Source organism: Quercus lobata, chromosome 10 (genome assembly GCF_001633185.2).
Source record: "Quercus lobata isolate SW786 chromosome 10, ValleyOak3.0 Primary Assembly, whole genome shotgun sequence".
Classification (NCBI taxonomy): Eukaryota; Viridiplantae; Streptophyta; class Magnoliopsida; order Fagales; family Fagaceae; genus Quercus; species Quercus lobata.
The window spans coordinates 43,071,441-43,143,529 of NC_044913.1; the positions used below are offsets into that span (position 1 = coordinate 43,071,441).

Genomic DNA, 72,089 nt, shown 5'->3' on the forward strand with positions numbered 1-72,089 from the left:
AGAAAAGCCCAATTTTCCTACCATTGCTAATATAGCCCCCATCTCAGTCAGTTAGTTTATCAATTATTTTATTACATAGCAAAAACATTTGGATCATATATCTTTAAAATTCAAATGCTATATAGAGGGGCTTAAGTGATAGTTCAACGATAATAAGTTATCCTAAGTCATGGAATTTTGTTAACTCAATCGGTAAAGTCTTGCATACACCATAAACTGATTGATGTTTTAGCTTGATGATAAAGAACAATCATTATGAAATGATAATAAAGAGCAATCATTATGGAGTGAATACCATAAGTTAAAATTCTATCTTATCTGTCAAAAAAATAAATTATCTTGAGTCCTAATTGCTCTTTAAAAAAAAAAAAAAAAAAAGTTGTCCTAACTTAGTAACTTTGCTCATTTAGGAGAGCATATTTTCATTGATTTATTGGACTTAAAAAATAAGCTCGACAAATATACAGCTGTACCTAGACAAAGTAAGGCTTTAACAAGTTGTACATAATCCAAATAAACTGAATAAATTAAAAACAGGCAATGAACGACATTGTTTGATTATGCGCTTGTCCCCATTCCAGTGCCAGAATTAGCAGTTAATATGGATCTTCCACGCAATGAATGTCACACTTGGGCTACTTCAGAGATAATCCGACAATCTGTGCATAGCACTAGAATTGCTGAAGGCTATTGTATACCATAATACCAAGCAATCTGTATTCTTGCTGTACCCTGCTACCATTCCATTGGTAAGGTAAATATTAAACAAAAGTTCTGTTCTACTAGTGCAGAGATTTGGATGTAGATCAGACGCTACAACCAGATGACTTCACACTGTTTATATAGTTTTATAGGGAGTTTAGTTGTATATGGGTTGAAGAAAACTCCTGATTGACACAGCCAATACCGAGATAACTGGTTTCCAACTACTGTAGATTGAAAGATACGGAATATGCCTTAAAGACAAGGCCAGCAAGAGCTTTATTTGATAAGGGGTCATTACTCCACAAAAAGCTGACATTGTCTAAATCTTTTTCTGGAAAGATGCATAAGCTGGACTAAATGGAGACACTGCGATTAACCTAGCCTGCTACGTAGTCTTTTTCTAAAGCTTGTTGAGCAGGCTTTCACCCATGTATTTGCAAATCCTCATCCAGTTAATAAGATCAAGAAGCACTATCATCCTCATTCGGAAGAAAAAGGCTGCCGATATAGGACTGATATCCAGCATCCTTCATATGATCTACCAGCTTTCCAATCACTTCATATATGTCGCCTATCTGACAATGGAACCTGTCTTTGGCTACAAACTCATGTCTTGCATTCCTCACCTCAATCCAACTATAAGCTGATTCTTTCCTCAAACCTTTCTCCTCCATAAGCCTTCTCACTCTATCAGCATCACCCCATCTACTAGCCGCAGCATAAATGTTTGATAACATAACATATCTTGCAGCATTGCTGGGTTCCAACTCAAACAGAGCTTCTGCAGCCCTTTTAGCAAGATCCAAATTCCCATGGACTCGACAAGCACCCAATAGTGCACCCCACATCCCAACATGATCTGAACCATTAGGAGCTTTCCCGATCAACTCCACTGCTTCCTCGAGTCTGTTTTTCCTCCCAAGCAAATCAATTAAAATTGAATAGTGATCTGGTCTTGGATTTACATCATACTCCTGCATCGAGTCAAGAATTCGGATCCCTTCAGATACTAGACCAGAGTGGCTGCAGGCGGATAGCACCCCTAAAAATGTGACAGGATTTGGTTTTATCTTTGCTTCTATCATTCTCTGAAACACAACAAGTGACTTCTCACCAAGCCCATTTTGAGCAAACCCAGTTATTAATGAGTTCCAAGAGACAATGTCCTTTTCAGGCATCAACTCAAACAATGTTTTAGCTGATTCCATGCCACCGCATTTGCAATACATGTCAATTAAAGAATTAAATATATACATATTAAACAAGTTGCTACTAGTGCTCCTTCGAATCATGTGGCCATGAATCTGTTTACCTCTTTCAACAAGTGCTAAATCTGCGCAAGCACTTAATACACAAACAAAAGTATGAGTACTAGGCTGGACACCCTCTCCCATCATTTGCTGAAAAAGAACCAATGCTTCAGTGGCATGCCCATTTTGAGTATAGCCGGCAACCAAAGCAGTCCACGAGACAGTGTTCTTAACTGGCATTTCGTTAAAGACCCGACAAGCATCATCAAGTCTAGATGCCCTTGCAAAAGCAACAACCATTGAAGTCCAAGACACAACATCCCTTACTGGCATTCGACTAAAGATAGAATAAGAGGTATTGGGTTCACCAGTTTTTCCATAAGCATCAACTAGTGCATTATGAGTAATCAGATTCAACTCCAAGCCTAAAACAATTGCTGCTCCATGAACTTGACGCAACAATGCTAAAGCACCCAAACAAGCACAAGCACCCACTACACTGACCAGCGTGAACCCATCCAAGATTAAACAATTATAGTCTTTTTGCATTTGTCTAAACAAACTAATAGATTCCCTCTGAAACCCATGATGGGTTAAACCAGAAATCAACGAATTATAGCTAACAATATTTGGTATTGGCATTTCATCGAACAGTTTATGAGCTTTATCGAAAAGACCAATTCTAGAGCACACAGAAATCATTGTGTTCCATGAACGAGTGGTTTTATTAGGAAGATCATCAAAGGCATTTTGGGCACTTTCAATGGCGTTGAATTTGGAGTACATATCCATGAGGCCGTTGGTTAGGACTGGGTTGAATGAGAAAGCTGTTTTGATAAGGTGTGAGTGCAAGGCCATGCCTAGTTTTAGATTTTTGGTTGTGATACATCTTGATATGTGTGATGCGTATTGATCAATGGCTGAGATGAAATCAGAAGGAAGCATGAGCAGTGGCTTGATAACAACAAGAGAGTGAAAACGTTATTGGGACTGATAAGTGAAAAGTGAAGCTAGGTGTATCAAAACCTTCACTTTATTTTGGTTAGATTGTTTTTTATTTTTGGATAATTCAATCTTACAACATACTAGTCGGGAAAGGTGATTCTAATCATGTTTCTAGTTAAGGACTTAAGGAAACCAAACAAAATTGCTAAGAGGCTCTTGACTTTGATTTAGTGTTGGTGTACTTGAATTACTTACCAATCATGCGTTTGGGCACACCATCTAAGAAAATAAAAACCTATTTGCATGAAGCTGTTTGGTTCCCTGTTTTAGAAAGAGGCCAAAATGGCCAATTGGCCCTAAAATCGTAAGTATATAGTTAGTAGGCTCCATTTATAAACATTATAACTTATTAGCATCTCGAGCCTTAAAGGCTCGATTTTGGGCCCCAAAATCGAGTCTTTAAGGCTCGGTTTTCTATTCTGATCTGGCCAAATGCCACGGGCCATGTCCACGTGGAAATCGAGTCTTAGAGACTCAATTTCCACGTGGACATGCCCTGTGGGATTTGAGGCATTCTGATGTGGCCAAATCCCTGGTGGCTTGTCCACGTGGAAATCGAGTCTCTAAGACTCGATTTCCAAGTGGACATGGCCCGTGGCATTTACACATTGATCTCGAGTCTCAGAGACTCGATTTGCTAAAAGTGAAACCGAGTCTCAGAAACTCAATTTTGAAATGCAGTAACTCTCTTCTTTTGATCATGTCTGGTCATGTCTGGGTCCCACAGTTGCAGCTAGTTTTGTCTGGTCTGGGGTTTCTCGGGAGTCAGCAGAACCTTTACAGTTTGCACATGCTCTCTCACTCATTGTAGGTTTTTTTCTCTAGTGTCATACACATTCAGCTAGCTATGGCCTTCCTCTCTTAGTCATTTTCATTACACATTCAGCAGCAGCTCTCACTATTTGTCTCTCTCTTTCAATCTCATACAAAACTCACCCCATTACAAACTTCAAATCAAACTCACCCTCCATATTTTCACATCCTCATGTCAGGTAAGGTTTCTCAATCTCTCTAGTTGTTAGTTACATATATAATATATATATATATATATTGTTAGGTTTTTTTATGGGTTTGTATATCATGACTAATTTTTTTGTTTGGTTTGATATTGTTTTTTATATTTTTGATAGAATGATTTGAAGGTTTGTAATGGGGTGAGTTGTGTGTTTAGTTTTTTTTTTTTTTTTTTTGAGTATAATTAATGATTTTTTATTTTGAAAACAAATGATAATGATTGAGTGTGTTTGTATGTGAATATGCAAATGTGGGGTTTGTAACAAGTTATATTTGCTAGTGTATATATTTGCTAGGATTTTATAAAAAGTAAAAAATATATTTAGGTATATATTTGTATTGTTAGGCTTTTATCATGACTGTTTTTGCAAGTTAGTGTATATATTTGCTAGGATTTTATACAAAGTAAAAAATATTGTTTAACACTATATTTGTATTGTTAGGCTTTTATCATGACTATTTTTGCAAGTTAATGTATATATTTGCTAGGATTTTATAACAAGTAAAAAATATTGTAGATATATATTTGTATTGTTAGGCTTTTATCATGGCTATTTTTCTTATTGTTTGGTATGATATTTTTATTTATATTAGTTAAAGTTGAGTTGAAATTTTGTAATGGGGGTGAGTTTTGTTTTTAGTTTTTTTTATTTGTTAGAGTACGAAATGATAATGATTGAGTGTGTTTGTATGTGATGTGGGGTGAGTATATGCAATTGTGGGGTGAGAAGTTGTAATTTTTGTACTTTGAGTAGATAGAAAAGGTTTTGTAATTGATGTTAAATGAAAGAGATAAAATATGTCGCTAACATATTATACTTGACTCTCTAATAGGTTCACAACATCTGAAGAATATTGATATAAATGTATACTACGGTGGACCCCTTGATAATCTTGGGGGGATTGAGGGATTTCCATTTACAGGGCCGGGTATCCAATGCTACCCCATGATGATACATCGTAAGTTGAAGACGTTGAATGATTTGAAGTTGAAAATAATGGACGAATTGAATTTGAACTCTACTTGGTATGACATCAAGATTATTTATCGTTACCCACAAGAAGTCCTACATGAACGGATAAATTACGGGTATATGACGATTAAAGAAGACAAACATGTAAAGATGATGTTTAATAGGATCCAGAAAATGCCCCAAGTAAATGCTGCTGAGTTGTACATAAGTTCAGAGCCGCTTGCGGAAGTTGATACTGAGATGGTGCAACAAACAACTACGTCTTTACAATTTACAGCCCTTGATGATGGATGCACTGCAATGGGAGGGTATACAATGGGAGGTTATATGCTTCCATCTCAAGATCATGTTGTCAATACTGGTGAAACCCTCCATTGTCAAGAGACACATTTAAAGGAGGATGACGAAGACGAAGACTATGTCGAAGACGAAGATCATGCTGGAAATGATGGTGAAAATATTGATGGTGTGGATGAGTACGAAGAGAGGATTGAGCGAGGCGACTTTGAGAACGATGTGGATGACCATGAAGTCGCTCCCCATTTTGAAGAGGAAAATATGGAGTTCCATGATGAAGGTGATGCAGACGATGATATTGGCATCCAGCGTGATACAAATACGACCACTGGCTACAGGCCTCCTGCCGACTCATTCTACACAAATACTTGGGAAAATATGTTTGATCCTTCACCTCTATTAGAACCAATTGTTTGTACTTGGCAAGATGGGATGCATTTTTCTAAAAAGTTGACTTTTGCAAATAAATCGGCAGTGAAGTGTGCATTGATAAAATACGCAGCAAATGATAATAGAAATTTTATAACCCGGAGGTCGAGCAAAACAAAATTGTGCGCCGCATGCGCTGATGACAACTGCAAGTGGTATGTTGGGGCATTTATAAAGGCTTTAATGGTCTGTGGGTGATCACGTCTTATGTGGGTCCACACACTTGTATACCCTTTGGCTTGCAAAAAGACGGTAAAATGATGGACTCTAATTTTGTTGCATCAGAAATTATGGAAAAATTGCGACAAAATCACACTGCTCGTATTGATGAGCTCTGGGAGATCATACGTACTAAGTATAATCATGAGCTTTCTTACTATAAAGTATGAGACGCAAAACAAAAGGCAATTGCTAAGATATTTAGGGATTGGGAGGAGTCTTACCAAAGGTTTCGAAAGTTGTTGTTGGCATACTTGGATCAGGATTCGGGTACCCGGTACAACAATCACACCATACCTAGGCCAAACGAAGGTATTGCGTTACTGCGCTATGTATATTGGGCATTCGCTCCATGCATTGCTGCATTCAAATATTGCAAGCCAGTGATCAGTATTGATGGGACTCATTTGTATGGTAAATACAAAGGGGTGTTGATGATTGCAATGACAACTGATGCTAACCAAAAGGTTTTGCCTCTCGCCTTTGCTGTTGTGGACAAGGAGTCAGGGCCTAGTTGGGGTTGGTTTTTAGAGTGTCTCAGGACTTCCATAGAGCATGTCATACCTAAGGATGGCATTTGCATTATTTCTGACCGACATAAAGGTATCAAATGCGCCATTCAAGAGTGGCCTAGAGGTGAGGACGGAAGAGAACAGGTATATCATCGATATTGCCTTCGACATGTTGCTAGCAACTTCAACACAAAATTTGAGGACCCGACTCTAAAGGCATTAGCCTTGAAAGCTGGATATGCAACTCATAAAGCGAAATTTGAGTCCATAATGCAAACCATTAAGGAGGCCGAGATTAATTTACTGAGGGGTGTAGACCCCACTGATCGCCATATCCTACGCTATATGCCATACACATATCTAATGAGTGAAGATGTTGACAAATGGACCCAATCACAAGATAGTGGAAGACGTTACAGGGCAATGACAACCAATATCTCTGAGTGTTTTAATAGGGTACTTAAAGGTGCCCGCGGTTTGCCCATTGCTGCAATGGTTGAGTTCACTTGGTCCAAACTTGTTGCATATTTCTACGATCAACATCAAAAAATTATTTCTGATCTCTCTCAAGGTAAGGTGTGGAGTGATTATGCAATGAAGATCTATAACAAAAATGAGCAGAAAACTGCAGGACACACTCTGAGGAATTTTAATCATGAAATTGGTGTATATCAAGTGGTTACCCCGTACAACGACCATAGAGGTGGAGGGGGAAACCACAGTCATGAAGTGCACGTAATTGAGCAAACATGTGGTTGCGGAAAGTGGCAAAACTTAAAGATCCCTTGTTCACATGCAATTAAAGTTCTTAAAGGTCTGCACCTCGATGCGACCAGCTATATTGACCCATGTTACAATTTGAACAACGTCATTCAGACATATTCACATCATTTTGTGGTGCCAAAATCAGAGTCATTGTGGAGGGATGTTCGCGGACCACGGTGGGTGCCTGACCCACAGCTGTTGCGGGGCAAAGGTCGTCCTGTGAAGTCAAGATTAAGGAATGAAATGGATGGGATACGACGAGAACGGGGAAGCCGAAGGGAAGATCCAGACTTGAGGGAGATTCAACCAAGGCAACGATGTGGAGTGTGTCATCAAGAGGGGCATAACCGCAGATGCTGTCCCAATTCCCGTGGGGCTTTGACAAGTGATAGTGCTGCAAACTAGGCAAGTGTTGTCATTGTTTTTATATAATATGCTTAGAATGTCATTTGGTTTTTGTTCTTCACATTTGGAAACTAACAACTGTATTTTTATGTTTGTCAGGCGAGCGGAGACTGGATTTTGGAATGGCATTGTACGTGGGACTTGTGGTTATGTTCGGTATGGACAAGTGCTAGGCGACTATGTAGACTATGTTGTATCAGTATGGACAAGTTGTAGGTGACTATGTAGAGTATGTTGTATCAGTATGGACAAGTGCTAGACGACTATATAGACTATGTTATAATGACTTAGTTGTTATTTTGTTTATTGCTAAATGTTGTTATAATTGAACATTTGCTATCCATTGTACTCGTTACATTAGTTGCGTTATGCAGCTTTTGCCTATAATGCAATGATATGGCATTGGCAATGTAGTTACTACTTTGGCAACTTCAACCACAGCGGCCTTGTTTGAACCGATGATAATGTATTGAATGTTTTTGTGTGCTAAGAGGGCAACTATAATGCCCATGAATAGTAACTGTTTGAATCCGATTGTTTGCATCTGATGTACTCTCTCCTTGACTGGTGATTGTGCTTGTATCTACTTCTTTACCGCTGACCATGTGATGTGTTCTGGATCTATTTTACTATTGCAGGGGAAGGGAAAAGTAATTCTGGTTTACAGCTGCAGGACTGCAAAAAAAATAAATAAATAAATTTCCCAGTGGAAATCGAGTTTCTAAAACTCGATTTCCATTTGGGTGGCATATTCATAAATAAACTACAACACCAATTTACAAAAATGCCACTTAAATGGAAATCGAGTTTTAGAAACTCGATTTCCACTGGAAAATTTTTACACTGGCACTGCCCGTAAATAGTTTTGAACTCTCGGGTTGGCACCAAAAATCCAATTAAAAATCGAGTCTTTGAGACTCGATTTCCATTTGAGTGGCATTTTCGTAAATTAGGCTGGCAGTTTATTTACGAAAATGCCACCCGAATGGAAATCGAGTTTGAGAAACTCGATTTCTGTGGGAAATTTTTTTGGCAAAATCCCAGTGGAAATCGAGTCTCAAAGACTCGATTTCCATTTGAGTGGCGTTTTCGTAAATTGCTGAAATCGTTTATTAACTCAAACCTACTTGCTTTTGATTTAGAAATTAGTTTTAACTTCAATTTAAAAAAAGAAAAAACAAAAAAAGAAATTAGTCTGAACCGACTTATCAAATTTTTTTTTTCTCTCTCTCTCTCAATAAGGAGACATTGACAACTAAAGTTTTGTACCGTCTTTTATGGGCACCATGCTCATCATATTTTTGCAGGGGAATTATTAATGTTGTTGCACACACTCAATTCAATTTTTTTTTTTTTAATTCGAGAGTCAAAATTATTCTTGTTGCGTTGGTTTAACATCTTAACTCTTAATGTGGTAAATACATATATATATATATATATATATATATATATAGTATCACTTTGAAACATTTTATCGTTAGTGTGTTCAAGTGTTAATTTTCTTCATCGAGATCCTTATATCTCAAATCTTTTGTCTATTGTATTTTGTATACAATGTCTAAATGTTAACGCTACCATCACTATCACTATCATTACCGCAACCACCATAATTACCATCAAAGTTATCACCAATTCACCAACCACAATAGCAATTGTCAAGGCAACGCTCATACCAAATCCTTGTTGACACCAGAACCACCACACCAACTAAATCATAACTGGAATTGCACCACCATATGATTACCAGCACCTGTAATTCAACCAAAAAAAGAGGACGAGCCCCAGGGGCAATAGAAGACATCCCATTACCAGTTGAGGCTTTGTCATCCCTATTTTCTCATGAGCTTGTTATTAATAAACTGCGTAAAGAAATTCCAACTGTATATAAATAAGGTACTTTCTTACCCACTCCCACAAATCAACCCAGGGGAGGTACGGTTAATTCACTCTCCGGTTATGCTGGACTAACTTGAATCCCCAGTAATCATCACAAAAGGATGGCCCTTGAATTCTTTCAAAGAACTTACATTAGCTTATAAAAAACTATATAATCACATCAAAGTTATTACAGTCTCCAAATCAAATTTTTGCTATATAGTCTCCAAATGAAAATTTTGTTACATTTCTCATATATAAGATTCAGGACAATTGAGTTCAAAAACAGCAAACAACCTATTGCAATTTTAAAAGTATGGTTAAATTCAATCTCCTTAGAATCGAAAAGAACCAAGGACGGAAATGCTTTCCAACTATAATTATCATCTACATGTCAAAGGAATTTCAATTTTCCATTGCCCACAGAAGCTTTTGCATCCAAACCTGACGCTTTCTGAGCACCCTTTAAATCAGAACATGATCCAGAAGCACCTAAAGTGACAGCAAAATAAAGATACATAGTGCATAGGAAAGCTAGGAGAATTAGAGCTATTAAGAGGAAGCGGTGCCTTTGAAGGAGTGTTGGCCAGCTTAATGAATCATCCCGCGAGAATTGCTTCCTGAATGATGGTGACCTACGATGAGGAGAAGATAGAATGCTGTCAAGAACCATGGCTTATGCACTACCTTCCTCAGCAAACCTGAAATTTTTATTCAAGAGATAACAGGTAAACAGGTTTGATCCAGACAGGATTTTATAGATAAGGTGAACAATCAGGCAGACAAAAGATGCAAAAGTGTATTGCTTTCTTTTTGTAAGTATAAGTTTATTGCTAGCTTTAGAAGAATGATGTTATAATTGCAAAGGGCAGCAGAGTAGCTCTCGCTCTCCCTCTCCCTCTCTCCACATGTGTGTTTGTGTTTATAAATGATACATGATGAATAAACAGAACTATCACCAGGAGAACAATTATGATAAAAGGGTGATATCTCAATGTCTATGTATCACTTTAGCAGTATAATCAGGTTGCTTACTGATTAACCAATCATCAACAAGGGTTAATAGAAGGCTACTGGGAGTTAGATAACACTGGAATCAATGCGATACAGATGTCTACACTCACCATGATGAATCAACCAGGCTAAGTGCTACACTACTTGTCATTTTCTAAGCAGGTGAACAATAACTATGTCTGTTTGGTTAGAGCTTATAAGCTCAGCTTTTAACTTTTATGTACAGCTTTTTAAAATCTCACTTTTTCTTACTTTTTCAAAATACAAGTATAATTTCACACACTTTCAGCAAAAAGCAAATAAGATGTTCCCAAACAAACATGTCTAAAATTTTTTAGGCAGCAAGTATATGAAAACTGCAAAGAAATCATGAGGCTCCATATGAAACTACCACTTCAAGCAGGTCACTGCAAATGCAAAGATAAAGATATACACCATATGGACACATTATTTTCATATACAAGAAAGAGAAATTTTGTGTAGGAATCTTGACTAAGGAGTGTGGGCAAAAAGATTCCACCAAACAATTTCTTCATTTAAGCTAATATCAAAGAACTCTTCATTACTTCTTTTGCTCCAACCTTTAGATGCACAATGAACCATAGTTAGGATCATTTTGTGAGACAATATCAGAAAACATGTGGATTTCTGTAAATTTCAGCGCATTTAAATACTAAAAGGTTGGAAGAGCAAGACAACCATGGATAACTACTGATGGTCCAGTGCAGCTTGGCTACAAATAGTGGTGGGCCAATGAGACCCAAAACAGAAACCAACAAGCAATAGGATTGGGGATAGAGAGAGTTTGGGTTCGAAGGGGGGAGGGTGGGGGTGAAGATGAGAGAGGCAGACATAAATAATATCACAAGCAAGCTATGGTAATTTCATAAGGCAGCGGACCCTGACACTAAGCATCATCTTCTTTCACGATAAAGTTGCACTTACAATAGTCAAGACTAGAGTCATAGGTTAACATTCACTACAAAATCCAACCTTCACTCACTTGAAGAAATGTTTCTTCAAGTGCATAAGCAAGAATAGCAGCAAAAGTGATTGCACAAAAACTATGAGAGAGGAGTAGTTACACCTAAGTTCTGAATTCAACTGTATTATTATGAATAAATTGAACTGATCAAGATATGTATTTAAGAGGATATTTACACATACCCCAACTGAATCACAATATAACATATTTGCATAGTTCTTAAATAACTTGAACATCATCAAACTTATTCTGTAATAGTACAAAAGTCCAAAATGAACCTAAACAAAATAAAAAATTACGTCGCCCAAAATCTATCATAGCATACATTAAACAACCCCCCTCAAAACACTTTTACTCAACAAAAGAAGAGAGTTGTAAAAATATTTTAAAAGTATACAAGCAAGGGAGCAAGAGATTTCTTATGACTTGCTTGGAACATATCAATTTTCCTTTTAATATAATATGGTTACCAGCCATAAATTGCAAAACATGTAAATTTGATTTGAAGCAGAGCACTGCAGAAAAATTAACTAGAGACACTCTTAGGTGTATAATCAATTCAAAGAACATAAGCCCACCCAACCAGAAGTAATTACTTATGAATTTGATATTAAGTTGGAACCTTCCAATCATATAAAAATAGCAGGTAATTAAGTTGGAACCTTCCAACAATGACTATTTTGATATAAGAGCAAAAGGTTAGGAACTAAAATGACACATTTGATAGGTTAGGAACCATTTTGAAATATGGGGCTAAGGTTAGGACTAATATGGTAACTAAACCTTTCTTTACATACAACTATTGATGACAATATGCAGAGTAGCATAACTGGTTGGTGGCCCCTTTTCAGGTACAATTATTTGTAAATTACAAATTATCATTTCATAGCATTACTAGACTCAAAGGGAAAAAAAAAATTTATTAATTCTACAGCAGAAAAATAAGTCCTTTCACACAGGCATATCTATACTCATTGTTGATGAGAAGATCAAAACAGTCGCTAGCAATAATTTGAACCCCACATTATAGAAAATACAGTCTATATCTGTTTGTGAGTGGCCCAACAAGAGTTCAACTTACAACTTCAACAACAAAAATCTCAAAAATCATATGATATATTGCAGAGTACTCACAAAAACACAAGACCCAGAAAATGCTAATGTGTTTATACTTCACCAAACAAAAAATAAAAAACAAAACCAAAACCCCTAGAGACAGTACAGCATAGCATCAAGGTGTTCCACACAAAATAATGAAAATACTAGTGGCCAACACAGCAACAATTACCAAATTGTGTCTAGAAGAGTTACTGTTTGATCCATCCTTCTTTCTAAGATGGTGAGGCCCTATGAGCTTCACCCTCAACTTGCTTGGAGAAATGAACACATGAGTCTGCAATTAAGAAACCAAAACACTATAACCTGTCAATGTACAGCTGATATATAAAGTTCCAAAGCCAAAACTTGCAACAAAGCAAACCCAATAAGTACTTAAACCATTTCCATTCCACACCCCATTACAGTTCCTATTAATATATAATTCAATACATTATTGCATCTGTTCCAACAAGTTCGTCCAGAATTCACATACCTTGTTTGTGCACGGTTCACCCTTTGAGGTCTTGCTCTTGCTGGTGAAAGTTCAATACTTTCTTCAGTACTGGCAGAAGTAGAAGCAGAACCCGAATTTTCTTCATTTTCAGTCACTTCATCTTCATTTTCTTCAGTGCTGATTCTGCAATTTAAAAAATCCAACAAGACTAAGAATGTAGTACAAGAGAAGCCACTAACTGCTATAATCCAATTAATGAGTTATCTCAAAAGTAATAGCTTCAGCTTAATTACATAATGCTTAGTACCCTAAAACTTATCTCCTGCCATTGGCTCCATATAAGACAGAACAGGGTAAATTCTTTTATTCAAATCTTCTGAGTGCAGGACACAAGTATTGTGCCCTCAGGTGTGTTACACGCAAATTTTCCTATACAAGAAGTGCCTTTTAAAACAAATCTAAAACAAACTTGAAATGGAAAAGTAAAAAGTCTGTAGTTAAAATTTGAAACTTACAATGCCAAAATTTGGAGCACTAATCCCTCTTGACCCAGTTTACTGTAAAGAATTGCCTGTCAAAGTCAGGAATAATATTTAGCAATAAGCAAAGACCATTTACCATTTGGCACTAAAAAAGTATCAATGCCATTCATGCCTGACCTAACAACAGTTTGAAAGAAATGATGCAAATCATTAGGCAGTAAACGATCTGAATAGTACATAATCAGAAGAGTCAGCCAAGTCAATAGGCAGAACCAACAACAAAGTAATTATAAGAGTTCCAATGGACCTTTTCCAACCATAACTCCGATCCTTCGATCAAGTAAAGAACTTCCTCTGGATCATACAAGTCTGAAGACGACAAAAATATCTGCAGTCTTTCTCGAAGAGGACTTTCAAAGATCGAGTTCATTCTATTATCAGAAATTACTGTCTCATCTACCCTTCCAATGTCACTGTTTTGATAAGTATTTTCAGTTTGAAAGGCTTCAATTGCTGATTTGGCAAGTGATAGAGCATATAATGTATGGAATTGAGTATCATCACAGTCCTGATCTTCAATCAACCACTGGAGGTACCTGTGAAATTAAAAGAGGTGAAAAAAAATTCACGGTCTGAAAGGCACATAAAATAAGAAAGAAGCTTCAGAAGCATAGGGGAAAAGGGGGTTGAGAAAAACATGAGGAACAAAATTTTGTAACAAAAATAAAAGATACCAGATAATTGTGTTATGAAAGACCCGTATCATATATAGCTTTGAAATAATCTCACGGATGAGAAAAATAGACTTATGGAAGAGCAAACTGTACCGTTTAGTTACATGAATCCTTTATCTCTTATTGTTATAGATAGTGAAACAACACTACCTGAACGGTAACAAATTTATGGCAAGGAAACTTCAGTTCTTATAAAGACTATAGTTGTATGACTTATAATTTTAGGTCATACAACTATAGTCTTCAATAATTTAATGTATAGTTCAAGAAAAAGATGTCTTATACCCTTCCTACAACCTTAAAAATATACACCTTTTAAATTGAATTTGACATGAATTTAAGCTGTATAAGGAATATCCTAGGAGTTCCCATATATATAATAATTATAAGAAAAAAAAAAAAAGAGGAATATCCTAGGAGTATCGGATATATTTTCTTTTTCTTTTTTGTCATTCATCTTGCTACAGCCAAGAAAATAAAGAGATGAAAATGCAACCTTTATCTTTCAGAAGGCTGCATTGTCTCTGACAGCAAAAAGTGATTTACTGCTTCCTCAAAATGCAGGTTAAACAGCAATAGAAACCCCACTTGAGCATGAACAAAGGAGAGCATATCCTTTGACAATTCAGCATCACACTCAAGTTCCTCCACCAAGGCAATGGCTTCTTTAAAGTTCTTCTTTCTCAAAACGTCTTTGATTTGTTCTTCAGAAGGTAATTTACGATAGCAAATAACCTAGCAACCATTTAACATGAAACAGGAGAATTTATCAAGACCCCTCGAGAACAGAACTAAAAAAAGCTATTGGTTAAGGCATAATGTGAACATCTAAATACAATACAACATGTACCCTTTACATAACAAAATAGACCAGCAATTGTAAAAATGGGTGAAGCCCCATCAAGCTCATTTTACATACCTTGTTGGGTGTTCCAACAGCAACAAGTTTCCCACTCCCAACTTCCTCATCAGCAATAACGCTAGCTCCAACTCCTTCCCCACCAAAACTTATCGATTGAATACACCTACCCGACTTCTTATGATACACCTCCATTTTCGTGGACCTCAGAGGTAGGGTCTAAGGAAACTGATGAAAAGGCTGATGAGGTTCTAAAGTTGGATATCTTGGATTATTGGACTCTAGAAAATCACTATAGATGGTCTAAATTTAGAAATGTTTAACACTTAGATTCAGTCCATCCATAGTGATTTTCTGGCGTCCAACAATCCAAAATATCCTACTTTAGAACCTCATCAGCCTTTTCATCAGTTTCCTTGGACCCTACGTACAGAGCAAAGTTCAAAAATAGATACAGTCCTGATAAACAACATAATCATACAGCACATTTTCAAACTCCCCAACTTCATGAGGCTTAGCCCTTCTAATTGGCCGCAGTTAAATACATCACAAATTAATAAGTTAGAATCATTACCAGCCACTTCAAAATCGACCTAAAAGCTGCCTTCTCCAAGCTTATTGGCATTAGAAAAGTTATTTGTTGCTACTTTTATTGTGCTAAACTTGAATTTTAGTGCTTCCAGCCTTTTCATAGCATCAACATCTTCATGAAAGTAACAAGTGAACAAACCATAATGATTAAGTAATTTCCATCGAAACAAATAATGCTTTCTAGCTGCTCATATATTGTAAAATAAACTTTGAAAATGTATCATTTCAGTTACCTTTTTTGGACCTTATGTCGTCTCGTATAATAAGGAGGAGGTCTTGCATGTCCTTCGTCAGATGCCTCGGGCCCAACGTTGTATCCATGTTTGTGCCCCCTATCCCACAAGGAGGTGCCTTTGATATGCGTTTCGGCCGACCTTCTGGTTGAACAGGTAACCCACTAGCCTGCTCAACATGAACATGGGGTGGGTCGATGGCTGATGAAGGGCCAATAGACGTACTGTCGGAGGGTGGCTCCTGTTGCATGTCAAGTGGGGTTAGATGAATACCCAAGTCAAAGGATGGAATGGGTGACACCTCGGGAAATGACCGTGGGGTGGGTGGACGAATGTCAAACCCAAGACAAGGATGTGGAGTCGATGGAGGGATGGTGGGACTACGGGATGGATGTAGGGTGGGTGAAGGGATGGTGGGGCTAAGGGATGGATGTGGGGTGGGTGCAGGGGGATCAGGGGTAGGGACAACTCGAGGGGTACGAATAGGCAGACGTCTGGTAGGAGCTGTGCTCGTGCTTGGGCTCTTAGTAGTGCTTGGCCTCTGAGTAGTTGCTGCCGCAGGAGTAGCTGCCTTCTCATTCGGGACCTCAGGGTTCGAAGGTCATACACGGCCAATCGCCTGCACTACAGTCAGCACATCAATAATGTCCTGGTGGTCCTCCATGCCCACCGGGTGACGGCTCAACAAACGGAGGTATCTTTCAATCTGCACATGGAAAAACCAAGTATATTAGTAATGCAATACGAAATCAACAATGCGAATGAATAATAAAATAATAGTTTGAATAGTAACTGGTTCTACTACCAAGAATTGCAAATTATAGGGAGACCAAGTATTACCTTTAACAAAATTTAAATTATCTTTTCTATTAAAGATGTAGACAGAAACCTAGCTGTATTATCTAAAGTTTGAGTGCAACTTATGCCTGTGTAATTATCTTCTTTGACAGGCCATGGCATTTTCACCTATTATTGAGGGAAGGAGCTGTACTATAGCTGATCAAAGTGGTTCAGGGAAGACATTGGCATATCTTGCACCAATAATTCAGCGTCTAAGGCAAGAAGAACTTCAAGAGCTTAGCAAATCCTCATCAAAAAGTCCTCGAGTTCTCATCGTGGTACCAACTGCTGAGTTGGCTTCTCAGGTCAGTGCTATTGTGTTCAGCTCACTGCTTTGCTACATCTTTTTTTCATTTTAATTTATTTGGTTTTTAATGTTGTTGCTAATTTCTGTACATTGTTGCTTAGATGACAGCTGACCTATTATCTCATGGTTTATTGCCAGCTCTTCATTTTGTTTTACCTCGTCTCACTCTGTAAAAATAGTATACTGGTGCCTTTTGTATATGCAAATTATTTTATTTGGATAAGTAATGAATTTTATTGATGCTAAAAAAAGTTATGTTCATGATGATGAGCACAAAGATTCTTTCAAAAATTACAATAAATTAGATAGAATATCTAAGAGAGTTTTAAAAGTAAAAATGGATTTACAATGTGTAAAACACTAAAACACAAACCTGAGACCAATCTAACAGGGTATGAATAAACAAGGGTCAAAGATAAGCCAAAGATCTTAACATTTTCAAACATATAGCTATTCCTTTCCTTTCACACTTTCCATATCAAACACGGTGGCAAAAGGTTCCTTATATTTGAGGAGTGTTTCCCAAACCAATTTCTCTAGCCAATTAATAGATCTTCAACAGATGATGGCATTACCCATTGAATCCCAAACATCTTCAAGACTTTACTCCACAAAGCACAAGCTACAAAACAATATATACTTCATATACTTTTGTATATTAAATGTTTTGTCTTTGCACCTTTTTTATTGGTCGTATACACTAGAACATTCTCCTTGCACCTTCCATCACTCTTACGGACCTCTGGAACATGTAGGCTGACAATAAACTTTAAATCTTGAAGGACAGAAGTTTGCAAATTTTAAGCTTATAGACATGAAACAGAATCATAACCATGACTTTGTTAATGTTAGATCTGATTTCTACCTCATTAGCCTGATTAGCTACCTTTCTCCTTAAACTTATTGGACAATATTCCTTCTCTAGTAAATTAAGCGATTAAAGTTTCCCTAAACCCTAAAACAATACTATGTCATTGCTTGTGCTGGAACTGATTTCCTACTTCCAGCTGAATGAGGGCCACACAGTCATAAACCCACCAAGTGCTTTCTACATCCAATATTCTAGTCTCACAATAGTGAGATTTGGGAGGCCATTCCTCATTGTTTGATGTGGTGTATTTTGAGGGAGAGAAATGCCAAAAACGTTGAAGGATGTGAGAGGTCAACCTTAGATGTGAAATTTAATTTTCTGAGGACTTTGTTTGAGTGGTTATTGGCCTTAGGGAAGTTTTCTTTCTCAAACTTATTGGAGTTTATTGATCATTGTGCTTTTAAAGCTTAGATGTATTTTTCATCTAGTATACCTTTTTGTACTTGATTTTCATAATTTTCTAATAAAACTTATTACTTATGTAAACAAAATAGTTCCAATATCTAGGTCTTTCATTCGCTACCTGAATGTATGGACTACTAGAAATTTACCAAAGGTCATCCCTGTCATTGATCAGATAGGGCTGCCAAGATGAGTGGAAATCAAAGGACAGGAGATGGGATTTGGCAAATGGAATGGCTCTGGATAGGGAACTTAACCAAAAGAGTGAAAAGAAGCCCTAGATATGGCAGACTTGGGAAGTGGAAGTCATAAAGCTTTCCCAAATAATAGTGACAAAGACATATTTGAGATTGAGACATCAAAATAATGGATTTCATCCATTACCGAGATGATACTCTAGTATTGAATATCATAATGTGATGTGATTGTGTAATATAATAGTATGTTGTTATAAATGTGTAGAGTTATTGGGTTTGTTATGTAGAATCCCTAATTCTATTTCCTTATAAGAGTATCACATGCCGCCTTGATTTTAGTGATTTTTTGATTTTTATGAATCATTTGTTGGTTTTTGCATGTAAGGATTTCATTGCAATACAGTCTTCGTTCACATTGCACTTTTTTCTATGTATGTTCTGTAGTGGCATTAATTATTAAAAAAAAATGTTTTGTAGTGAACCATCTCAATATCGTTCTAGTGGAAATAGAAATCTTAAGGCGTATATGTTGTATTAAGTTCTACTATAGGCCCTCTGCTTGTAGGGCAATTCAAGTTATTCCATAAAAAATTGGGAAGAAGAATGTATACCATAACTCTAAAGGCTAAAATAAGAAATATGACCTTCGATTTTGAAATTAGATTTTGAAATCAACAAAATTCTTTATAAGGTAAGTGAACAAAGTTCTCTATAAGGAATCTTAAGTAGACAACAACTTTAAGCTACTTTTTTGATGCTAAGCATACATTGGACCACATATATCATGTTTTATAAATAGTGGTTTCATGCTAAGAAGTACGATAATATGTAGAAGATGTGGAGAAGTTACCATTAGAATCAATGTAGCACCAGGAACATCGATGAACCTCCGAGTCACCCTTTTGAACCAGTCGAAGTACTGATGCTGTGGAGGCATATCACCAAGCACTACTTGACAACACCGTTGAAGGCGGTTACCCCAATTTATGATATGCATAGGATGTTTTCGCATCCAATTAACGCCCTCCTTCCCCCTCAAATCAATGGCATGAAGCACGGTGTCAGTGTCAACATCGGCAGGAATTTCTTGGATCATCCCAAATTGACGAACGACACGATCCTGTGTATGTATCTCTATTAGGTGGAAACATACAAGCGGCATCGTTGCCGTCCACACAGCCCTCCCTGCAATGCACCATGGCGGAAGGTCCTCAAAATCGGCTTTATACGGCTGCCACACCACCTACAGTAGCCCAAAAACAAGTACGCAACACATTAGGCAACTATGTTTATATTTCAAAGTTCACCAAACATATATCTTGTTCCTAAACATGTTAAAATGTTAAACAAGGCATTTTCATACCTGGCTTGGCAACATTGAAGCTATTTGCCGGCGATACCTGTCCTTGAAGATGTGGGCAAGCCTGTTTTTCTTGTTTGGGACCCACACCCACCTACAACAATCAAGAACAAAAGATCAATATTTAGAACTTTCCTACTAAGATAATGTCATGACTAAAACTATAATGTTTTCACATATAACTACTAAGATAATGTTATAGATATTTACTCAATTAATAATATCACTAGAATAAGAAACAACCCTTATAAGGTAGAGACTTACTTCAGGTACAGAGGACCACGCGCTGGAGGACCATAAGCGCCCACTAGCGGGCCACGCTCAACTGCCGGGCACAAATAGGGGAACCTGACCCATACCCAATACTGCACCAACAGTAAGCACCCACCGATTTGACTGGCGTCCTTATGGCTTGCCCTGCATAGCTCTCGGTACAACAATGCAAGGCAAGCACTTCCCCAACTGTACCTTTGTGGGTTGTGAAGGTCTTCCAACTGCTGCACCCACATTAGATGCACCCTATCGTCGGATTTGTCCATAAATATTGTGTCCCCCAGTAGCGCTAGGATATAGCATCGTGCGTACTTATGTAGCTCATCCTCTTCGGCATTAGGCGGCAATGGATTAGCAACTTGCTCCAAAAGCCGTTTGATGAGAATCCTTTGGCCATTAAGTTCCTTATGTTGGTCTTGAGTTATAAGTCGAAAGCCAAGGAACTCCTCGCACACAGTCATCCAAGTTTTCTGTGTGCTCCCTGTTACAGCGTCACCATCAACAGGAAGCCCGAGAATCACCTCCACATCCTGCAATGTGATGGTCATTTCACCATGTGGCATGTGGAAGGTATGAGTCTCGGGCCGCCATCGCTCCACTAAGGTTGTAATTAGGCCATGGTCAAGCTCTCTACCCGACTGCCTCAGCAGTCCCTCCAAGCCCAATGCCTTAATGATGTCAACGACTTGATCGTCCACCATTGGCTCTCGGTTGGAGAACTCTTCAGTACGGCCACGACAGGTAAGGGCCCCTGGATCCTGCACAAAACGGATCCTTGGATTAACATATGACAAACGTCTACATGTACATTGTATGAATTAAATGCGTGTACATTTGACATAAATATTTACTACTGTGTTGTACCTGCCCATTCCAAATAGCTTCTGATCGATGGGTGGGCTGCAACTTTAACACCGACTTGTCAATAGGGCCAGGCTGCGTATGGTTAATCCGTCCAGCATTTGCAGCAGCCATACTACACAAGAATGATAAGAAATTAGCACGTAATAAACAAGATTCAAAATAAAATAAAATAAAACCAAAAACAATCTAAGAAAAATTCTCAAAAAACAACTTATATCTGGCCATTACGTTATTTTCAAAACTTACTATCTTGGTTTATAACAAAACTCTAAGTTCACAATAAAACTTACTATCCAAAGTCATATAACGTAAAGGAGTCAAACTTTATTAATACTAGCTTTTTAACCCGCACTATGTGCGGGAGCCTTTTTATTTACATTTATTACAAAAGAAATTTTTTTAATAATATTTAAATACACTTTTACCACATACTAAACACCCAACACATATCTCCATTTACAAATCTAATTACAAACACCATAGGTAGATACCAAAAACTAATTTAACCCAAATCTAATACAAATACTCAAAACAAAATTTATTTTAAACCCATTAAAACCAAATCTAACTCAAATATCTAAATCTAAAACAATCCAACCAAGTGCATTTGAAGATGCTGATTCAGCATCAACTAACTGTTTTTTCTTTTGAATTCCAATGTACCTCTGCATTGTTTTTTGTGTGGTTTCCGCCAATCATGTCCCTTTTGTGAGGAATAAATATAGACCTTTGTAGATTCTGTTCAACCCCAACATTTATATATTGCACAAAGTAAATGTATCTTAGAAGCTTGATAAGAAACTATTAAAAAAAAAATTATAAATGCATGTAAACCACAAAGTTTGATCATAATCTATGTTTTGTTTAAGCTACTTGAGGACATAAATTTTCTCAACCTCGTTAATTGTAGACACATATTCTCCATACTCTATCTATTCAATAGATGGTTAATTCAGTTTCACAACTCCTGCTAAACCATACTAACAAAGAAAAAAAATTTCCTATTGAAGTCTAAACTCATATGCATTTTTTTAATGCATAACATACATACCAACCAAAAAACTACACAAAACATATTGTTTATAAATCAAATTATTAGCTGTATGTTAATGGACAAAGAAAATGCTAATTTTGAGATTTTGCTGAGAAATTATATATGAGCACTTTTAGTTTCTATTCAAATGCAAGTTCAGTTACAAAAATGATTTCTTAATTCTTTATTATAAGTGGCTAAAGTAATATTCTACCAAAATTAAGCAGAGATATTGAAGAAAGAATCTTGTAATCTGTTAACATCTATCTAATCTTTCTTTAAAACAAAAAAAGAGGGTTGAGAAGGCAAAGCATGGAACTAAGCAACTGACTGAAGAGAGTATACATCTCAACCTTCCCACTGTGGTTAGGAAACTATTACCATGTCCAAATTTCTAGTGTGTTAAGACTTAGAAATGTTTATATGGAATTTATATATGTATTACGGAGGTTAAGAATTAAGTTTACTATTAAAATGTTTCATATTTTCAATCAAATTTTAAGAGTAGAGTTTCTTCTCTATAACAGATCTAATTCAATATTAAACGGCAAAAATAATTTTTTACAACTGAGAACGCGTGTAAAGGAATTACATATAACATAAGCAAATTGAAGATGACATGGGAAATTGTACATATTTGAGATCTATATGTAGCATCTGCCATAAAGCAATTAATTTATTCTATTGGCATCCTATATAACCCCTTAAGAGATCAAGATGACATATGAGAGATTTCCAGTTACCCTTAACAGAACAAAAAAATCATGAGAAAGCTTTAAAACAAACAATAGTAACAATTACATAGCTTTGAAAACAAAATTTGTAGATTTTACAATGAATTATCTACATGTAAGCCTCCTTAACAATCACCTATTCTAGAAAAACAAACCTCGATTACCCAAATACTCAAAACAACACCAAATCTAACACAAATATGCAAAACCAAACCAATTCTAAACCAAATACCTTAGTATATAAACCCAAATCTAAAATCAAACCTGAATTAAAGCCAATCCGGCCAAAATACTCAAGCCAAAAGGGATTTTAAAAAGGGACCTTTCAGAAACAGCAGACCCAAAAAAAAAAAAAAAATCAAGTTTTAAAATAAAACTTTGGTGTGGTTTTGATTATTAAAGATTTGCCTTTTGAGTGACGGAGCAAATCTTCATCTTACTCTGAATGAGAAGGAAAATTCAAAATCAAAGCAACCCAAATATGCAAAATCGATTCTAGATACCTAAAACCAATTTATGCCAAGCCAGCTAACCTAAACAAAACTTCTAACCAAAATCCCTTAATCAAAACTAAATCTAATCCATCTATTTAAACTAATTAAACAAAACCATTCCTAACCGAAAAACCTAAATCATAACCAATCAACCAAAATACCCGAATCTAAATCATAAATATTGCCCAAATGATTCTAAAAGAAATTTCACTGAATATGACCTATACCTATTCTTTGACTTTATCATCCTGTTCTTTCATTCTTCAACAGAATTAAAAAATTAAAGAATTGAAAAGCCTTTCTTCCACAGAAATTCACATTCCTACTTATATAGATTAAGGGAAATTCCTAATTTACTTTTTCATTCCCACTTGATTTGTATTGCTTATAACTTTGTCTACAATAATCCTCTGCTCTATTTCAATATTCGAAGTGCCTGAAAGAGATTAAGACTCACTTAAGTTCTTTAAATATGCTCCTTTATTTTAACCCAGCCACCATAGATAGCTAAATACGAAAAAATTAACACAAATAACTAAACTAAAATCACTTTTACTCAAATACCTTAATCAAAACCAAATATAACCTAAAGACCTAAATTGAAACCAATCCAAACAAATATCAAAAAACTTGATCATATTTAATGCACAAACTAAAAAGCTAAGATAAAAACATAACTTAAAGATCTAAATCAAAACTACCCAAACAAATATCAAATTTTGATCTTATTTAATGGTCAAACTTAAAAGCGAAGAGAAAAAATTACTGGTAGTGGTTCTGGCATAACAGTGGCAAGAGGCTCGACGTTAGTGTGAAGACAGCCAAATACTGACTCTACTCTCTATTTATTTGTTCAGTAATCAGGCAGTGCAAATGAAATAGAAATTCATTTAAAAATAAATGCAACATAAGATAAATGATGCAATTCTAACCTTTCAAATTAATTCAGTAACTCATGTTGAAGTATAATAAATGGTCTATTCAGTGAGAGAGCCCTTTGTAGCATAAAATAGTTGGGAATGAGTAGTTAAAGACATTACATAACTGAAAAAAGACTATGTAATTTGTTTCTTCAATAGCAAACTACTAAGTGCTTTTTTATATGCATATAATTTAGTAATTTGTAATGGTACTATAACATTTAAATATATGAGATAACTATTTAATATAAACTTGTAAGTCCTAAGCTCCTAATAGACAAGCAAATGGGCCTAATGAGATATACAATTCTCTCCTAAAAGCTATAATCCTAATCAGCAATAAAAATTTAACCTGAAGCCAGAAATTTGGAAAGTCTTAAGGATGGCAACAACAATATGCTCTATCCAAGCAAGTTTGACTTCAGCCAAAGAGAGTTGAATGTCATCTGCACTGAATTGGAGGGTCCACCTTCCTATACAAAGCAAATTACATGTAATTTCAAATTATTGTAGAAAGGAAGAGAAATTAAATTACTTCACCAAATCCAAACCCAAATTTCATAAAAATCATAAAATAAAAATTAAATAAAGTATCTACATATTACACCACAAAATCCAAACCCAAATTTCACAAAAATCAAAACTGAAAATTAAATAAATAACCTAAATGTTAAGTATCCAAATCCAAACCCAAAATTTCACAATAATCAAAACAAAAAATGAAATAAATAACTTACCAAGCAAAATCGGAATGGGTATAGGTATGGGTATGGTGAGGAAAAATGAATGGGTATGGGGGTGGTAATGAAAGAAAGGGAGAAAAGGAGAAAGGATCTTCTAGTGAGGGAGAGAGAGATCGAGGAGGAGAGGAGTCGATGGCTGGGCTCAACCTCGTCGGCGTCGTCGTTGGGCTGGGCTGGGCTCTGCTCGTCAACGCCGGCGGGGTTGTGTGTGTGTGAGCGTGTGTGAATGTGAGAGGCCGTGTGACAAATAGAGAGAAAATAAGAGAGTTTTATGAGTAAAAACTTTGTGTGAGAAATGAAACTTTTATGTGGGAAATGAAAATGTAAGTGGGAAAATGTAGGTGAGGCTGAGAGAGTAAGAGTGCTCTGGTTTGTGTGAGAGTGAGAGGGTGTGAGTGTGAGTGTGAGTGAGAGTGAGAGAATAGAGACGAAGACCTTAATTTTGAAAAAGCCCAATTGGAAACCGAGTCTCTCAGACTCGATTTCCAGGGGCCTCCACGTGGATCATCCACGTTGGCACATATGTGGAAATCAAGTCTTAGAGACTCGATTTCCATGTGAATGCCAAGTGGCAACTATGCCACATCAGAGCTGATCCAAGCATACAAACCGAGCCTCAAAGACTCGATTTTGGGGCCCAAAATCGACTCTTTAAGACTCGAGATACTAGTAAGTTATAATGTTTGTAAACTGAGCCTACTAACTATATACTAACAATTTTATGGCCATTTGGCCATTTTGGCCTTAGAAAGAAGTTTCATGTTTTGAAAACAAAAAGTGAAGAAGCTGTGTGTCCTGTGTGTCCTATTTGTCAAGAAGTGAAGGAATCAATTTTACATGCTCTTTGTGATTGTCCTTGGGCTAAAGCAGTATGGAATCATTTGGGAAAAGTAGAAGTTGACCAGGAGTTTTGGAGAAGTGAGTTGCTGGTTTGGCTTAGCAGGAATGGGAATCATAGAAGCACATCAGCCACTATGAATCCACCGTGGAAAACCTTGTTCTCTTTCGCTGTTTGGAATATTTGGAAGAGTAGGAACAACTTCATTTTTCAAAGGAAAAGACTGAACCAGCAGCTTCATGTTGAAATTCTGAATCAAACGTTTGAATTCATTCCTTGTATAGCTTCCCCTAGATTGATGATACGTAGATGTGTTAAAAGGAATAGATGGGAAAAACCTCCTGTTGGGTGGATGAAACTCAATATAGATGGGTCGGTGTTTGGCAGTTTGGGAGTGGCTGGCTGTGGGGGAGTAATAAGGGATGAATGTGGGAATTGGCTTTCGGGATTCACCAAGCGCATAGGAATTACTAACAGTTTTATTGCTGAGTTGTGGGGCCTAAGGGAGGGTCTTATTATGTGTTGCAATCTTAACATAGCATCTCTTATTGTTGAACTAGACGCTAGAGTTGTTATAGAGCCCTTCAGGAATGATTAGTATGTGAACAATATTATTTCTCCTATATTGGATGACTGCAGGTTACTCAACTCCCGTTTCAGCCGGATAAAATTTAATCATTGCTATCGTGAAGGGAACCGTGTTGCAGATACTTTAGCTAAGATGAGCTATAACCAAGAAGCAGATTGTATGGCTTTTAATAGTCCACCTGTGGATGTTTTAAAAGTTTTTGAGGATGACTATAATGGAGTCTATTTGAACAGGTCTTGTCCTGCCCCTCTTGTAATCTTTTAGTTGTTTAATGAAATTGTCTTTCATCAACAACAACAACAAAACAAAAACAAAAAGTGATAGTTCTTATTTAAAAATCTTGTTTGGCTAGGTGATTTAAAAAAAAAAAAAAAAAAAAATTGGGCTGTGCTCCAAAGTCCAAAGCCATAAGAACTTGCAACTCAAAGTCACAGCCTTCCATTGACCCAAAGCCATGAGGGCTTGATACTCAAAGCCACAAGAACCAGACTCGAAACTCAAGCACAAATTTTTATTTACGTAATAGTTACATACACAACCCCACCTACATGGATGGAGTCTCACAAGTGTTAATGTAGTTACACACGTAACCATTATACATAATACCCTCTTTAGAGTCACGTTGTCAATATTTTAAGAATACATCCTAATTGGTTGGCATCTCGTAATCTTCTATCATTTTATTTGTTAAATACAAGATTAGAAGATAATTTAAAAAAACAAAAAGTAAAAAGATAGAAGTTAATTCATTTTTTATAATGCTAGTTTTGCTATTTTTATTATACTAAAAAAGGTGTGACAAAAAGCAACAAGTAAATATTTCCACAAAAAACACCAAGGAGTAAATTTTTATTTATTGCTTTTATCTATATGTAATCAGTACTATTGTATATGTAGTTGGGCTTTTAGCCCCATTTCTTGAAGGGAAATTATTTTCACACTAGTTCACATCTATGTGTTCTGGAATGTTCATATTTTAAAACTTAAGAAGTTTATAGGAAAAATTATTTTGAGAAAAAAAAAGTTTTTTTTTTTTTTTTGAGAAAAGAAAAAGGAGGTGAAAATGTGAAATAGTGAATGCGTAAGAAAATATAAAATTAGAGATGCCCAAACTTGTTATGAGTGGCACACGTAAACCCATTAACACAACGGTCGGCTAAGCAAAAAGACGCGGGGAACCATAGTCTTAAAAAGCAACAGGAATTTGAAAAATCTTCATATATGGAATTGGAAATGAAAGCTCAAAAACCACGCTTTCTTTCACTTTCATATTCATTGAGTTTCAGAGCATTCCCAAACCTCAGCGAAACATGCCCATGAACCTGTCTCCTTCACAGAGAATGGAATGGGTACCAGTAGACATGGCCTGCTCAAAAAACTCGTGGTGGGCGACCTCTCTTTCCTCGACTCATCGCCTTTCGCAAAGCTCTTGGACTCTTGCGTCAAATCAAAGTCGGCACACGACACGCGCCGCATACACGCACGTATCATCAAGACCCAGTTTTCCTCTGAAGTTTTTATCCAGAACAGGCTCATTGATGTATATGGAAAATGTGGCTGTTTGGGAGATGCACGCAAAGTGTTCGATCAAATGCCTGAGAAGAACACTTTCACTTGGAATTCCATTATAACTGCGTTAACGAAATTGGGTTTTCTAGATGAGGCTGTGCAGGTTTTTGGGTCGATGCCTGAGCAGGACCAATGCTCGTGGAACTTGATGGTTGCAGGTTTTGCACAACATGATCGTTTTGATGAAGCTTTGGAGTATTTTGTTAGGATGTATAGGGAGAATTTTGTGCCTAATGAGTACTCATTTGGTAGTGCTCTTAGTGCTTGTTCGGGTCTGATGGATTTGAAAATGGGTATTCAAATTCATTCTTTGGTCTCGAAATCACGGTACTCTTTGGATGTTTATATGGGGTCTGCTCTTGTTGACATGTATTCTAAATGTGGGAGCGTGGCTTGTGCTCAAAGAGCTTTTGATGGGATGAATGAACGGAATAGAGTTTCTTGGAACAGCTTGATTACATGCTATGAGCAAAATGGTCCCGCAAGTGAAGCTTTGGAGGTTTTTGTGAGGATGATGGATTGTGGGATTGAACCCGATGAGGTCACTCTAGCTAGTGTGGTCAGTGCATGTGCGAGTTTGTCAGCAATTAGAGAAGGTATACAGATTCATGCCCGTGTTGTGAAATGCAACAAATTTAGGGATGATCTTGTTTTGGGAAATGCATTGGTTGATATGTATGCAAAATGTAGTAGAATCACTGAAGCCAGATGGGTTTTCGATAGGATGCCAATTAGGAATGTGGTGTCTGAAACCTCCATGGTAAGTGGGTATGCAAAGGCAGCAAGTGTGAAAGCTGCAAGGTTAATGTTTACAAAGATGATGGACCGGAATGTAGTATCTTGGAATGCACTTATTGCAGGATATACACAGAATGGGGAGAATGAAGAGGCGCTTAGACTTTTCCTCCTCCTAAAGAGGGAATCTATTTTGCCAACCCATTACACCTTTGGGAATCTACTCAATGCTTGTGCCAATCTCGCTGAACTGCAGCTGGGCAGACAGGCTCATAGTCATGTTTTGAAGCATGGATTTCGCTTTCAATCTGGAGAGGAGAGTGACATTTTTGTGGGAAACTCTCTTGTCGATATGTACATGAAATGTGGATCAGTTGAAGATGGAAGCCGGGTATTTGAAAATATGGTGGAAAGGGATTATGTCTCTTGGAATGCCATGATAGTGGGACACGCACAAAATGGTTATGGAACTGAAGCTCTACAAATTTTCCAGAAAATGTTGGCATCTGGAGAGAAAGCAGACCATGTCACGATGATTGGTGTTCTATGTGCTTGCAGTCATGCTGGGCTGGTTGAGGAGGGGCGTCATTATTTCCACTCAATGAGCATAGAGCATGGTTTGGCTCCATTGAAGGACCATTATTCATGTATGGTTGATTTACTCGGTCGAGCTGGATGCCTTGATGAAGCAAAGAGTTTGGTAGACACAATGCCAATGCAGCCTGATGCTGTTGTTTGGGGATCTTTACTTGCTGCTTGTAAGGTCCATAAGAACATAAAGTTAGGGAAGTATGTGGCAGAGAATCTCTTAGAGATTGATCCTTTGAACTCCGGACCTTATGTTCTTCTCTCAAACATGTATGCTGAGCAAGGAAAATGGAAGGATGCTATGAAAGTTAGAAAACGGATGAGACAACAGGGAGTTAAAAAGCAGCCAGGTTGCAGTTGGATTAAAATCCAGAGTAATTCACATGTTTTTATGGTGAAAGATAATAGGCATCCTCAGAGGAAGGAGATCTATTTACTTTTGAAGATGCTCACGGAACAGATGAGGAGAGCTGGTTATGTGCCAGATGATGGTGACCATGAGGCCTTTGATGAGCAGAGTGAATCTGAATTCACCTTATGTTATGAAATGGAAATGGCGGTGGATGTTGGTTGAATTCAGATGCTTTGTTCCCGGTATCCTCTTTCACCAACATCCAATTGATTTTTTTCTCGACTTTTGGAATGGATAAATTACCCTTTTTTTCATAAGTTTAAGCCATTAGGAAATGGTGAATTTAATCATTTAATCTAATCGGAATGAATAAGTACTTACCAAAAAAAGTTTTAGAACTAATAAGCAAGTTATAGTAGTCAGTAGTTCTCATAACTGTAATGCTTAAATGTTGTACCATTACACATTATTCAGAAAGACAGCTACTACTCTTGAACTTAAATTACTTTGATTATCAAAAAATACTTAAAATACTTTGATCTCCCTCCCTTCTAGTTGGAAGATTACATTGAGCCTAGGGGGAGGTCAATGTAATTTACCCTATATTCAATTGTTTTCTTGGAAATAGGCCATGTCTATGATTCGAGGAGCACCTTAGATTTATATATTAATGATGGTTTAAAGTTCTGCATTGTTTCTAGTTTGCTACATGTATTATCAGATGTGTACGTACCCCGGTGATAAGTGGTCAGTTAGAATTTGCACTGTTTACAGTTGCAGATTGTTAGGAATTCAATGTGGTCTGGATCCTCCAGTTATTCAGAATATTAAGCATTTTGGGGACTTAAAAAGATAGATGGACCAAGCCTTTAGAAACCTTGTTACACGAACAAAGTGCTGCAGTGTGTTGGTTTTTCCTTCACAATGAAAACTTTCTTTTGTTTATCATCTTAAAAATCGATAGGCCGAGAGAGAGAGAGTCACATATCATTAAGAAATATAGAAAATAAAAAACCAACATTTCATGTTAGTACAATCTGGTGACAGATATTACATATCTTCTTTTATTATTATATATGTGATTTTTCTTCTTTGGATGCTATCTTAAGTAAAGTCCAAAACATGTGAACATTGAACAATGTTTTCAACAACTCGTGAGAGAGAGAGAGAGAGAGAGAGAGATTTCACTATATTCTTCAGACAAGGGAATCCTTGAGCCCTCTCTGAGAGCATCTACACCTAAGAATGACGTAAGAAATAAACCTGTAAAGCAATATGAAGCACACCATAACCATCACATTTCTCCACCTGCTTTCCTCCCCATAGCCTTCTTCTCTAAGCACATCTTCTCCACTCACCATACATGTCCCAAACATGTACTCCAAGCACTTGTCTGAATTGGAGAACTCATTTATTAGAAACCCTTCAAATGGATACTTGAACAATGATATGTAATGCATGAAAATCCAATAATCTGGAATTCCATGCTTTGATATGAAGTAACCAGAGAAGAGAAAGAAGGATCCCATGACACCTCCAATCACAGAATTGCCGACGATGAAATTAGGCACTAGAGCACTGAAACATACCACAACAGAATTTGCCGTATACAGAATTAACCAAATCAGCAACAAGAAGTGCAAAAAGGCCATGAAATTGTGATTGAGTCCAACGAGCCAGTATAAGGGTATTGTGAATAAAATGGCCAGGATTAGCAGAAATGGCAAGTAAACTAGTCCATTGGCTATGGCATAGGATGAGACTCTGTAGCTTCCACTAGAGGTCTCCTTCATAAGAATCTCCCTCTCTTGCAAAAATATTGGCAAAGCTTCTGTGGTGCATGATAACAGAAAAGTCAATATAAAAGCAAATAGACCTACCCTTTCTTGAGCTCCAACCAAGTCATCTTTTAGATTGTAAAAGATGGAGCCTAGGACAAGCCCAGAAATCAGCATTTGAATTGTCCGGCATGCGAAGAGCTCCTTGGTCCGGAAGATATTTTTCGAGAATCTATGAGTGAGAATTATGGTTTCTTGCAATCTAGAGTTGGCAAAGCCACAAGGGAAATCGATACCATTAACATTGATGATTTCTTCATCAATAACCTTGGATTGTTGAAAGAGCTGTTGTAGTGTGCACTTACCGCTTCTACACTCACCTGGTTCATCTCTTTTCTTCTGTTGTGTTGTTGATGGCAACTGTGGTAGCATTTGTTGGTGGACTGGCTTAGACTTTTGCTGCTGTTGAATGGCTTCAATGGATTCAATGGCAAATTCAACAACATTGACATGAAGAGGAAGCTCTAAACCCATTAGCCTCAAGTTCACACCAAGCTGATCCACTGTGCCCTGGTGCAAGGCACATCCATTAGCCAACAGTAGAATTGAATTGAACAACTTCACAATACGAGACCCTGGTTGGTGGATACTGAGAATTATGGTTCTGCCTCGGGTTTCAGCCATGGACTTGAGCATGTCAATAATTTGAAGCGCTGATGTACTATCCAGACCTGAAGTTGGTTCATCAAGAATCAGCACTTTGGGGTCATGTATCACGTCCACGCCAATCGAAACACGACGCCTTTCTCCACCAGATATCCCACGAACTCTGTCGTCTCCAACACGAACCCCAGCTACATGACTCAAGCCAAGCTCCTGAATCAATGACTTCACCCTGGAGCTCAGCTCAGCTGGTGGAAGCCTTAACCTTAGCTTAGCACTAAACATTAAGGTTTCTTCCACTGTAAGTAAAGGAAATAGGGTGTCCTTTTGAGTGACATACCCTGATATTTTCTTGAACCCAGCTTTGTCTATAGGCTTTTGGTTCACAAAAATGGAACCACTTTGTGGTGTGTGTTTCCCTGCTAGGATTTCTAGTAGGGAAGACTTTCCAGCTCCACTTGGACCGACAATGGCTAGAATCTCCCATGGTTTTGCCTGGCAGTTCACGTCCTTTAACACTTGGCGGACTCCGGGGCATGGACATAGTTCTTCAACCTTGGCTTGTGGTTCTTCAGGTTCTTGAACCACTTCATGATGACTCTTTTGTGGCTCTCTGCTAAAGATCTTAAAAGGGTGCTCTCTTTTTTGTGTTTGAATCTGATAGTTGATGCCTATTGCTTCAATCTCACAGCCTTGTTTCTTCATTGAAGATGCACTCTTTTCTCTCTCTTTTTTCTTTACTCACTTGGGTTTCTCTAGCTGATCAATTTGTGTAGTACTAGTAAGTACTCTCAACTGATTTTTTTCTTGTTTATTTTCTTATTTAATCCCTGGTTTTGGCTTCAACTACGAACTGTGAAAACAGTGAGTAGTTTAGGCAAAGACACTTGGGTCCTCGGGTTTCTATGGATGGTTCACGTGCATCTTTTGCTACAGATATTTTGTCATGGAAATTTGCATAGTTCACGTTGTAAAGTTTGTATGGCTTCCAGGCTCCAGCTTTTAGAGACAAAATAATGCCTCCAATTTTTTCCATGCTTTACCTTAGAGACCCCATAATAAAATATTTTTTTCATTCCATCAGACTTCTTTGCATTATTAGTATTAAGGACCATAGCTCTAATTGCTGAAATTTTTGTAGACGACTCACCATCTTTCTTTCCAAATATCGGATTCACATACCAATTAGGAAAAATCTCCAAAGAAAACTAATCTAAATGCCTAGGTAGCATGTGGTCCAGCCTTAGAGCGATGTCAATGTTCATTTACGAAACCGAAACTTCAAATACATCCCATAAACTGTCTTGCTATGTCGCAAATACAAAGTTTTTAGGCTGCCTTCATACAATTAGGGGAGCCTGCTACATATATATATATATATATATATATATATACACTCAAAGACAACCACCTAAAGTTGTTACAAAGATAACTTTTTTTGATAATTTGGTAATTGGAGATGGGGAAATTCAAACCCTGAATATTTTTGTTAGAAACACCAAAAGGTGCCGACCACTTAAACATGGCTAAATTATTATCACGGTGCACCAAAAGACGAGAACAAAGAACTTAGGCCTGAATCAACTAAGTTAGCTAAACGACTAAAATAGGCAGTAAATTACTAAATTCAACCAACCGACTGACATAATTACTTGGTTTGGGACAAAAAATCTATTAGCCTATTTTGCATCAGTATGTCATGTAAGAATTTGGCTTCGGTTTATCCCTTTCTTGCTTTGCATAAAATGTTATATATTTAGTTTTTATTTTGGGTAGAAAGAGGAGACGTTTTATTTGATTAAGTAGTAGTTACAAAAGTTGGTCCATTTGTCATTTTTGGACAGAGTCTAGCGTTCAAGGTCAAGGATGTTAAGGAACACTCTGTAGGAGTGCTTATTTTCCAAAAGATCCCATATATAGGGATAAGTTACAAAAGTAGGACATTGTGCATATTCCACTAGGCTGCTTCTTTGCATTACTTCTCTCTTGGCCAAGCCATCTGCGATGCTGTTAGCTTCATGAAAGATGTGACGTGGTAGGACGGTCCACGCTTTGCTTAGTAGGGCCCTGCAATCACAAATTAATGAAGTCATAGTCGGAGCCGTAATCTCATTTGATGTTAACCAACATATCACAATTTCAGAATCAATTTACAGGTCTATAAATTTGTAACTAAGTTCCCAGTCAATTAATAAACCTTGTCTAACTGCCCATAATTCTTGTAGCATTATTTGTGACAAAACCTTGTCCATATTCTTCCACTCTAGAATAAAAACATGAATTGTTTTTCGTGTGTGTGTATATATATATATATATATATATATATAATGTGGGGTAGGGAATTATGCGTTTCCAAATGCACAGATGACAGAACAATGAATCATATAAAAAGTAATCATCACAACACCATTATTGGAACAACTGGATAAGATTTTCCATTTTGTTAGGACATTACAATAATAATCTTATAGGTAAGCCAGCGGTTTCTCTTCCAACGTTTGAATGTCAAAGTATATATCAAGAAGTGGAAATGTATAAGATCATAGATGATTGTGAGAGTCATTCTTGTCTCTTGAACTTTTAGCTTTGATTAAGAGGTAAAGAACGAAATGAAATCCAGTCAAGTTGTAGATTTAAATTTTGCTTAGTGGAAAAAAAAAAAGAACTCGTGCACCCAAGAATTTCTAAGATACAGCGATTTAAACATAGAATGTAGAAGTAGATTAGTTAGTTCAACTTGTAAAAAATTTTGTTGTCAAATAAAAGATTTGTGGCTTGAACCCCATTTACACCAAAAATCAATTAGTGTCTTGGCTTGATGATATAAAGTAATCATAATAGAACGGATGTTATATGTTGAAATTTTATTATATTATAAAAATATAAATAAAAATAAAAAACATAGAAAGTGGAAATTACCAATGTACTGTCATTAGAGGGTTTTAATTAAAATTTATGCCATTTCTGTCTAAACATTGGCTTTTGAAATGCAATGCTTTGGCTTAATTTTTTTTTTTTTTTTTTTTTAATTTTTAAATCCAAGCAAGCTTCATTAGAAAACAACGTTACAGAATACAATTCAAAGCATTAATCTTGATCACATTCACAAATTATTCAGGTAAGGACATTTCATTGAAAACTCCTGCCACCTATTATTAAGTCCCCATTTGGCTAAGCAATGAGCTGCTCTTGATTAATAGTAACGTGAAGATGCAAACAATCAATAGTAAGGGTTAATCATGTCATTATATGAAACACAATTAGTAAACCCTCGTAGCACGTTCGAGTTACACGTAGGAGTAGGAGGACCCTAGGAATTGGATGAAAACAAGAGGCAATGGGCCAGTGGCCCCCAGTGGTCCTCTAATTTGTGACTGAAATTACACTAACACTTTTGTGGCCCCCCAAAACATCTGCACCTTGAAAACTTTGCAATTAATATGCTTTTCTATTTCACGCTTTGGTCCATAGTCTCGATAATATAATGTTTTTAATGCTTTTGGTTACATATGTCACTATTTGCTCACCTACCGATGCATTATAGTGTCCAAACTTTTTTTTTTAATCACTAGATAATTTCATTGAGAATAACTCAATAGCTTTGTTATCTTTAATTTTTATAGTTATATGATAGGCTAATTCTTGTTACACACATTTTTTATACATTTTTTTGCATTTTCAAAATATGAAATTATAAAATTATAAAATTGCATTTTCAATAATAATTTCACATTTTTATCTTAAAAAAAAAAAAGATTTCAACTTACATAATATTGAATATCTCATATACACGTTATATATGTAACTATCACGTTTTAGACTATAAGCCACCTCAATCAACCTTACATCTCATTTCAATCAACCTTACACCTCACTCTTGGCATTTACGTGATGTACCTTTCAAGTCACATATATATCGTCCGGCTAAAGAAATTACCACCTCTAATTATAAGTGCCCCCACACACCAACTATTGCCAAAAAAGTAAAATCTTAATTTGTGGTTGCAAATTTTCTCTGGTAAAGTAACATCTTTATTTGTGGTTGCAAATGGTTACCAAGAATATGATGACATGGAATGAATCTCTTTTGTGGATGAGAAGAGGAGAGAAGATCTTATTTGGCATCCATTTCTTGTGGCTTTTCAATGCTCATTTGTCCTCTATTTTGTTTTTACTGCATTTCATTTTTTTTGTTTTCTAAATATTTTTCTCTTACAAATTACAATGGTGCTGATTTTTGTCCTAAAGTGTTATTTTTATTATTTTATGGGATATATGTAGCACCCGTGAACTATCTTCTGTGTGGTCAATCAAGGCCCTTTGTGAACCCCACTTGGCATTTGCCACCACCTGCCCCACCAATGAACAACTCATTTCCTACACATCTGTAACCCGTGAACCCATTTTCAATTTTCTCTTTTACCAATCATTCAACTTAGGTATCAAATGCTTATCTCGAATTGCTTCACTTGCTGAATGGTTTAAGCAATAGCCAACGTTCTAGTAATATACATGATATTACTTATTGTTGTCATGTAGTGTGACGTTGATGAGTCTATACTGAAAACCCCATTTTTAAATTAAGAAAAAAAAAAAGTATCAAATGCTTACCATAGGTAATCTGAGGTTTGATTTGATGGGAAATCTGTTTTAGAACTCCTAATTGTTGTCTCAGAGTCTCAGTCTGGCTCAGTTTTCTAATTGGATAGAGTTCTTATAAGAAATTGCCGGTTTGTTTAATACTTCTTCTCTAGCAAGGAAATGATTTGGAACTTTGTAATAGTTTATTTAGCTGTAGCCTTCTCTAGGGATTTGGATGTAGGTAATAGTTTTAATCTTTAACTTTTAAGGATTTGCAGAGCTCATTATTAGTGGATTTCCCATGAGAATGCGTTTGCTGTGATCCATTACCATTTTGCTAGAATTGCAAATGATTCCTTGAATCTTGATAATGTGGTGGTTGTACAAATCAAAATCTTTTTGTCCTAGTTTTGGTGCTCTAATAGCTTGATAATTTATTTAGTGAGTTGTATTTTGGGCAATTCTTGACATAACTCTCGAAGAGAAACTATTTAGTATTATTAGAGAAGAGTAGTATAGACTGTATAGCACTCATTTTTCTTATATAATAGTGAGTTGTATTAATAAATTGAATGGTAAGATTTATTATTCATTTGAAAGAATAGAGTAACCACATTGTTGTATTCTAAGACTAAGACTATGAGTATCTAATAATTTTCTTATTTCAATTTTTTTTATTCTCTCTCTAAATTAAAACATAGGGAAATGTTAATGAATAATCTAAGGGTATTGATTTAATAACTATTTTTAGAAACATTTGTATAGGTAAATAATAAAGCAATTAATTTTTTTTTGTAAGCTAGTTATATTTCCAATGAAAGTGGTATTAAAATTTTTTTAATATAATTTATTAACAATTGTTCTAAGGACACCCATTAACATTACCCTAAAACATATAGATGATAGAGGTTAGAATATATTGAAGATTCAACAATAATGAATAAATCTCACGCGCATTCAAGATGACTCTAGGGACTTCTTGTTTGAAATTTATATATATATATATATATATTTTTTTTTTTTTGGGCATCGAAAACCGAGCATCACATTGCATGAGGAAAGGATGTGAAGCTTTACCTACAACTAGAACGGTGCATTTTTTAGTATTTAATTTTATAATTTTATATATTGAAAGAGGGGATTTAATATGAACATTTACATTAAAAATACTAGGATGTGCTACAATACTCTTAGCATAATGATGCCTAATTAATTGATTCTAGAACCTCACAATCCTTCTTTTGTCACTAAGGATTCTCTAAATCACAAGGAAAACAAATATTATGCAGGATCCTAGCAAGAGAGAGAAAATAAATTATTTACTGATTGTTTAGTGATTATATATCTAGAATAGTTGAATTAGAATTTAACGTTTACATTAACATGTGATGGGTTCTTGTGAATTTCAAATTTTTACTCTTTGGAGAAATTTGGATCCATGGCATTGGCCATTTGAAATTGAATGATAACTCCGAATTCATATAAAATACAGTATACGATATTATCTAAATCTCTTAAGTCCAAATACGTGTTATGTTAATAGTTGGTTTGTTGTAAGAATCCAATTGACCCTAAAAATATATTTTTAATCAATCTTGTAAAGTATTATTTTTGGAACTTAAAATTTCCAAAGTCTCATCCAACAGTTTATGCACAATTTCTTAGGAACCCAACAAGAATATCTAAATTGGGAAGAAGAGTACAAGATTATACGGAAATTACCTTCTTCTTCTTCATCTTCTTCTTCTTTTTTAATTTTTTTTTAATATAAATAGAATAAAAACTCGTTCTGTAATATGTATAAAAACATAACATTTATGCCATCATTAGTCAATCTACACATTAGCCTTATATATATTAGGATTGACTAAGAGAGGAATTAGTAATACATTTCCCTACAAATAAATACTTATGCAAGTTGCATGATGATTTACAATTAAAATATGAATTAATTAACAGATAATTAACACTGGATTCCATTCCTTGTTCCTTGGGAATGGGTTGTCTTTGGTTAATTAGCACACTGGTTTGTCCTCATTCACTAATCATGTGCTGAAATTCATGTTCTGTACAGTTGTAAACTTGTGTTAATTAAGCTTAACCTTCTTCTTTATTCCAAAAATGGAATAGAGAAAGGCTTAATTTCTTGTAATCTGAATAAAGAGACGACAAAAAAAGTGAGTCAAAGTATCATATAGTATGTAAATGAATTCAAGTTTTAAACAAATTGAACTTGATTTGTTTGAGCATCAACAATTCAAATAAGACATTCTGGTGGTTGTGGTGGCAATTCAAACTGACATTAACACAAAAAAAAATAGGATTATCTCTATTCTTTAACCACTAAAACTGTAGGCATTTGCTATATTCATTAATTAATGTATTTTGATATTTTTAGTACTTGTCCTGAGGCCACCAACTGTATTACTAATACTGCTTAATTATTATAAATAAATAAATAAATAAAACTTTTTAATTGTGTTTTTTTTTTACTCCTTCAGATGAATGTAGCTTAGTACTGCACTGAAAGATGCAACAACAAAGAAATAATAATCTTGAACAGTATATTAATTGAAGACAAAATGTAATGCAATAAATTAAGGATTATTCTTTTCATTTTTTTCTTCTTCAATCTCTTAATAGTTCTAGTTGTATCTACATTTTGCTAACAAATCCTAACACCCTATTCCAATTTAAGAATGGGACCACTGAAAGGTATATCATGGTGCCACTTCTACAATCAATGGGAAGGACATTTTTCTGTTCTATTGCCTATCTCTACTTTGAAATTTTCTAAGACTCCAATCTATCTCGTTTTTCTCTCTCATGAAAACAAGTATGTAATATCAAGCATCAAACAAGTAAGCAGCATGTAAACTCTTGCTATTTAGCATGCAAACAAAAGAGTATAGCAAGTACCCACCCCCTTTGTTTGTGTGTGTGTGGCCCTACAGCTGTTCAACACTCATTGCTCAAGGCCTGAACCTCTCCAAAGGGGGCATGCACCAATGAAACAAGTGGTAGGTCACTCATAAGATAAGACCCTAATGGATCTTGATGAAAGATATCTTGTCATTTTTGCTTTCTAGACCTTTCCAGTAGTCCAAAAACTGATTGACTTATCCCATCCCTCTCTTTTTTCGGAATCCAGACAGTAATATTAGGCCAAACGCCAAGCTATGCAAGATAGTGAAGCTTCCCAAAATTCTATTTTTCTCATTGTAGAAAGCACCAAAAATGTATCAACTTTAGTTTCAATGAACCAACAAAAGTTTGGTTAAGTGTGTTCAAGTTCAACATTGTGTAATGTCAAATTGACAATGCGAATTGCTGCTAGTCCAGCCCACTGTAATTGTATCAGACACTCAAAACTGATAACTCCCTCTTTCCTACTCATCTCTCTCTCAAACGAGAGCAAGCACACACACACTTATGGAGATTGGATTTGAGTATTCAATTTAATTAAAACAAGGTTGGCAAGCTTTATTTAATATTCTAATACTCTTTGATTCTCAGCAATAAGTAATGCCTCCTCTTAAATTACAGTTACACACCACAATAAAGAATCTTCCACAACTCATCTTTTGTGAGACAACAATTATTAAACTTTAGAAAACTATGGTCGTCCTACTTCACCACCATAGCCTTATATTAGGTTAGGATTGTCCTTATTATAAAGGAATCCAGATGGGCCTCAACGAAAAAACAGCAGTCATTAATATTTCAAGGACATTGACACCACTTACATAGACTTCAATACATTTTCTTCAATCATCAAGTTGCGTTAGTCATGTCTATGATAATATTGGTTACAAAGATGAGTACGACTGGAGAATGTACTTGAGAAGCCAGTTATATATATATATATATATATATATATATATTGAAACGTGGTTGACCTGGTTGGACCATATCCTAAAATTAAAATTAGCAACACTGATCTCGATTGGATCTATGGCGCCAGAATCAAACATGTTTGCAAAATAATAATAATAACAATATAATAATTCAAAACTATCAATATAACAATCGGAAAAGGATCCTAATCCTAAATAAGTTTTTCTGTGGAAGTGAACTGAAAAGAAAGCAGAAATGCATCTCTTGTTTCTTTTCCAGCAGTTGCAAACTAGAAATACCTTGCTGCATCTATTTAATATTTAATAATTAAAGCATAACATTTTTTGTTGTCACAATCTTATTGAACTACATTAGCATCCTATTTTAGTCCACTTAGATTTTGTCCATTTTTGTTTCTCAAAAAAAAAAAAAAAGATTTTGTCCATTTTCGTTTACTTCGGTCTACTTCAGTTTAGTTTGGTCCATTGTGGTCCACTTCGGACTAGTTTGGTCCACCTTGGACCATTATCGGTCCATTTCAAACCAATTCGCTCCATTTGTCCATTTTAGACCACTTTGATGATGCTTTGGGAGATAAGTTTGTATAGAAAGATGAGTTGTTTCATTGACAATTATGACACATTTTTAGCATAATGTTAGTAGGTTCTTGATAAAATTACATTTTTCTTATATTATTAAAGTCTTGTACTTTTTTTTTGGTAATATAAGTGATGATATTTAATTATAAATGCTTCATTTTTAGGCCATTTAAGATATATAAAGGATGAATCGTTTGAAAGGAACATAAGAAACAAATTCTAACCACACATTACATTATTTATAAAATATGTCAACCTTATATAATAATTGAATGTAAAATGCATTATATTTCTTTGAAAAAAAGACTTTATTAAATTTAAAACACTTTCAAATACCAAATATAGATAGCTTAATTTAGAAATTTTAATATATTGTATGAACTATGCTTTGTTAGAAACTAATCATATCATTTTAAAAAGGATTTGGGACTAACACTTATAAGTATTGTTATCTATTTTCATTTTCACTTAATAAAAAAAAATCGTGAAATTTTTTCGCACATCTCGCAGGTACATGACTGTGGCTAGTATTGCTTAATAGTTAATACAAAGAAAATTGGACAACTTGTTCAATGACCAAGAACTTGTAAAAGTTGTATGTATCCGTACTAATTGGCCTAAGCCTACTTTCCCTGCCTGCCGTTTTGCCTTTGCTCCATACGCATAGAGGAAAATGTTGGAAAAATAGCAATAATCTTGGGATCAATCTGTTGTGACAAACTCTTTGTATATAAGCATATATATAAAATGATATAGTTATCTTCCAACCCAATTGGAAGAATCTTTGTTCAACCCATTACCCAGTGGTTAAAATGACCATCTACTCTGTTTTTGTTTAGATGACAAATTAAGTTATTGTAGGGAGATGGTTTTTTGGGCCCAAATAACATTGGGCCATGGGTGAAAATAAGCCCAATATAAGCTAGCCCACTTTAAGGATAAGCCTCACTAAAAGAGCCAAACCTCGGACCACGGATCAGACAATATGTCACCTTGGATCCGAGGATGAAACTCACCAAGAACCTCATCTGAAGACAAGACTCTTATCAAACCAACAAAGACGAAGTACCCATCAAGCTTCCAAGTAAAAATTCTGGAATGTACGAGATTGTTCGAGGAAGCTTGCTGAAACTTATTGATAAATCTACAGTCATGCCTGCATTAATGAGGCTCATATGCCTGGCATAGTCACATTTATTATTGAGTGACTGGCCTGAATAGTGTAAAGAGCCCCAAAAGACTCTATTCATCATAAAAGTAAGGAAGGAAGAACCTGGTCAAACATAAAGATCTCCAGTAGTACATGGACAACACATCCTTGTGCTAGATGTAGGACAAATATAAGGGAGGATAAGGGCAGAAATGGGGGGACATAGAAAAAGAAATTAAAAACTTAGAGTGAGAATCACAAAGAGTAAAAGGGAGCTTTACAACACCTTCAAGAGCTTGTTCTTGATAGGAAAATTGTAACACCTTTCACATACTTGAGTAATATAACTTTTTACATATATGCTTGTTCTTGTTTAAATCTCTTATTGTGATTATCATTAGTCCATAATACAAATTAGTTGTCTCAAGTTAAGTTGATTTTCCATTTTTAAACCGCACGGTTATCTAAATTAGTCACATAATTGTCAAGAATTTTGTATCAATGACTGTGTTTAGGTCTCTTGTGGCAAAGAATTTCGATTTAAAACTCATCTCTTTCATTTGTTATAAACAAATCATATAAATTTTAAATGTCATGTAACAAATTAATATACGTGGATGACTAAAATCACTCTATTTTTAATTTAATTTTATTTAGATAGTTCCAAATAATTCATATGATTTTCAAATCTATAAGATAATAATTTATGTGTACAAGGATCTATTAAAATTTTTAATAAAATCATATGACCATCAAATATGTCGGTTAATAACTTAGTGTACAATGATCTATTAAATCATTTAATCAAATAATATGGGTATCATATCAAAGATATGAGTTAAAATAAAAAGTGTATGATATGATGGACTAGAGAGGTTTTCAAACGAGTAATTATACATATACAATAATTTGGAATTATATTATGTTATAATCTCTCCTATTAGGTAATAGTGAGAGGAGTGAATATGATATTATTGTAACTTACTTATAATCCTATGCATATGCATGAATACACTTAAATATATAAAATAAGATGCATAATATAATTTAAATACTATTGATAGTCATTTTTATATTTTGTTAACTCTTTAAAAAATTTTGTAAGGATATTATTAGTAATAAAATGTAAAATTTTCATTTTATTTTTATAATTATTGTAAAGTACTTTTTTTAACTATTCATTTATTCTAAACTTTTTGGTTTTTGTACTTAATAACTCAATTTGATGAATATTTATGATGTGGTCTCACATTTGATTCTAAAATTAAGAAATAAAACTCTTTAAGAACAAATAATTTAAGACATATGACGCAAAATTGGAACTCTAATTTGAAATTCTAATTTCAGTTTCTCTCAACTTTACCTATTATTATATATATAGATATATAGATTTGGAAGTACTCAATAATTTTCCATTTGGAATGTTGTCTATTTAAAATTTTGGAGAAACTTTTTTTAAGGAAAATGACATTTACATTTTAGAATTTAGGGTGTTTGATACATTAAATTGTGTAGTTTTAAAATACGATAAATTAAACTTGAATTTTTAACAAGTAGATAAAATTAAAAACTTTTTTGTTTTTAAAATAATAAATAAAATTCTACAGTTTCAAAAAATTAAAAACTTTTTTGGTGAGAAAATATGTAAAATAACAAATTAAACTTTTGGTTTATATTAAATTCCAAACACAAAACTTTACACTTAATTGCGTTGAAGTTCCCCCTCAAAAAAAAAACAAAAAAAAAATTGCGTTGAAGTTCAGGGGTTGTTTGGATTGCAAATTTTGATAACTCAATTCTCAGTTTCCATAACTCATAACTCAAAAATGATGGGACTTATAGCAAAAAGGTTGTTTGGCAAACGATAACTCTGTTTCCATCACTCAATTCTCTGATTTTTTGAGTTATGAGTTATGGAAACTGAAAACACATTTTGGCTGTTTTCAGTTTCCATAACTCATAAACCCACAACCGCAACTTTTGACCATCTTTTAACTTTTTTTTATTATTTCACTTGTTCGGTCTTTAGTTTTGGTTTTTTTTTTTTTTTTTTTTTTTTTTTAGCTTCGATGAGTTTGGGTACTTAAAAAAAAAAAAAAGTTGCACCGACTTATAGGTATGGGCCCACAAATAGTGTGAAAAATATTGAGTGATGATACCAAACGGGTGTGAAGAATTGAGTGATGAGTGATGAGTGATGAGTGATGGAAATTGAGTGATCAAAAAAGTGAAGCCAAACAGCCCCTAAATTTTTTATTTTTCACATTTAATCATATAATTTTTTTTACTCTTGAAATTATAGAATTCATTATTATTATTATTATTATTAGTATTTTTGAAAATTTAAGGATTTATTAATTTGTGGTTAAAATGTAATGTTGCCAAAATGTTGAGAGAAAAAGGCTTGACTGAGCGCGCTCACGCACCATCCTAACTCCAAACTGCTCTCTCTCTCTCTCCCCTCTCTCTCTCCCTCTCATCAATATGCATTTCCAAGCATTCCCTCCATTTCCATCTTCTGCAGGTACCTCTCTCTCTCTCTCTTTGACATGCACTTATAAACCACTAGACCTTGTTTCCTTGAATTTATGTATTTCTTTAATAAATAAAAAATCGTTTATCTGGGTCGTAGTATATTATGTATTCATATATGCCTGTTAAATTGATAGCTACGAAATTTGATTTGGGTGTCTTTTAAATTCTTTAATAGTTTGGTGTTTCAGTTGGGTTTTTCATTTTAACATGTTAGTGTTACTTATTGAGTCTTTCTTGAATTGCTGGGTAGTTCTAGTTTATTTTCAAAGTGGACACAAAAATTATTTTTGGTCATTCACTATCTTAGGAGGTGAAAAGTTTTAGAATTTGTCAGTGAGCTCTAGCTCTAGTCACATATATTCCTCTTGTAAGCATAAGGTGGAGGGTGAGGTCATGGGTTCATTCAAGAACCATTGTAACTTACAAATAAATATTTTTTTTGATGTTTGATAGTTACGATGGGGGATGGGGGATTTGAAGTCTAGAAGTCTCTGTTGAAAACATTAAGAGGTGTCAGTTGAGTTACAAAGTTCTTGGCTAACTTGCCAATAAAAAGATATTGCACTTTGATACGCTTTTGTGATGTAGGAAAGTAAGGAGTACTGAAGTGAGCTATTATGCTGAATCTTTTGATGGACCAACTTTAGAAATTTAGCACTAATTGAGGTTTCTTGGAGGGGTTTTTTTGTTTAAGGAATTTTAGGATGATTATATTGTAAAATGGATCGAAATTTGATAAGTACAACAACAACAACAACAACCAAACCTTAATCCTAAAACTTTGGGGTCGGCTATGAATCCTCAACAGACTAATCAAGGTTGGCCACATACCAAAAGATTTTGAAGGAAATTGACCCTTAGTATTGCGTTTTAAGTTTTTCCTTTTAGTTGTTTGCTGTTTATTTTGTTTATTGCTTTTCCTTGTGTTCACCATCATGAACACCTTGTATTGGCTTTTGTCTATTTTTTAGTTTGTTTTAATAATATTATTATTACCTATCAAAAAAAAAAAATTCTGATAGGATTATTGGTTTAAAATCTTTTTCCTAAACGGACTAAGATTTAAAAAAAAAAAAAAACCCTTACTAAACCAAGTAGAAACTACTAGAATGAAATAGAATTGGGTTGCAAAACAACTGGCATGAGCTGGCTTAGTTGGTGCCCATCTGGAATTGTGGTGGGATGTATAGTTTTAGGCTTTTAGCTATAAATATTTTCCAAAAATATTTTTTACTAAAATGCTGTTAGAATTTAGTAAAATACAGTTATAATGTGTTTTTAAAGTTGTTACATTGGTTTAGTAATCAAATTGATAAAGAGCTTTCAGAAGTGAGATATAACAAAAGAGAAGATTATAAAGTTCTTTGTATTTTAGAATTCTTTGCAATTAAAAAAAAGGAAGAATCAAGTCTCATTGAACAATAACTTTATCATCTCAGAAACATTTGCTTTAGTCTATCTAATTGGAGCTCCACCTACCAAATGAACCACATTAAATATAAATATATTGGTTCCCTAACTGCTTTAGTACTGCTTTTCCCTCATGTTATGCTCCAGCTCTCAAGCAACTCCAAGCCTCCATAACAGGTTAGAGCTGTTAATGTTTGCTTGTTGAGTAACTGCCCTAAAGAAGAGATTTACAGATATCCAGAATCAATTTCTCTGTACTTTAACATAGATATGACTTATGCTCATATTTGGCTTGCTAGGTTCACCATATTGTAACTGTCTTGATTGATATATAATACTTTTGTAAAATCCTAGAAATGCGGTCTGGCCTCTGGTGTTTTTAAGATCAAATAATTGTGTTTGTGTTAGGGAATGTGTTATTTTTTGTGCGGCATCATCTATACAAGTGGAAAAGTTATATTAGAATTGACATGGATGGGAAATTTGTGGGGGGTCAATTTTCCCCAAAGAAATTGAGAGGAGGAAGGAGATGTTTCTCAAGAAGTATTGGAGGATCTGCCATTTCTTGTTCAAATAGTATGGGGAGGGATCTGTATGTTCCTTCTAATGAAAAGATCACTAATGCAAGGCTGATTTATGCTGTTGCTCCTGCCATGGGTCACAACCAGGTTATTTAGCTGACTAGTTCATTTTATACTCTTAAAATGTCATGAGTTTTGTTTATGCTTATTAAGAGGTCCTCAGTATGGATTTCTGGGGCTAATTGTCTCAGTTGCAATTTTCAAACATGGGGATTATTTTGATGGTCTAGTTTTGATATATAACATACATAATTCCTGGTTTCCCGACTTTATAGAGCAATCATTTTGAATAATGTAAAATGACTTCAAATTTGTATCATACCTTAAGATGCTGGATAATATCATAAGAGGAAAAGATCTGGTTGATATATATGGTTATATTTTTGTTTGTTAATATAATTCTTGGGTCATGAATATATATGATCTGATTTTGAGTTCTTTCTGTGCTGAAGTTGGCTTATAAACATTAAAATATGAAAGGACTTATTTTTGTTATTATTTGGTGGGCTATTATTTTAACTGACTAATACTTATAAAAAAATATATTTTAACTGACTAATAAAGATAACGTATAGGTAGTTTGAATTGGCAATTATGTCACAAGAATTTCTGGAAAGTACCTTATTCTACATACTCCTTTAAGAAACTATTTAGCTGCTGAGGTTATTTTAGTTATCCTATAGTTTATTTGTAAAATGTTTATAAGTAGACAAGTGCTCCTCTTTCTCCATCATATACTACCTTCAAACGGCCCCCTTATGCAGTTTTTTTGAAATTTGAATTATCTTTAAGTCCTCAGTCCTCTAATATTTGTTATAAATCACTTTGTGAAATTAGATGATTTTTTTCGTCATTTCCGAAGTTACATAATGCCTTTTCTAGTTGACAATAGACTTGATCATCTCTTATTGGTTGATCCATCACACCCTTGCTGATCCAATGGCTGAAAAAAGTATTTTTTCATCTGAGCACCATTTCACATAAAGTTCCTTTTCCTGCTACAACTGGATGGTTGGAACACTGTACTCAGGGTTCCAAACTTCCAGTGAGTGACTATAAATGATTAAATCATTGAGTTTTTCAACTACCTACTGGTCAAGGTAAAGGTTTGAGTTATTAGTTTTAGTGTGGAATAGGACTTGAATTAGGACTATGTGTGTAGATTATGGACTCTCCAGTCTCCACTCCATGATGAAAGATCTTTCAAATAGTATCAGCATTGAAAGAATTTAATTAGAATAGAGTGTTATATCCTTATTTGTACTTCTTTAAAGGTGAAAAATTAGGATGTAGAAAGGAATAGAGGAAAAAAATAATACATTTGTCTTTCAAGCTAATCAATCACTTCAATTGGTAATCAGAAATTCCATATTTTTGTTCTTCATTTTTTATTATTCTTTTTAGTGTGCAAGAGAACAGAGGAGGGAAGAGATCTTTTGATTAAATGGCTCTCAAGATATCCATCACTTCATTTACTAATCAGAAATTACATTTTTAATCTATGATTTTTTTAGCATACCAAGTGTATTCCCTGTTATTTTCAGTCATTGTCTTACTAATGTGTTTGAAGTTGTGTAAATGCCATTAATTTCTGGATTTATTGCTGTGTACAGGAGTCCCATCCAGAATCTAATTTTAGACTTCCTGCAATTGTTAATGCTCTTGAAAAGATGGAATTGACTCCAAAGGTATTAAATGAAATGTACAATATGCTTCATTCTTTATTGTTGAGACTCTTATTCTGCACGAAATTTGATATTTTCCTTGTTAATAACCCCAAAAAGGGTAGCACAAATGGCTGTGAACCACCCCTCATGAATTGGATATCACTGGTTTAAATTTCCCATTCCCCCCTTTCCCTTTAAGGCCAAAACTTATAAAACAAATCCCTATGTTTGAGTCTAATACTTGAATTTTTTTTCTTCATTTTTCTTGTTTTAACAATTCTCTCTTGGTATTACAAACTGCTACAAGCAAGATTATATTTTCGGAATGAAATGGTAGCATTGAACAACTGGTGCCCCAAATCATTAGCAACCAAGATGAAAAGAAAATGTAGAAAGTTTTTAGGATTACATATAATTTCTGGAGAACTTTTAGCTCAAGGAGTTACCTATAACACGATGATGCTGATTACACTAGTAGTAGTAGTTGCAGTATTAGGGTTTGCCACTAATGCTCCATCTATTTTGACTGAAAACATTTTCTTGAAAATGAAGTATTTTCTAGAAAATACTTTTAGGAAACTGACCTTGAAAATGAGCAAAAAAACATATTTTTAATTGGTTCACATGGAAATCATTAATATTGCTTGTAATTTCAAATAATTATATGAAAAAATATTTCATTCACAAAAACTGAAAAAAAAAAAACACTCTAGGATCCAGCTCCAAGCAAGAGAAAACAAAATCTAGGAATTAGTACATAGAGTTGCCTGGAATCAGCACCAAGCTATTGAAGGAAAAACTGCAACAATAAATTTTACCACTCAACCTAACTATCACCATTGGAGTACAATAGTGTGCTTATATAAACTAGTATGACTTAAGCCTAATTCTAATCGACTTAGGAAAGCCCAATTATTGAATTATAAAAGTACCCTTGAATTTAGGAAATTAAATAAATACTAATAGTCAAATTAACTAGTAAGAGTATAAGACCTATAATAAAATTCAATGTAAATCTTAAAAAATACAATTGACCTCTTAAATTACATAAAATAAAATTGTCTTGCACTCCCTGCACCAAACTTCCATTGTGTGACCCATATGACTAGAAAAATGCCTAATCCTTTTTTAAATTGAGATTAGATAATTATTTTGATATTATGAATAAGAAAATTTTATTGTTCCAATTTGCTTAATCATTTTTTCCTTTATATAGATCCGTGGCTCAGAGATCATTGAACTTCACAATTTCAAGCCTGCTTCAGTAGATGACATTGCAAGTGTTCATGCAAGAGCCTATGTATTAGGCCTTGAGAAGGTAGCCTCAAAATTAACTATTGTAGTTTTTCTTCTTGTGTTTGGTGTTCATTGCGTCAGATCATAATAAGTGCTAAAAACTAGCTGAAAGTTATATGGTTACAAGGAATGGAAGCATGTGGCTAGTGCCATTTGTTTTTTGTTGTTTGTATATGTGTAGCTTCCAATGTTTTATTTATTTTTTACTTTCATACTTTTTTCATGAGAATGTTGAATCTTGTATATATTGGTATGCGGTTTTGGAATTTGTGAAAGAAGTTTGTTTTACTTCAGCAGATTCGTATACCATTGCTTTAGAGACAGGATATTTTCTTAGCTAAAAAGCACAGGCATGCCTTGTTGAGGTCTCAGTAGTAAATGTAGATCTTGCCAGGCTAAATCCACCTCTAGAAACATTTTTTAAGAAGGTTCTGTTTTACACAACATGGCCAGGCTAAATCCGTTTGAGGTTCTGGACCCCTAATTGATTGGCTGGATGAGAGTTCGTATATTAGGAAACTAGCTTTTTCTGACTGGGACAAGTGGGCTCCTTATAGTTCTATTTTGGGGTGTAACATTGTGGTTTTTACCTCAACTGTACGAGAGAAGTTTTAGAGGCATCTTTCATTCACATCGACTTGGGTTTTTCCGGACCATACTTTGATCTGCCTCTTCCTTGATCTGGAATTCCCAGCAAATCCTTGTCACCTCAAATCCTTTCACTCCAGATTATTAACACCTGATTAAATCTGTCAAGAACGAGGTGATGACTACAGGAAGCAGCTTACTGCAGTCCCTGGGCATGCCGACAAGGCTTAGAAACTGGGTTGCCTATATGCTTTAAGTGGATGGAATTTACTCATTGGATGCATAGTCTTCATCTCATTTAGAAGTAGAGACTACTATAGAGAGTGGTTGACTACTTATATAAATCATTAGTACAAGACTGGGAGCTAGAGTCAGTTGTGTCTTTCATGGATCTACTTTATTTTGGAGTATGGAGGGGAGGTAGCATGGATAGATTGTGTTGGAAACCTTCATCCTAGGGGGTTTTTGAAGTTCAAACTTACTACAGGATGTGTTTGGTTGGTGTGAAAACCGGGTGGATAGAAAATGGATAATGAGTGTGGTTGGGAGGGGAGGGGGGAGAAAATTGTGGGGCCTGGCAGTTTTTTCTCCCGGACCACCAAAATTCAATCCCCACAAAATGGAGAGAAAATAGGAGAGAAGAGAGGGGGCTGATGGTATTTACCATTCTGCTCCCCACTGTTTTCAAATTGTTTCTCCTTTTTGTTCCCCCACTTTTAAGTTAATGTTTGGCATGCATTTTTTATACCCCAATCCATCTTTTTTTCCTAGTGAAATATTTATATATAAAAATACATAATAGGGGCATGAGAGTAAATTTTGACAAACAATATTTTCTATCCTCTCATTTTTCTTCTCAACCAAACAAAAAAGTTTTCCATTCCTCCACTTTTCGACCCCCCAAACCTAACACCATGAGGGAAAACTAAAATCTCTTCTATTTTTCCACTTTTCTATCCTCTCCTGATTTTCTATCTTACAACTTTTCCATCTCTCCAACTAAACGGATCTTTGACAAAACTAAGTAATAGAGAAAGTAGAACTATCAAGTAAATCCAACAAAGAAGTAAAATTGAGAACACCCAAAGCATTTTTCCACCCAAGCAAAGTCTGAAAGAAGAACAAGATCAAGTCATGAGTTGATTTTTCAGTTCCTTCAAAGATTCGAGAATTCCTTTCTAGCCAAAAGCTCTACATTAGACAATGAGGGATCATATTCCAAACTGCCCCATTTCTATGCTGGTTAAATTTGCCCGACCAACAGGCTAGAAGCTCCACCACACCACTAGGCATAACCCAAGCTACCCCAAAAGTGAAAACAACTTGCTCCATAAGTCTCTGGCAAGAGAACAATGTAAGATTAAGTCTCTGGCAAGAGAATAGTGTAAGAGTAAGTGATTACCGGCCTCCCTGTCCCTCTTACACATAGAACACCAATCAATAACAAAGAGCCAATGCTTCCATAAATTATCATTAATTGACATACGACCCAACGTCGGCATCTATATAAAGAAACTGATCTTTGTTGGCACTTTTGATTTCCATGCAGTTTTCCAAGGAAAAGACATGTGAAGAAGGTAGCAAGAATTTATTTATGCTTTTCCTCAGCACACGCCCTATGTACTTTGGTCTTTGTATCTGATATGTCTTATCAATGAAGTTTTATTACTTATAAAAAAAATGTTTATTTATTTATTATAAATAATGGAGTTGTATTAATCAAAAACCAGGTACACTAGGGGTGTACATGGGTAGCAGTACATCAAACTCTTAAATTACAAAGATCAAGCATTTCTAAAAAATTATAACATGGAAAAAGATTAAAAACCGAACTCCAATCCAGCAAGGTGTGGAGAAGGAGAGATTTAATTTCCGGAATAGATTGTTCCTTCACCTCAAAACATCTTGAGTTCTGTTCTTGCCAAATACACCATAAGACACAATGTGGTACGACCCTCCATAAATTTATGCTTCGATGTCTACTGGAGGAACCTTGTGAACTCGAAAATAAATCAGTAACACTTCACAACATAACCCATAGAAGACCAAACAGAGCCCACACCATAAACCATAACTCAGAAGCAATAGGACAATGAAGAAGAAGACGATTCACTGATTCCCCACTCTTTTTACACATATAGCACCTATCTACAACTTATCAAAAAAAAAAAAAAAAGTTGAAATGTAAAAGTATGACATTGACCTCACTAATGCATAAATCTTTATCCACAAATACCATTGCGAACCAAGATCCATAATATTGAAAACAAAAATGAGAATGACAGTCTGAAGGAGAATCATAGGTAAGGCAAATTGATATATAGGTACAAATGGGTGGCACCCTCCCCCTTCTCCACCCTTTTTGACATATACAGCTAATGTGAGAAGCATAAGAATTTAGATTGAGGGAATGATTTAAATATGACTTGATACCTTAATATGCAGGTCCTTTGAGAAAAAATATAAAGAGTACCACAAATTAGTACGTGATCCCACTCTTTGGCTTTGCTTGCAATTTTTTTGCTTCCTTCTTCTTCTTCTTCTTCTTTTATTTATTTATTTATTTATTTATTTTTAATTTTTTAATTTCTTTTTATATATATCTGGTTTGTGATGACTGATGCTAGAGACTTAGCAATAAGTTTTGAACTCAATGCAATGGCAAGTTTAGGATGTGTTGCATGTAGGGTTTATACCTTCAAGATGCTATAATACATTTGGAGGGATATGTATGTGCATATCCTTATTAGTCAGTCAATGTGTTGGTGACTTTTTGAGGTTTCAAGTATCCATTTTCCTTGAATGGTTAATTTTTTTACATTATGCTGGTGTTTGTTTTCAATATTATATACTTTTATTGTTCTTAGTCTTGCATGGAACCAATCAGGCTTATTTGGTTTATTTTTATAGGCAATGGATCAGGCTTCACAAGAGGGTATTATATTTATTGATGGTTCTGGGCCAACATATGCTACTTCCACGGTAAGTTCAACACTTTAGATCAATCTGCTTTATTTCTTGAGCTTGTGGATATTTACAGACACTCATTTTGTTTAAAGTATTAAAAGTCATTTGCTTCTAGATATTTTTCACTGGACTTGTCATAATCGATGCCTATAATATCTTTGCATCATCAAATCAGATTAATTAATTGATAGTTACATGAGCAAATCAATATAACTATCAAGATAAGGTAAGAAAAGGGATAACTATTAGAAAAATTAAAATGATGATCTCTTGAAATCAGTTTATTTGAAACTTGGTCCTAATTTTTTATTTTTCAACTGGATTCTACTATGAGCTCTTCTGATATGGAGGAGCATTTTCATTACAGTAGAGAGAGATGTGTGTGTTTGTGTGTGTGTGTGTGTGTGTGTGAGAGAGAGAGAGAGAGAGAGAGAGAGAGAGAGAGAGAGAGAGAGAAGTGGCATCTCCAGCGTAATGGTTAACTTGCATATCACATCTGTGAACCTTTTTTTATTAGAATCGCTGTTACTTGGTTTTTTTACCTTTGTCTTTTTACACACAGAGAGAGAGAGAGAGAGAGAGAGAGAGATCAAATGCAATATAGGTGGAGCTTGATTTATTGTGTTGGTTATGCCGGGAGTTCAGGGGCTGGCAGCTCACCTTGAATTGAACATTGATGTCTGTATAATTATTGGAGTTATCTCTTTAGATGCTCTAGGCCTTTTTATTGTAATTTCCCATGGGTGTAGACTAAATAATAGGGCGGTATATTCTAATGATCTTCGTAACTCCTGTTATAGCTCCATCATAATAAAATTGCAGCAACCCCATGGACATGGCCTTACTTTTTGGGTGAACCATGTAAATCTGTGCATTTGTTGATCTTTTCTTGATGGAATCATGGAAGATTAATATGCTATTACTTTGCAAATTCGCCTATTCAAGAATTATTTTATTGGTTCCTCGTGTGAGGTCCAATTGAAGTGAAAGTCATGCCCTTTTATTGGTCTAAGTATGAGTCTTTTACGGTCAAAACAGTTTTTAATTTGGGTTTTTTATTTTATTAGTTATGGTCTCTTCTAAAAATAAAATAAAAAATAAAAATTTATTAGTTATGGTCAGTTTTATATTGAGGGGCAAATCTGTAATTTCTGCGAATTAAGGGTATTTTGGTAATTTAGTTGAGTATAGAATCTTCTGAGGTACTCTTAAGTATCTTAGGTTTATTTAATTTGGGTCCAAGTTAGTATTTATTAGGCTTTATTAGTAGTCATAATACTAGTAGGAATCCTAATACTACTAGTACAAGAAAGAGTCAAGTAAGAGTCTTTATATATATTGTGCTCAATATATTCAAACAAAATAGAATGAGTTGATAATAAAATTGAGTGTTTTGAGTAATAGGCTTGTTGGCCTTTGTTGTTTCTTTCACCTTCTCATTTCTCTTTATTTTCTCTTCTTTCTTTCCAAGGTTACTGTTCTCAGGTATTGCATTCCATGGATCTGGGTTAGGTTTCTTGTTTCCTAACAAGATCAGTGATAGTGGTCTTCTCATTGGGAAGGTGTACATTAGATGAGTTAGCAGAAGTGATTGTATTGAAATTGTATATCATGACTATTTTTGGAAGTCCAAGCCTTCAAAAAATCAATTGCAGACTCCTCTCATATTTTGTGAAATGTCTATGAGCTTTATGGGCGGATTCAATGACACTTAAATTTCATATTAGTATGCTTAATGTAGGTATATTCACATTGATAACTTTTTCAGATCAAAAGAAATTCTTGCAGTTCGAAAATTTCATTGAAATTTGGGTACTTTGGATAACTGTCTTAGTATGCTCCAATGGAAATATATTCAGCTGATGAAAAGAACCGCACATACTGTTAAACCTTTGCAAAGAAAGGGTTCATATGTGACCCAGAAAACATTTTTTTTTATTCCGGCATTCGAATTGAGAACATTTTTAATGTCAATGTTTCTACAACTAGTTGAGTCATGTATTTATTAGTTTAACTGACTGGTAAAGAAAGGTTTTCCAGTTGATCTGAATGTAAATATGGGGCATGTCTCTCATTTTTATTGTCCTTTTATTGAATTTGAAATGTGATATCAATGCTTTTATGTGATTTTTATCTTACCATATAGTGTATGTTTGAGTTGGATCTTGGCACTTCAATTTGCAAGCTATATCTTGTAGTTCCACTCTTTCTTATCATGGTATATTGATGCAGACATTTCATGAGTCACTAGTTGCAGCTGGAGCAGGAATCACCTTAGTTGATTCAGTGGTGATGTCTCGACCTGGCACGTCAGTCTCTTATGATTATTCTTATTTGTTATATTTTGTGTGCTGTGCTGAAACAATTTCATTTCTTTTTTTGACACCGCTAAATGGTCATAATTGCACTGAAGATGGTAGAAGTAGATTCTAGTTTATATTATCCAACATTTTCTATTTTGTATTTCAGGTTGCAGCATCAAAAAATTGCCTGGATCCACCTGTGGGCTTTGCTTTGATAAGACCTCCAGGACATCATGCTATTCCAAAGGGGCCTATGGGGTTCTGTGTTTTCGGAAATCTGGCCATTGCAGCTCATTATGCCCAACGTGTACATGGGTTGAAGCGTGTGTTTATCATTGATTTTGATGTTCACCATGGAAATGGGACAAATGACGCTTTTTATGATGATCCAGATATATTTTTCCTCTCAACTCACCAAGTAAGCATTAATTTGGTCCAGACCTGTCTTATATGTTTTACTTTGCAATTTAGTCACAAACTTTTTATCCTGCTTAATATTCAAGGCCTTAATCTCTCTCATCAATTATATGAATTTTATCTCCTCCCGCATTTAAAGAATGTTAGATATGACTTGAAGTATGAATATACATACATGCATACTTATGTGTATGAGGGATCATTGTCTGGTACTCTATAGCAATGGTAAAGTCTTGGTTTGTCAAGTGCAAATGTGTTAGAAAAGGACCATATCTAAGCCACCTCTTCTAGGACCTTATTTAGGTGGAACCAAATGCTGTCACTAAGTAATGACCCATATATATGTATGTATGTATGTATGTATGTGTGTATGTATAGGTGAGAATCAGGAATTCAGTGTCAAGTTCTTGTTTGACCTATATTGAAAAGGAACATACCTGCACTTTTCAAATTATTTTAAAAAAAATATTTTTATGTGGTGGAGGCAAGATGATGTGCAATTGTATGTGATCTTATGGTGTATTCTAGCTGTTGTAGTGTCTAGAATCTAGATGCCAATAAGTATGCGTAATAGATGTTCTATTATCAATAGTCCATTATCTTTTTTTTTTAATTTCTGGATTTGTCTGGTATTACTGTTTTTGATCACTGCATGAATGTTCATCTTTGAAGTTCATTTTGCAGCAACCAATCTAATGCTATTTAGTCTTCTTTTGAAATAGGATGGAAGCTACCCTGGTACTGGTAAAGTTGATGAGGTAGGTCATGGAGATGGTGAAGGAACAACATTAAATTTGCCTCTACCTGGAGGATCAGGTGATATTGCCATGACAACTGTGTTTGATGAAGTTATTGTACCCTGTGCCCAAAGATTTAAGCCGGATATAATTCTTGTTTCTGCTGGGTGAGTATCCCATTTCTATAAATGGCATTGCATACATGCTTCCCATGAAAAACAACGTTTGCTGAAGCTTCACTGTGCAATTTATTTCTGTCTCTGGTGTAGAGTTGTAGAATTCTATTTGTAAGTCTGAATATCTTAATTATTTCATAGATTGTAAAATAAAATCACATGTAGGTATATATAGGACTAGGAGTAATCCCAAGTGAGGCTTCTATGGGTAGAGCTAGAATTTTTATTGGAAGAGAGAGAGAGAGAGAAAAAAGGGGAGGGGGTTGTATGTAAATAGCAACAAATCATTACCCAGCTTATAATTACAATGTATGGATGCAATATTAAGAATACTAACCATGACATAATATACTGAGAATACTATACTAATTAAGAAAAGGTTAAAGGAAAATGATTTTACCATGACTGAATAGAGCTTTTAAATATAAGTTGTCTTTCATGAAGAAGGATGAAAATAATGAAATTGGAAAGTTATTTTATAAGGGTTGCAGCTCAGTTGTTGTATGGGGTCATCCAATTCCAAGTTGTATGGTTTTGTTGCATTTGCAATTTAACTGCAAATTTTTCTTTCAATAACAGTAAGTACATCGGTCATTTATTAGCTTATTTTTCAAAATATAGCATTTTCTTTCCTTGTTCTTTCTTTTTGAGTTTGCTATTTTTGGGAGGGAGAAATGAATGCAAGGGTTCAACATGGACAGACATTTTAGTGTTTCTCTAGTATTGAAATTTGAATTTGAATTAATCAAATTAACAGACTTATCTATCACATGATTTCAATAATTTAGATATTACTTCATATGTAAACAAAATTTTGAATATTTAGCCAGAAGGGACAACATCATCTGCTGCCAAATGAAACTATGGCATAAAGACATCCTCTATGGGACCAAGGGCAATTCTGCCTCCCACCCCTGGATTTAGATTGCCTTCATCTTTAAGTAGCTTAAAAAAATTATCATTGTCAATCTAGTCATTCACCCACTTGCATCTCTCTCTCTCTCTCTCTCTCTCTCTCTCTCTCTCTCAGTAGCCTAAAAAAAATTATCATTGTCAATCTAGTCATTCAAATGTAAAGAAACGTTTTATATTTAACTTTCATAGTCTTTGACCTTAAGATAGGCTCCTGTCAATATTTGGTAATGCTTCCAAATTTCAACAAGAAGCGGCAACATCATCTGCTGCCAAATGACTATGGCACAAAGACATCCTCTATGGGTCTGAAGGCAATTCTGCCCCTGCCCCTGGGTTTAGATTGTCTTGATCTTTAAGTAGCTTATAACAAATTATTATTGCCAATCTAGTCATTCACCCACTTGCATATCTCTCTCTCTCTCTCTCTCTCTCATACTTTCATATCTTGCAAATGAATGTGTTAGGTATGATGGTCATGTATTGGATCCACTAGCCAGTCTACAGTTCACAACGGGAACATACTACATGCTAGCGTCCAATATTAAACAACTTGCTAAAGATCTATGTGGGGGTCGATGTGTGTTTTTCTTAGAAGGGGGATACAATCTCGATTCTCTTTCATACTCAGTGGCAGATTCATTTTGTGCTTTTCTTGGGGAGAGGAGTTTGGCATCTGAGTTTGACAACCCTGCCATTTTGTATGATGAACCATCAACCAAGGTTAAGCAAGTAATTCAGAGGGTGAAGCACATACATTCCCTGTGAAGATGTCCAAACTTATAGTTGTATGTAGCAGTAAGTTTTAAGTAGTTCACCTGATTCCATGTACATTTGGAAGTTTTTTATATGCCTAACTCCTATAGAAATGTCATATGTCCCACTTCAACACTAACTTGGTTTTCCAATTAAAAAAAACGTATAGTATGGTTAAGAATTTATGAGTTAAAGTACTTTGTCCAAATATGTAGGACTTTCAAAGTCTCTTTCTTCCTCACATCTTTGATGTCACTATGTGTTGCTTGTAAGCTAGAGTTTTGTTGGGTATTTTCGGCCTTTGGACCCTTCTTGAACTTTCGGAATTCACAAAATAATTTGTCCCAAAAATATTAAATAGTGGTAAAGCTTATCCTTCTCATCGAATTAATTTGTGTCATTTAGATGTTTAAAACCATAAGGGGTGTCCAACTAATTAGGAGGTGCATGAAAAACTATAAAATTAGTTTAGTATGACCCTAAAATAAAAATTACTTTCATTTTGAACTATTTCTGGTTTGTGTAAAATTTTCAGTAATCGATGGATGGTAAATATATGAAGAATAGAAAGTAAAAAAGATGGATGGTAAATATATGAAGAATAGAAAAGTAAGAGGAAAGAAAAGATAATCGCTTTACTTTTGTGCGTTTGGAAAAGAAATAGAAAAATTGGAAGAATATAGAAACTTAATAGGGTCAATTACAAAAACTTTTGTGGACTGTTTCTCCATCCCAAAAGTTCAAGAGAATGACACTTTCCTTTGAGATTTGGAGAAAATTAACACATTAACCATTTCGTTAATAACAGAAACAAAATATTTCAAAATTTTGAAAAGTTGGTAAAGTATGTGTGATACTGTAAGAATTGTAAAGGGAAAGAGAGATTACTAGAGGTAGCTAGATCTATGAACTTGCATGAAGTTGCTATTGGAGGTGCTTTTTCATTTTTAGAAGTTTGATGAGAAAGAACAATAATATTTAACCTAAAAAGTTTTTACTAATCATGGTTAGTCCTTTCTTCATCAGTGCTACTAGAGTTTGTAAGAACCTACCTCATCATGGTCTTCATAAATGTGGTCCCTTTGTAGTATGGTGAGGGCTCAACATATATGGGCTTGTTTGGTAATATTGTTCTAGTAACATTATTTGTATTTTTTAGAAATATGTGTGGGTAAAAAAGTGTATAAAAATACATGTAATGTTGTTTAAATACTGAAAACTATTATTTAAGTACATGTACCAAACATCCCTCATATATACTGAAAATTCGAATCAAACGTCCAAGTAAGTTTTCCAACTTATGCCAAAGCTAATTCCAGTAAGTCAAATTCAAATGGAAAAAAAGAAGGAAAATTTGGCTCTAAATATGTTTGCAGCTTTGGGCTCCAATTACCAATAGGAATATGACATGAGTTCCTGTGATGTGCACATGACTCACTTAATCTAAAAAAAGGAGATGCAATCAAGAGTAAAGATATAAATATTTTCTAGGTAATGACACATTTTATTTTTATGAAAGACAATGATACATTCATATAGTTGGTTTAGTTTATTCTTGTTCAACTCTCTTTTTTGTGGGAAATGACGAGAGAAAATTTTCCAAGAATACCAAAAAAATTACAAGTTAAATGGCCACATGCAAGATGTTACTACTCAACCACTCTCTCTATCATGGGGCACAAACTTCTTTTATACTTCAGAAGACCTGTTAGCAAGTCTTCTAAAGTATAAAAGAAGTTTTCAGAAGACCTGTAAACAAGTCTTCTGAAGTATAAAAGAAGTTTGAAGTAAGACCATTTTACTAGCATTAAATTGACTCCATGGCAAAAGTAGAAAAAAACCCACTTGTACTTACAATAATACCATTGAGTCACTGTCAATATATATATAAATATATATATATATATATATATATATCTATGTATATATCATTGAGTCATTTCTTCCTTTTCACTCTCACAATCTGACATTTTTTCATTGCCCCAATTTATTTATTTATTAAAAGCAATAAATAAAAATAACATCCATGTCTTTTAATTTTGTAAAATAAATAAATTTTCTTGAAAATTCGGAACTTGTTGAATAAAATTTGCAATGTCATCTTTCAATTGAAATGTAAGAGAGAGGCTTAATAAGAATCCTTCAAGAAAATTTCAAATCCTGGTTGTCAAGGTGATCAATCCTATGCTAATAAATTGTTTCATCTTGTTTAGGCATTCTGTGAATAACTTCCTCCATCAATATGTTTAGGGTGATAAGTTCTACAATCTTCACTCCTTCTCAATTATCTCTTTCTATCTAAACATAGGGTAAAAATGAAATAGACCATGAAACTTTAATAGGTCCAAACTTGAATAGAAAAACAAAATCGCATATAATTACATCTTTATTCTTTGTAGAATCTGAATCAAACAGTAGACAGTTAATAATAATAATATATAATCTACTTTCATACCATTATCTACTTTCTAGTCACCTACACCTCCACTCTATTACAAGAAGGATCATGGTTTCTATACAAGATTTGAGGAGGATTAGATTATATTATTATCAACTCTATGTTGAACTCCCTTGAAAATAGAACTAATTCACTATTGTAGAAAGCATTGAAAAGAGTTGCATATTCTTTTAACTTTTTATTTTTATTTTTTTATAGAGAAATAAACTCACACACACACACACAAGAAGAAGGACAGGAATTCTAACAAAAAGACATACCACAAAATCCATTCAAAAGTCATGCATATTCTCATAACCTAGTGATTTCATAAAATGACATTTATTTATTTTTCAGGTACAACTCTGAGTTTTGAATTCTGTACCATGCAATTGTGTACTTCCAAAATCCAAGAGTTAAGATATAAATATTTTCTAGGTAATGACACTTTTTTATTTTATTTTATTTTTTAATTTTTTTATGAAAAACAATGACACATTCATATAACTGGTTCAATTTATTCTTGTTCAACTCTCTTTTTCGTGGGAAATGACGAGAGAAATTTCCCAAGAATACCAAAAATATTCCAAGTCAAATGGACACATGCAAGATGTTACTACTCAACCACTCTCTCTATCATGGGGCACAAACTTCTTTTATACTTCAGAAGACCTGTTAACAAGTCTTCTAAAGTATAAAAGAAGTTTTCAGAAGACTTGTTAACAAGTCTTCTGAAGTATAAAAAAAGAAGTAAGACTATTCTACTAGCATTAAATTGACTCCATAGCAAAGCTGGATTAGCCATATAGAATTTTTTTTTTTTTTTTTTTTTTTTTTTTGGGTAAGTAGAAAAAAACCCACTTGTACTTACACTAATACCATTGAGTCACTGTCAAAAATATATATATATATATATATATATATATCATTGAGTCATTTCTTCCTTTTCACTCTCACAATCTGACCTTTTTTCATTGCCCCAATCTATTTATTTATTAAAAGCAATGAATAAAAATAACATCCATGTCTTTTAATTTTGTAAAATAAATAAATTTTCTTGAAAATTCGGAACTTGTTGAATAAAATTTGCAATGTCATCTTTCAATTGAAACGTAAGAGAGATGCTTAATAAGAATCCTTCAAGAAAATTTCAAATCCCGGTTGTCAAGGTGATCAATCCTATGCTAATAAATCATTTCATCTTGTTTAGGCATTCTGTGAATAGCTTCCTCCATCAGTATGTTTAGGGTGATGAGTTCTACAATCTTCGCTCCTTTTCAATTATCTCTTTCTATCTAAACATAGGGTAAAAGTGAAACAAACCATGAAGCTTTAATAGGTCCAAACTTGAATAGAAAAACAAAATCGCATATAACTACATCTTTATTATTTGTAGAATCTGAATCAAACAATAGACAGTTAATAATAATAATATATAATCTACTAACTTTCATACCATTATCTACTTTCTAATCACCTACACCTCCACTCCAGTACAAGAAGGATCTTGGTTTCTATACAAGATCTGAGGAGGATTAGATTATATTATTATCAGCTCTATGTTGAACTCCCTTGAAATTAGAACTAATTCACTATTGTAGAAAGCATTGAAAAGAGTTGCATATTCTTTTAACCTCTCTTTTTTTTTTCTTTTTTTTGAGAAATAAACTCACGCACACACAAGAAGAAGGACAAGAATTTTAACAAAACAACATACCATAAAATCCATTCAAAATCCATGCATATTCTCATAACCTAGTGATTTCAGAAAATGACATTATATATTGAACAATTACCTACCCATATGATTAGTTGATATACTATTACCTTGATACAAACCAATTATTTATTTTTCTGGTGCAACTCTGAATTTTGAATTCTGTACCATGCAATCGTATATTTCCAAAATCCAAATGTTCTGAATGCACAAACAATGAATTAGTTTTATTTCCATGGGAATCCTAGTGCACCCAATTTCTAATGAATTAATTAGTTAATTATCATCAATAAAACTGGTTACCTACTAAGATTGGAAGAAAATTTTAATAAAAGTGGCGATTGCAGTTCAACCTCAACAGCTACCTTCAAGGTCAGTAATCAACGGCACATGGGTAACAAAGTTAGTCATCAACCAAATACCGCCAAAAGAAGTCTTGGTCTTTGTCTCATTAGGGGAAAAAATGTATAATTAATTGGTTACCCACAAAGAATAATTGCAGCTCAGCCTCAAAAGTTGACTTCAAGATCACAAGTAAGGCATCAACCATACCCACACAAAAAAAGTCTAGGTCTTTGTAGGATTGACGACTATTTTGTCGTCATCAAGAGGCTGGTGCACCCATATTTCTACTGTATAGACGCCTTATTTTGTTAGGCAAACGTAAATTTTGCATATTGGAAATAAAAATGCAAGCAATGAATCTGAGATTATTGTGCTCAATTCAATTCCAAACCATCCTTCTCTTGTTGGTTGTACTTCTACATATTAAAACTCTTTCTGTTTCTGGTATTAGTATTGCCACCTCAACTTATGTCGGTGGGAATGAGACTGATCATCAAGCTTTGTTGGCCTTTAAGAGACAGATAACACGTGACCCTGAAAACGTTTTCAGCTCGTGGAATGATTCCCTCCATTTTTGCAAGTGGGAAGGTGTTACGTGCGGCCGCAAGCATAGAAGAGTCATTGTATTAGATCTTGGGACCAAAGGTTTGGTGGGTTCCTTGTCTCCATACATAGGCAACCTCAGCTTCATTAGGGAAATAATGCTGGCAAACAACACCATTGGAGGCAAAATCCCTGATGAAGTTGGCCGTCTATTCAGGTTGCAAGTATTGTGGTTGTCTAATAACTCCTTCCAAGGGGAAATTCCTGCAAACCTTTCCCATTGCTCCAACATTAAGATTCTTAGAGTCGGTGGAAATAACCTTTCGGGGTCAATCCCAAAGGAGCTTGCTTCTTTATCAAAGCTGGAGTTTCTAGCTCTTCGCACTAACAATCTCAGGGGAGGAATCCCACCTTTCATTGGGAACTTTAGCTCTCTCCAAGTTTTATCTGCATCCTATAATGTCTTTGGAGGACACATTCCAGATGCCTTGGGTCAATTACGAAGCTTAAATTTACTTGACCTGTCTTACAATAAACTCTCTGGTTTGATCCCTCTATCTTTCTATAATCTTTCGTCTATTACTGATTTAAACTTGTCCAGAAATAACCTCAAGGGAAAAATTCCAGCTTTCATTGGGAATCTTAGCGCTCTACAATTTTTATATGTATCCTACAACGCTCTGGAAGGACATATTCCAGATACCTTGGGTCAATTACGAAGCTTAAATTTACTTGGACTGTCTGGCAATAAACTCTCTGGTTTGATCCCTCCATCTTTATATAATCTTTCGTCTATTACTGATTTTTATCTCTATAAAAATAAGCTTAGTGGAAGTCTTCCTACAAACTTATTCCTCACCCTTCCGCATCTCCAGTGGTTTCTAATCTTTGAAAACCAATTTACCGGATCTCTTCCAATCTCATTATCTAATGCTTCAGAGCTACAGAATTTCATAGTTTACATGAACAATTTTACGGGAAAAATTTCAGTCAATTTTGGAGGCTTGCACCGTTTGGAGGAATTATTAATTGAAGATAATAATTTAGGAAGTGGAGATGAGGATGAAATGAATTTCTTTCAATCTCTAGTCAATTGTAGCAGTTTACGAAAAATAAATCTTTCAGGGAATCAACTCAAAGGTACGTTGCCTAATGTTTTGGGTAATCTTTCAACCCAGCTTACCTATTTTGTAATTGATGAAAATCTTCTTTTTGGAGAGATCCCTATAGGGATGGGTAATTTGGTCAACTTGACAACCTTAAGGATGAGTGGTAACAAGTTTTCAGGGACAATCCCAGATGATATTACTGGTCTTCAAAAGTTACAGCGATTATATTTACATAGCAATAGACTCTCAGGAAGGTTACCAATCACCCTTGGAAACCTAACATCATTAAATGAACTTCATTTAGGAAGTAACAAATTGCAAGGAACTATCCCACCAAGTATAAAAAATTGCCAAAATTTGCTGGAGTTATATCTTTCTCAAAACAATCTCAGTGGCATCATTCCAAGGCAACTCTTTGCAATTTCTTCGCTGACAATTGGACTTGATTTATCTCAAAACTTTTTTGTAGGATCACTACCTTTTGAGGTAGGCAATCTTGTCCATTTAGGATTGTTGGACTTATCTGAAAACAAGTTGTCTGGTAAAATTCCAAGCAGCCTAGCCTCTTGCACAAGCCTTGAGTACCTTTATGTGGAGGGTAATTTATTTCAAGGAGAAATTCCAAAATCCCTGAGTTCTTTGAGAGGTATTCAAGTCATGGATCTTTCTCGGAACAACTTCTCTAGTCAAATTCCAAATTTCTTGGAGAAACTCTCCCTCAAGAATTTGAATTTATCCTTCAATGATTTTCAGGGAGAGGTTCCAACAAAAGGGGTTTTTGCAAATGCTAGCACAATATCACTCATTGGAAATAGTAGATTATGTGGGGGCATATCAGAACTAAAGTTGCCGAGGTGCTTAACAAAAGAAGAGAAGAAAATAAAGTGGCCTTTTGCACTCAAAGTGGTAATCTCAATGGCATGTGTGATTTTGGTAATAACCATAGTGTCATTTTTCTTATTTTATTGGCGCAAAAATAAAAGAAATGATAACTCTTCGGAATCTTCCTTGAACCAATCATTTTTGAGAGTGTCTTACCAAATGCTTCTTAAAGCAACTAATGGATTTTCGTTAGCAAATTTGATTGGTGTTGGTAGTTTTGGCTCAGTGTATAAAGGCATCCTTGGTGAGGATAGATCAATTGTTGCAATTAAGGTACTAAATATTCAACGTCAAGGAGCTTCTAGGAGCTTCATCTCTGAGTGTGAAGCCTTGAAAAATATTCGTCACCGAAATCTTGTGAAGATCATAACTTGTTGCTCAAGTGTGGATTTTCGTGGCAATGATTTTAGGGCTCTAGTTTATGAGTTCATGCCAAATGGAAGTCTAGAAAATTGGTTGCATATGGATCTAGAAACAAATATCATGCAGGTAGAGATACGAAATCTGACCATACTTCAAAGAACAAACATTGCCATTGATGTTGCTTGTGCACTCGATTATCTACACCACCATTGCCCAATGCCAGTTGTTCATTGTGATATAAAGCCAAGCAACATTCTTTTTGATTGTGATATGATTGCTCATGTTGGAGATTTTGGGCTTGCGAAGTTTCTTTTAAGACCTACCAATTCGAAAGAAAGTAGTTCGATTGGAATAAGAGGAACAATTGGGTACACGCCTCCAGGTAAGCACGATTTACTGTACTTTTTAATTGTTAACATATATTTTCCCATATTTACAATGATTATTTTGAGCTCCCAAAGTATAATGTGAACACATTATCTATATTAAATATTCTTAATGGCAGAGTATGGTCTAGGAAGTGAGGTGTCAATCAAAGGAGATGTGTACAGCTATGGAATTTTATTGTTAGAGATGATAACGGGAAAGAGACCCATAAATAGTGTGTTTGAGGGAGGCCTTAACCTTCACAACTATGCTAGCATGGCCTTACCTGATGGTGTAATGGAAGTTGTGGATCCCAAACTTCTAAATAATGTTGATGAAGTTCTTGGAAATCACAATGGTAGCCTTGCAAATAAAATAAAGGAGTGTTTGATATCCATGGTCAAGGTCGGAGTGGCATGCTCTATGGAGTTGCCACAAGAACGATGGGACATCAGTAAGGCCATCTCTGAGTTGCATTTGGTTAGGGACATTATTCTTGGTGCTAGGATTTAACACAACATACTTGGCTATATGGAAGGTAAAAATCAAACTTAGCTCACCATCTTAATGTTGGTATTAAGTTATTTACTTATTTTGATATTTTCTCTTAATGTTGTTTTCTACTAACTACTCGCAGGTCCAAAAAGTCTTTAGCTCCTTAAAAGTGTTACATTGGATGGAAAGACTTTTCTGGCATTCTAGATAAGCTTGCTTATGGTTATTCATTGAATAAGAAGTATTCTGCATGTTTCATATACCTTGTCTTCTATATGTTTTTTTAATACGTGTGAGTAGCTCAAATAATTTCCTACAATCTTGTATTAGTGTATTAAATCTATTGTTATATATTATGCTTGGACAATTAAATACCAACTTTATTTGTAGATGTAAAATAATTTTCTACAAATAATAAGAATTATTTTTCACTTGCTTCCCTTCGTCAATATATTTTTCTTTAAAGCATGAGCTCATAAAATAGAGGGATGGTCGATTTGGCTATATCAGTGTAAATTACATTTGTCCAAAGGATTTTGGACTCTTTCTTCAAAGAGAAAGAGGCATCATTTCTTAACTCATCATGCCCACACACAAAGACCACTCCACTCCTATGGGATTTCCTCAGGTTTGTCTCTATTTTCCACTTTCTTCCATTTTTCCAGAGATACCCATTTGTTTTTATTTATTTATTTTTGTGGGTTCTGTGCAGCTTGATGATTCATTATTTGTGGGAATTGAGATTGTTTTATCCTCAGGTTTGTCTCTGATTTCCACTTTCACTGTCACGGTTTTTGATGCCAATCAGTGCCCTAGTGGTCTAATTAATCACGGCTTTGTATTGTATTTTGCTCATCTGGGTTTTGTAGAAATTGTCTTATTGTTGGATATTTCATATTACAGGTACGATTTTTTGGTTATACATGTTTGATTTTATTTTGCTTTTGATTTTTTGTTAGGGTTCTTTTTTGGTTATACAAGTTATTTTACTATATGTATGATTTATTGGGTTGGCAAGCACACGTTGGATTGCTAGAAACATTGTTCCTTTATGTATAATGTGGCCAATGTAGCTCTGTTTACTAGTTCTTTATTTGATTGGTCTTGCGTTTGGGAATTTACCACCTAGTCATTCCATCCTAGAGTGTATGGAGTCGTCATCTTTATGTACATAATATTGCTAATCTGTAATTCTTTAGACTTCTTCATGTCAATTGTAGTAATCTTTTTGCAATAAATATTTCTTTACAGATAATAGTTAAAAAAAAAAAAAAACCCAACCGATCAATGGCCTTGTACCCTACTAGTACTTCCCCTCTTTACAGAGGTGTAAGTCGATGGTTCAACTTGTAATTAATTTTTTCGTGAATGGTAACTGGTGTTGTATCTTGGTGAAAGAGGACATGGTGATACCATGTTCAACATGAGATCATGAAACTCAGGTCCAGGATCGTGGGGGCCCACAAGCCCCACATCACCTCTTATCCCACATTATGGCTTGAGCCTGGAGTCTCCAATTGGAAAGCAAGAAGATGGAAAGAGTAAATGTCATTGTCTGCCTCTTCCTCCAGGTTCTCCTACCAGCCCTTCTGCCTTGCTCAACACAAGAACAAGTGTCATTAAAAACAAAACTTCTACACAGAACAAATGGAACAAAGGAAGGGTGACTTTGTGGCACATCAATCACACTGATTTCATAAAATAGATAGGGTCCATGTAGAATGCATCTGTTGTGGTTATGGGTCTTCCTTGGTTCCACATAGATGTGCCGGAATCTGATGCCAATGGCGAAGACGAAACCATCAACCAACCCATGCCAAACGTCCCCAAAAACCCTACCTCCAACTCATATTGAAGAGGCCGAGCAGAAAGCTAGGTTCCATTGGTTGCCACAAATGGATTAGAATTAGGCTTAAGTCAGCTAGATTTGGGATTTAAAAATGGCTTTGATGGTTCGTCTTCGGTGGCCCATACCTTTGTCAGTGATGATTCCAACACCAGTCTGTAGACAAGATTGAACTTCAAAGAAATATGATTCCATTTGAAAAACAACCTTGATGCCAAGGTATGCCTCCTTTATCAAAATCTTTGGCTGCCTTTGTTACTTTCTTTCTCTCTCTCTTTCTCTCTCTCTGAATTTATAGGCTCAATCATAGGATGAGTATTTATAGAGAAATCAAGTTGCTGGGCTTTGTAATTTTTATTTATAAGATTCTCTTCAGTTTTTATATTTTTGTTACTTGAATAGTTGAATTGCCACTGTCAAATATATAAGTTTTTAGTTGAATCTGTACTTGTTAACAGGAAATAAATTTTCTTAGTCAGCTTTCACATCCAAATATTGTTTGACACTATGGAAATGAATTGGTAAAAGTTGATCTCATAAAGGCCAGTGGATATGCACATGCACATGCACATACAACCGCATGCACATACAGTAATATAGATAATTGGGACAAAGGGAGGGAGAACGAAGGACTTCTCATGTTCAAATCTATGTAATATGTAAATATTGGATCTGTCATAGTTACATGAAAGGAATACAGTGCACAAGTATTTGGGTATTAATTGTGGTTCCTTAGTTGTTTGTTCCAGGAATTGCAGCTTTGTTAATTTCTTTATGGTTATTAAATAATGTGGCTTTCTTGGCAGGGACATCGACATGGCTAAACATGTACATTTATCTTACCCCATAAATAAAAGTTTACTTTTGTTTCAAAAGCATACACTTTCTAGAACAATAATGTGCTCAAGAATACAGACTGAATTAAATGCTGTTTACGTAATACTGGTAATATAAATTAATTTTTGTCTTTCACCGTACACCTGAACCCCAAATAGTCATAAGATTTTATCTCTCTCACTCTCTCATATTTTTCTATAAGCCAACTAGAATGAAGGACATATGATTTACCGGTATGAAGCTAGCCTGACACATTAGGGAGCCCATAAAAATACTTGACCTATGAACATTGAGAATAGTATGTATTTGTATTCTTTGTATTTATTTTTATATGCTTTCCTGTTAATCATCAAAAGCATTTCTGATTTTTGGTTATTCTGAACAAGATAAGAGTTTCCTCCTCCATGCATTATTTCAAGGGAAGTCCTTACAGAATGGCACCAGAGGTATATGCTCTCTGTCTCTCCTTCCCACATCAACTCCCTCTCTGCTTCTCATTGACATGCAATATGCACATTCTCCTCATTTTCCCCCTTCACATCTTTCAAATTTCCTATTACTGTTCACCTTTTAAAAAAATATATTATTATTATTATTATTATATAGGTGAAAAAGAATGTCTTAAACCGTAGATAATTGTCAGCAAAAGAATTAAAGTCATCTATTCATATGACATTTTAGAAAACTAATGATATCAAAGGTTGAATATCTAGTTTCACTTTCTTTTCTATAAGATATTTGGAATTTAAATCTATATCCACAGCTAATTTTTAAGCTAATCCCTACTTTAACTTTCTGAGCAGCCAGTTTTGGAACTCCATCCAAAATTCAAGTAGAAAAAAAAATCACTTTGATTGATAGAGATTATGCAACAATGCTAGTGGCTCCCAGTTCAACAGCTTTTAAAAGCCTGTGGTGGTAACATCCTTCCTTTCTATCCTCATTCATGCTTCGTAATTGTGTGACATGACTGACTTCGCTTCCATACTTTTATGTGCAGGGGTAAGTGTAAACTGGAAGCAAGTGGAACTGCAGTGGAACAATGGGTGAAGCAAGCGATGTCACAAGATGCTAATGAGTACTGGACCCTATTAGCACACAGTTCCTTTAGTCAGTTTTAGGGATATGGGTTTCTCAGCATGATTAGTCTGGAACTCGTTGGCTGTGATACAAATATAATTGAATTCATGAAGCCCGATAACTTCCCTGTATTGGAATTTCTATTTCTAGGTGACTCCAATATTGCTACTCTCCCAAAAAGCATTAGTAGCTCCCCTAGATTAGAACTTCTTGACATTGACAACTGCAAGCAGCTTTGAGTAATTCCAAGGCTTCCACAATCAATGGGAATGGTGGACGCAAGGAACTGCATAGGGTTGGATCCAAAAACATCAAGAAAATTATTGAATCAGGTGAGATCTCTCTCTCTCTCTCTCTCTCTCTAGTTTAAGTTATAGAGAAACAATATTTGTTACTTTTCTCAAATTCATGTTTCTTAAATTGTTTGTAGTTGCTAAATGCAAGCAATATTGAGAACTAGGAGGATATTGGAATTGTTCAATTAAAATACCAGGAATTGAGATTCAAAAGTATTTAACTTCAACCATTGAAGTGTTGGAAATTCTGTATCATTCTGGGTTGGTCGCAATATTTCAAAATTTGCCCTTTGAATTTCTTTTGATTGGTGGAGGCACTAGACCGAAGTTTCTCCTTTTACATTTCCATCAATGGTAGTAAAAAAACATATCCACATTGAAAATATAATAGATTTGTTTGAGCATCTGCTCATAGATTTTGTATCTTTTACGCAGGAGGATGAGTATTTATTTCGATTCAGACAGAATCACGTTGAGGTTGAGGTTATATCTCTTCTTGTTATCTTTAGATATTCAAATTTTGCTTTTGTTCTTCAAAATGCATTTCTTAATATTCAAATGTTGTGGATTTTATAATGATTTTTAATTTTACATTTGCTATCTATGTTGAATGTGAGTATTGTCACTTTTCAACTGGGAAAAAAAAATTAGAGTTCAAAGTCAAGTTATATATAGAAGTTAAGTGAGTCAAGTTATATCAAGGTATTGAAAGATTCACAGTGTCTTTCTTTTTCCAATTCCTTTTTGGAAAACATGTATACTTTGAATTTGAAACTTTCTAATAAATTTGTGTTTCAGTTTTACCAAATAATGACTATGTTTGATGATTGTTTTAAATTGAAATTTAAGTCAAGCACACAAGTTGTTTGATGAAATGCTTCTTCAGAATATTGAACCTGCTTGCTAACATGTTTCTAACTTAGCAAGTCACCAATTGTTAAGTTTTGATTGTTAATTTTTACAAAAGATAATTTTTTTTTATTACTTCTGCTTTTCTTGTGTGTTTCAAAATTTGGAGTCACCTAATCGTGATGAAGAACAGTTAAAAAGACAGTTTATTATGCAAGACCTTTTTTAGTAGCTCCACAAGTAATGCTCTTGTTGGTCAGCAAATGTATTAGATTAAGATAAGTTGTTATTCTGATAACCTTTACCTAGTATTTGACGTGAACGCATTCACATTTTTCCCTCTCAAAGAAAAATGTGTTCGC

General features: G+C 34.8%; 6 protein-coding genes across 14 annotated transcripts in view; 3 read left to right on the forward strand and 3 right to left on the reverse strand.

Annotated features, from left to right (window-relative positions):
- Positions 1-407: 407 nt before the first annotated feature.
- LOC115963374 (pentatricopeptide repeat-containing protein At2g13600-like) lies at positions 408-3,071 on the reverse strand. The gene has a single exon (XM_031082342.1). The coding sequence runs from the start codon at positions 2,898-2,900 to the stop codon at positions 1,167-1,169; it is 1,734 nt and encodes a 577-aa protein (XP_030938202.1). The 5' UTR covers positions 2,901-3,071; the 3' UTR covers positions 408-1,166.
- Positions 3,072-9,648: 6,577 nt separating this feature from the next.
- On the reverse strand, positions 9,649-15,525 carry LOC115966022 (vacuolar sorting protein 3-like). Of its 8 annotated transcripts, XR_004086262.1 has the most exons (9): positions 15,137-15,525; positions 14,714-14,952; positions 13,791-14,079; positions 13,661-13,709; positions 13,517-13,572; positions 13,309-13,430; positions 13,041-13,184; positions 12,738-12,842; positions 9,649-10,151 (listed from the first exon to the last, which is right to left on the reverse strand). XR_004086262.1 is itself a non-coding variant. In XM_031085353.1 (6 exons), the coding sequence occupies exons 1-5, from the start codon at positions 14,247-14,249 to the stop codon at positions 12,812-12,814; spliced, it is 552 nt and encodes a 183-aa protein (XP_030941213.1). In that variant the 5' UTR covers positions 14,250-14,299; the 3' UTR covers positions 9,649-10,151; positions 12,738-12,811. The 8 variants fall into 8 exon arrangements, 1 of the variants encoding a protein (XP_030941213.1); XR_004086259.1 differs by lacking the exon at positions 13,661-13,709 and having other exon boundaries at positions 13,041-13,178; XR_004086258.1 differs by lacking the exon at positions 13,661-13,709.
- An 11,954-nt stretch (positions 15,526-27,479) lies between these two features.
- On the forward strand, positions 27,480-30,142 carry LOC115962716 (pentatricopeptide repeat-containing protein At2g13600). The gene has a single exon (XM_031081594.1). The coding sequence runs from the start codon at positions 27,711-27,713 to the stop codon at positions 29,829-29,831; it is 2,121 nt and encodes a 706-aa protein (XP_030937454.1). The 5' UTR covers positions 27,480-27,710; the 3' UTR covers positions 29,832-30,142.
- Positions 30,143-30,650: 508 nt separating this feature from the next.
- LOC115965533 (ABC transporter G family member 5) lies at positions 30,651-33,088 on the reverse strand. The gene has a single exon (XM_031084780.1). The coding sequence runs from the start codon at positions 32,753-32,755 to the stop codon at positions 30,806-30,808; it is 1,950 nt and encodes a 649-aa protein (XP_030940640.1). The 5' UTR covers positions 32,756-33,088; the 3' UTR covers positions 30,651-30,805.
- An 11,518-nt stretch (positions 33,089-44,606) lies between these two features.
- On the forward strand, positions 44,607-58,770 carry LOC115965394 (histone deacetylase 14-like). Of its 2 annotated transcripts, XM_031084602.1 has the most exons (10): positions 44,607-44,741; positions 46,310-46,339; positions 46,571-46,830; positions 48,357-48,431; positions 49,627-49,728; positions 53,205-53,276; positions 55,494-55,550; positions 55,731-55,982; positions 56,704-56,885; positions 58,274-58,770. In XM_031084602.1, the coding sequence occupies exons 1-10, from the start codon at positions 44,702-44,704 to the stop codon at positions 58,572-58,574; spliced, it is 1,371 nt and encodes a 456-aa protein (XP_030940462.1). In that variant the 5' UTR covers positions 44,607-44,701; the 3' UTR covers positions 58,575-58,770. The 2 variants fall into 2 exon arrangements, with proteins under 2 accessions (XP_030940462.1, XP_030940463.1); XM_031084603.1 differs by lacking the exon at positions 46,310-46,339.
- Positions 58,771-63,366: 4,596 nt separating this feature from the next.
- Positions 63,367-72,089, forward strand: part of LOC115962528 (probable LRR receptor-like serine/threonine-protein kinase At3g47570) — a 10,636-nt gene continuing 1,913 nt past the window's right edge. The window contains exons 1-10 of the mRNA XM_031081380.1: positions 63,367-64,147; positions 64,292-66,340; positions 66,464-66,862; positions 66,962-67,447; positions 67,532-67,722; positions 69,472-69,948; positions 70,306-70,417; positions 70,503-70,914; positions 71,013-71,232; positions 71,314-71,361. Of these exons, the coding sequence (XP_030937240.1) occupies positions 63,406-64,147; positions 64,292-66,340; positions 66,464-66,837 (3,165 nt within the window). The 5' untranslated portion in view covers positions 63,367-63,405 and the 3' untranslated portion in view covers positions 66,838-66,862; positions 66,962-67,447; positions 67,532-67,722; ... (3 more) ...; positions 71,013-71,232; positions 71,314-71,361. The remainder of the gene's footprint in view (positions 64,148-64,291; positions 66,341-66,463; positions 66,863-66,961; positions 67,448-67,531; positions 67,723-69,471; positions 69,949-70,305; positions 70,418-70,502; positions 70,915-71,012; positions 71,233-71,313; positions 71,362-72,089) is intronic.

Excerpts from the sequence above, each read along its gene's own strand:
- LOC115963374 (XM_031082342.1), bottom strand. The coding sequence starts at position 2,900 with ATGCTTCCTTCTGATTTCATCTCAGCCATTGATCAATACGCATCACAC.
- LOC115962716 (XM_031081594.1), top strand. The coding sequence starts at position 27,711 with ATGGGTACCAGTAGACATGGCCTGCTCAAAAAACTCGTGGTGGGCGAC.
- LOC115965394 (XM_031084602.1), top strand. The coding sequence starts at position 44,702 with ATGCATTTCCAAGCATTCCCTCCATTTCCATCTTCTGCAG. Across the intron at positions 49,729-53,204 it reads ATGTATTAGGCCTTGAGAAG|GCAATGGATCAGGCTTCACA; the intron begins GTAGCCTCAAAA and ends TTATTTTTATAG. Across the intron at positions 55,983-56,703 it reads TTTTCCTCTCAACTCACCAA|GATGGAAGCTACCCTGGTAC; the intron begins GTAAGCATTAAT and ends CTTTTGAAATAG.
- LOC115966022 (XM_031085353.1), bottom strand. The coding sequence starts at position 14,249 with ATGATACGGGTCTTTCATAACACAATTATCTG. Across the intron at positions 13,185-13,516 it reads GTGCTCCAAATTTTGGCATT|AATCAGCACTGAAGAAAATG; the intron begins GTAAGTTTCAAA and ends TTTAAATTGCAG. Across the intron at positions 12,843-13,040 it reads GTGAACCGTGCACAAACAAG|ACTCATGTGTTCATTTCTCC; the intron begins GTATGTGAATTC and ends TCTTAATTGCAG.
- LOC115965533 (XM_031084780.1), bottom strand. The coding sequence starts at position 32,755 with ATGAAGAAACAAGGCTGTGAGATTGAAGCAATAGGCATCAACTATCAG.